Here is a 58,070-nt window from a genome sequence, read left to right as displayed (position 1 = left end):
TTTATTTTTGTATGCCCCTTTTTAAAAAAGTGGCAGTTATAATCTACATTTTCAATCTTATATAATATTTCATTTTTAAAGGCTGTTTTCATGTTTTCTTTCACTTCTTAGTTATTCACAATTCAGTACTGTATTGAAACTAATTTCCTTTCTTGGCTATGATTCAGGATCTTGTTATGCTTGATTATGTTTCACAGAATTGAAGGTTAGAAGCAGTCAGTGCTGGCTTTGGCTTTTGTTTGTGGGGATTTTTGGAGGGTGGGGGGTGGGGTGAGACCAGGCAAGTTGCCCTGAATGGTCCATGTATTTAAAGGTGCCTGCAGTTGCCTAGAGGGGAAAAGCAAGGTGAACAGAGGTTGCTCCTCTTCCTCTTTGCTCCTGTCACTATATGCTTGCTTAGGAGGAGACAGATGACTAGGTAGCAATAACAAAGTGTAGGAGTAGTGGAGGTCTGGGGTTGTCAGCCCTCTGTTGGAGTGTGGGCTTCAGCAGTGCTAGTCCCTGATTCCAGCCCTAGAAACAATCCATTGAAAGCTGTTGCTGCACAATTAGATTTGTGTTAAGCTTGGTGGGTGGGGGTTGATAGATCACTTCTAAATAAGTGAGAAAAACGGAGTAATTCACATCCAATAAGCTTAAGTAGTTTTGCTTTGGGACATGAAGCAGTGTCTTTCATCCACAATCTCTTTGAACTCCGGTTTCTTCCATTCCTTAGCTCTATCAAATGAAAGAGAAGACAAATAGTCTCAGAGATGAAGAGAACTGCTGTGTGATGGCTGTTGTTAAATAGGACTCTGGAATAGAGAGTTGTCACCACCAGTCCAAGAAAATGTAATCTTGGCCCAAGCAAGCTTATTTTATTCTCTTCTTTCCCCACCTATTCTACCTTGACTTAAAAAACAGTCTTACAAATTGTAATAACATTCTAAAGTAGCTGTTGCTAAACTTTTATATATGATATAAAATCTCTTTTCTATACAGCAACCACTCAGTAGGAACACAGAATATAAGTTGTTATTGTTTTTCAAAATAAGAACTATGGTAATATTTCACTACAGCACTCCTCCAGATCCACTGGGGCAAGCATTTTGTCTTTCTAGGTGGAATGATCCTCCCTTTCCCTCCCTATGTGCTGTTCCAGGGGTTCTCCTGACCCAAGTCAGATTCAGGGGCATGTGAAGAGAGGAAGGGGGAGAACCCCATTGTAAAAGTGGAAGTCCCACCCTATAAAAAGGTATCTGTATTTAGTGTCCCTATTGAGAGCACAGCATTCATTGTTAAAAATCACGGACCTTATATCAGTACCAAGACTGTTTCCTGAAATTTGTAAAGAATAAAGTGACCCTGAGCAGGTACAGAGTGCCTTTCCCTTATACTAAATAAATATAGAGAATCACCTCACTCGGGTCTTTGAAGGGTTTCCAGAGAGACTTGAGCACTAGCATGATTCATGAAGGGCCAGGGATCCTTAAGCTGATCTGACTCTCTTCAAAACATTCAGTCTGGCATTGAACTTATACCTACAAGAAACATTAAACTACCTGGTTTTTAAAAGAAGAGAACATGCTTTCAGTTAAAATGCACAGAATCTACACTTTGTGCATTGGTTTTTCATTTCCTTTACTTGTGAATATCACAATAACAGTATAGACGTACCTTGTTTTGCAACTGGGATCGGTTCCGGAGCCCCATCCGCTAGCTGAAAAGGACACAGGGCAAAGCGCCGCATCTGTGCATGCACGATTTAGCACTTCTGCACATGCACGAGTGGCAAACCCGGAAGTAACCTGTTACGGTACTTCCGGGTTTGCCGTGGACATTCTCCAGAACAGACACTAGACGAGGCAGACATTTGTGGAGGTATTACTGTATTTTGCATTTAATACATATGCAAATGTGTACATTGCCTGCAGAGGGATAACATAATTGGGAAACATGAAAAATGGAGATGGATGGACTGACTTCTCATCTCACACATCATATAGCAATCCATGCGAATTGGACAAAATATGCAAGTAGTATAGGAGGGTGTTTAAAAAGGTAGCTCTGGATTATTATATAAGTAAGCAAGCCACATGGAGGAGGGAAAAGTTGCTTAGGAAGTGTGGCTTATGGCTTAACTATGAGTGCTGCAACCCCAGAGTCGTTCGCAACTGGACTTAACTGTCAGGGGTCCTTTACCTTTACCTTTATTCTGGATGAAATTCCTTCCTAATGCAAAATATATTTTCCAACCTTAATTCTGAAGCATAAGGAAATCCTCCTGAACCAATTTTACAGCAAAAGACAGAAAGGTAAATCCTGAAATCAAATTGCGGTAAAACTAATATCTGATATGAGAAGATATTATGTGTGCATATATTTAAATATACTCATATAATAAATAATGGCTGGGAGAAATTCACTGATACTGTAGAATGTCAGGGTAGTGTTAGTGTTGGTTTTGGAGCAGGGAGTCCTTCAATTAAGTCTATTTGAAGCTCATTGGAGGATCTTGAAAATCAATTCCACATGTCCACTTGCAAGATTTTTAACGAAACACTCAAGGAAAACCTAAAATGCTTAAAAATATAGTTTCTTGATCTAGAAAATTAAAATACACCCCAAACTTATGCATTTGGGGCAGACCCATGGCATACACTTAAGCATATCTAATGCACAATTTAACTACATGGCTTCCACCAAAGAATCTTGGGAACTGTAGTTTGTTAAGGGTGTTGGGAATTGTGAGGGGAAATTTTGGATTCTTTGGGGAAGGCGTGTGCTTTAAGTGTATGGTGTGGATCTGCCCGTAGTTACGAATTTCTTTTGGCAAACCAAAACATTAAAATGAGTTATTTGTGTTGGTGATTTTAAAATACATTCACAGGCCAGTACAATACCATGCCACTCCTTGCCACACTGTTATTTGCAATGCAAAAAGGCACAACAAATGTTCGGTAAAAGACCTCTTTGTATTTCATGCACTCATGAGATGGACGTTCTTTTCTGTTGAAGCTTATGCCATCATAAAAGTTTTGATAAGGTGCCACAGGACTCTTGGGCTCTGTGTGCTTGCTGCAACAGACTAACAAGCTACTGCTCTAGAACAACTCTCTTAAAAAGCTGATTGCCCTGGTGTTTACTTGCCAAACAGGCACTCAGCTGTGGGTAGGAGATGATGACAAAGAGCATGCAAAAGTAACTTTTTTCATCTTAACTGCAGTGCTGAGACGAGTGAAAAGGCACCTTAACCCTGCGTGCTGTGGAAAGCAAAATACCGGAAAGGGAGAGCAGCACCTTATGCTGATCTGTACATAGCTCATTTTTCTGTCTCCTCTCCTTTCAGAGGCACTGCTAAAGAGCTCATGAGCACTAAGCCGCCTTTGCAATGTCAGTACCTTTGGATTTAGAGTCCAGTGACTGTGCTTCCTCCAGTCCAAAAAACTGTGCAGTCTCTTTGGCTAGCCCTCCTTCTCTTACCACTAAATGGGGTCATTGTTTGTTGCACGTCATGCAAGCTTTGAAGTTACAATAACTGCTCTTGGCTCCAAAGTTCACAAAGCCGAGATCTACCGGCTACTATCTACCTTTTCCCCCAACAAGTTGTTCTTATGTTTGAAACGAGCATATTCTTTCTGAAACAATATGACCAAATAAAAGTCTACCTACCACCTTGTGCATTTTGTACCTTTAATAGTAAGGGACAGCATAATGGCAAAGACTTCTTTTCCTTAATAGATTCCCATTAAGAGTCTGAAGATATATTGAGTAGCACCTAACAAAGCACAATCTCCACCTCCTTTATGAAGACTCCAAGGTCACTCAACACCTTCTAGACTTTGCCTTAAAATGTGAGGAAAGCTGCATTTGACTTTGCATGTGGAATTGAGACATCATGGGCTATGCAGAAAAGGATTTGAACCTTCATTACTGTTGAGGGTGGTCCCACATCTGCATAGTAATGAATTCTGCTATATTCTCTGAATACTATAGAACTAACCTCTAGGAAACCAAAGGGGTTCATCTGATCTGTGTTCCTAGCCAATGTACAGTACTGAGAACAACTTGGCCTTGCTAATGGTTGCTTCTGCTTCTGGGGATATTAGTGAAGTTGTCACATGATGCATTTATTCATCATGCATGATGTGAGAATATGGTTCTATATGCTCATTTGGTTGAACAAATGTAGAGTTGCAAGGCAAGTCATACTGCATGTTTTCTCTACACCCCACCCTGAATAAATGTCAGGACGTTTAAATGGCTTTCTGGAAATGTTTTTTGTTTGTTTTTTAATGTTGGAAGTAAAACATTGTAAGAAATGAATATATTTTAGAAGCACAGAAACTGAATCACAGAATATTTGTATTTTGAATTTATTTTAAGCTACTAAATAAGTTTTAGTCAATAAGATTTCATAGTTAGATGACCACCTTTTTTCTTCTAAACTTGAAGTATTTTCTCATCTGCTTTCAGTATTTTATCAATAAAAATGTAAATTAAGATTACTGAGCTAAATTTATACTTTAGGTAATTTTGTTTGTTTATTTTATCCTGGGTTATGTAAAAGTAATAGTTATGAATAAAGCTCACATTTCAACTTTTGTCTTCACATTCTAAAAGTTTTTCTTCAATTTCAAAAGATTCTAGTTAACAGGAGCACTATTATGTAGTACTGAACTATTGTGTAATTATTAAGATATTGTTAATACTGGCTGGTTTCACTGTTTATTCTTCATTTCTCTAGACATTCTCGTGTAGACAACACTTCATAATTACTATGTCTGCCTGACTTTGCAGTTCGAATTTGTAACCCAAACAGCACGATGATACAGTCATAATTAATGCCTTATTTCAGTGGGCAATAGTTTAGCCACATTGCCTAATTCTTCTTCTGAAATAAATGTGGCATGTAGGCGCTTAGCTTCAGCTGAATTCTGCCCATTCCTTGTGTAGTCTTGTTACAAATGTCATAAGAAGGAAAACATTCAGTATGTTGGGGATACTGTCAATGGTCCAAACACAGGAAGTTAATAGTAAATTAATTATACTGTGATACATTGCTTGAACAGTGACGCGGGTGGCACTGTGGGTTAAACCACAGAGCCTAGGACTTGCCGATCAGAAGTCGGTGGTTCGAATCCCCGCAACGGGGTGAGCTCCCGTTGCTCAGTCCCTGGTCCTGCCAACCTAGCAGTTCGAAACCACGTCAAAAGTGCAAGTAGATAAATAGGTACTGCTCTGGCGGGAAGGTAAACGGTGTTTCCGTGCACTGCTCTGGTTCGCCAGAAGCGGCTTAGTCATGTTGGCCACATGACCCGGAAGCTGTATACCAGCTCCCTCAGCCAATAAAGCGAGATGAGCGCTGCAACCCCAGAGTCGGCCATGACTGGACCTAATGGTCAGAGGTCCCTTTCCTTTACCTTTACATTGCTTGAACAACTTGGCCACTGCAGTCTATAGAGAAGAATTGCACAACATCCATCAGTGTACACTGTACACCAAACATTTTCCTTTTCCTTGGGTAGTGCTTGGTTGTGCAGATCACTCATTGATGAGTGCTTTAAATGTGGCACTAAAAACTTGTTTTACAATGGCGTCTACCTAGGGATTACAGTGTTTAAACTTTAAATAGGCTCTGTTGTGTGCAGAAGGCATTAGGAATTCCTGTGGAAAGATATTGACCTCTGGTGGTCACTTGTGGTAATTGAGACTTTGAAATTTTTTAAAGTGCTTTCCTTCCTATATCTTGTACCTCCTCCCACAACAAGGAAATGAAAAGCAATCACATTATATAATGCCTACATCTAAGGCCTAATTAATGACAGTTGAAAATGTATTTGACAAAGAGAGAAACACATCTAGATAATTTGTTCCCTGTGGGGAAAAGATCGAAATTGCAATTTTCTTGCACAGCCTTCCCAGCTTTGTACTCTCCTAGCCCAGATTCATGTCTTTGTTCTCATTCAGGCCTACAGTTTATTGGCTATTAATGCTGATCTGTGAAGCAAAAGGACAAAATCATCCTGTCTTTGTTCTCAGAGTTGCCTTTCATTTCTGAGTGAAAATAACTTATTTACGCTTGGCGTATTGGAGGAACAAAAATAGTTCATCTATTCTGTTTTCTGGCTGCTGAAACAGAATGCTAGTTTGGGTGCCACTTAGCCTGATAAATTAAGGCTGTTCCTAAATCTTAGGCTCTAAACATGAGTTCAGAATTCTGGATTCAATCTGGTGAGACTGGCATGATAAAAATTTCTTCCCAAATGTCACCCTTTAAAAATCCTGTTTCCCCTGGTTGCTGCTTCTCCCCAAATTAATTTAAAAATAATGATCCATAATACATATAGAACAGAAAGTAAACGTGAAACAAGAATCATTATTCCTGAATTATTCACATGGGTGACCACCCAATCAGTGATTGTTAACTGAAGGTTGCCCCTACTTCTGATGTAAAGACATCATATGTATGTAAAGACATACAAATTATCATAATCCGATTCACCGATAAGACGATGTAACTGAGCACAACTGAGAGTAAAGGTGAATGCTAGCTACTTAAATGAGTAAATTAACATTACGAGGAGTGCTGGGGGGGGGGCAATTTAAAAAGGAGGTGAGTTTTTGTGCTGTTCACTTAAAAACTGAACAGCCAGGCAAACACAATCAAGGATGGTGCAAAACAGGGCTGGGGAGAATGTCAAGAATCCAATAGAAGCCTAAATGTTGGACACATTTAGACCAGAGGTTCCCCATCCCTGATATTATATAAAGTTCATCATGCATGGGAGTCAGTTTCTCTTTCTCTCATCAAAGGACACTAGGAACGTGCATTAGACTGAATTAGACCATTGGCCCATCTTGCTCAGTACTGCCTGTATCAACTGGCAGCAGCTTCTAGGGTTTTTGGCAGCCATACCTGAAGATGCTGGGGGTTGAACCCAGGGACCTTTTGATGTGCAAATTATGTGCTCTTCTACTGAGCCATAAGCTATTGCTGGTGGTCATGACAACTGTTCAACCCCATTGCGCATTCTGCCAACCTCCAGAAATATCCTTTATGGAACTAAATTGGGTTCCTTTGATCTGCAAAACAATTGGGCAGCTGGATGTGGGGATGCTGAGTTTCGTCTAGTTTTGGCTCACTGTAGCCTGTTGCACCGCCATGCAGCAAATACACAAAGGTAGACCTGATCCTGTGTGCAAGTTGCTCTTTCTATAAATGGCTTAGTATACCATGGCCCCTTATAGAGTAAGTACCCTTCAGCTGGAATCATAATGTGCAGAATGATGCTTTTCATGTTCGTTTGCCTCTAGCTGTGCAGCTGCAATTGTATTCTATCAGGGACATCTTTCCCTCTGTGAAAACACTTCCAATAGTAGCAAAGCCCCACCTCCACTTTAGCTGTCTTTTTATAGCAGTTTGCTTTGATGCAGGGGCGGAGGTGGTGATTTGCTGCTGAAATAAAACACTTCCATCATAGTAAGTGCCATCCCACAAGGCCCTGTCGCAACATGAAACACAGTTAAAACTGAGTCAGCCACCCACGGTATTCCTTCCCATTTTACACTGATTCACAGCTGGAAGAATGGAACTGATGATGTGCTTTTAGAAGGATGAGCTTGTTATGGAACAGAATTTATCGGATGATACTAAACGTGGAAGGCTTCATACAATGGGATGACATACAAGGACTTTTGAAAGAACTTTTTAAAAAGCTCATTTGCAATAAAACATCACAGGAAGTGGAAGGGCCATAGCTCAGTAGTAGAGCCTCTGCCTTGCAAGCAGAAGGTCCTGGAGAGCTGCTGCCAGTCAGTGTAGACAATATTGAGATAGGACTCAGTATAGTATAGCTTCCTAGGTTCCTAAGCAGTGCAATAGTGAGGGTAGGAAAGGTAGAGGTGCTCTTAATCAGCTAGCTGTAAGGCAGGCCAGCCCCCTCTGTAATTCAAGCACTAGTAGGGATTTTGTTTTGTTCCTTTCTGCTGAGACTTCCAGGTCCTAGCCCAGCACTCTAACCACTACACTACATACACCATCAACTGTATGTCATGGACTGGCTGGATGCAGAGGAATAGTGGGATTCACCAGCTGGGGGACCCCCAGGGGAAGAAGGCTCAGAGCCAGGGGATTGGTGGTGGGACAACAATGAGTGGTCAGAGGGAGAAGAGAGGGGAGACTGGGAGGAGGATGTGTCGGAAGCTGAAGAGGCAACAGGGTTTAGTGAGCAGGAAGAGTCTCCAGCAGAGAGCAGTGCAGACTCAGAGGCAGGAGAGGAGGAGGGCCAGGAGACAGAGATGTTGAAGAAGCCAGGGGATCCCCCTGCTGTGACCAGCCCCAGGTTTTCCAGAATATGCAGAGAAATGAAGAGGGTGGAACAATAAGAGGCAAGACAACACCACCTTAGGTTTTTGGGGAAGAAACCAGGGGAGGAGCCTTAGAGAGTGGTAGGAAGGTCAGGACATTCAGTCCTGGCAATAGCCTCATTGGGGCAAGACCTACTGGGAAGAGCTGCTGTGACCAGTAGGATTGAGCTGTTTTGTTTCTTTGAATAAAGAGTTAACTTCACAGACATTTGGCGCTCTATTGTTTTATTGCAGACCTATGCCTGTCTCCAGCTCTTGACACCTTATAGCCCAGCACCCCCCACAGAAATAAAACAGCTAGGCATTCCCAGTGATGGTTCAGCAATTACAATTTTGATCATGCTATGCTTGCCTATCTGTACCTGGGTAGATGTTGAGAGAGTGAACTTGCAACAGGGAAGAAATGAAGGAAAGATGCCAACGATGCATCTCAAAGCTGTGGGGCAGAACAGTCGGCTGGGAAACAATGCAATCATTCAAAACATACTCAACTTTTGTGTGTGCTACTCATTCCCATCTTGCAAAAGTGTGCTGCATCATGGAATACCGTAAAGGAATGCAGCTGTAATGGTTGCAAACAGAGCATTCCTAACAGAATAATGTGGCTGAAGGATGGTGTGTTGAAAACATCTGTTATAAGAGGCATTTGTGGCCCCCCAAAAGTTGCTGGACTTCAACTCCTGCCAGACCCAGCCAACATGGCCAATGGTTAGGAAGGGTGGGAGCTGTAGTCTAACACCATCTGGACTCCCCCAGTCTCTCTAGTAGAAGGTGTTGAGATTTCCATTCCACCTTAAGGAGCAGACGTGTGGAACTGTTGTGTGTCACATGTCTGTTTACATTCCAGCACAGCTTGCTGGGCACTTCCGTTGTGTATAGCTTTTGCTTTTCCCGTTCTCTCTGAGAAGACAAGAGAGAGAGAGAGATGTTTCTTTGTCCTGATTTATGATTAATAAATCTGTAGTTGTAGTATGCTTCCACAAGCCTCACGCCTATTCTGTGTATGCAGTTCGCTCTGCTGATAGTGTGCCCTGGCTTTGAAGCCCGGGTCGCTGATTTACTTCAGGGCAGAGGCCAATGGTCTTCACAACGGGATGGTTGCAAGGAGACGGCCCAGCTGGGACTAGCCAGCTGGCCTGCCGGCCCTCTACATGTCAACAAAAAACTGGTAACATCAAGGGAGTGGCTAGGTGACTTGCACTGGGTGCATACCATCTTTGACTTGGCCTTTGGGTACTCTTTTTCTTCAGAGGACATCAGTGGGTACCCATCTGATTTATGCTACTCTAAATTGTGACTCCTAGGAGAACAAGAAGAAGCTCCTTTTTGTCTGACTGCATTTGCTGGACGAACATGCACCTATTATCTTGGTGTCAGCTACAGGTTTTTTTTGGGGGGGGGTTGAGCAAGGCACTCACAATAAGCTTCCTTCCTAGTGACTCCACCTCCTCACTGCCTGTATTACTGTGATCTGCTGCTGCTCCTCTGCTGCCCAGAAGAATTTTGACAGAACATAACTCCCTGCAATATATGGATCAACAAGACATTTTTAAAAAGAAAGGGGTCTTGCTCGTTCCTTGCAGAAGGAATACCATATGAAGAAACAAGATGCAGTGCTGTGATTCTCAAGACGATTACTGCTTAGCAAAGTATCAACAGTAAGGGATCTATCTAAAGATATATATTTGCAGCTTCTGCTGACACATCGCCTCTGAATCTGACTCGCTGAATGTCAGCTACGGTGACTCACGGATACAAACAGCAGAGCTTTGCACACTGAGAATAAGAAAGCAAGAGGGTACAAGTCATCTCTTGTTTGAACATCTACCTTCCCCATACTATTCCCCCTTCTTCTTTAACACCCAGCCAAAGGAAGATTCCAATGAGACTCACAAGTACCAGATAACGTTCATTCTAGACTGACAAGGAATCTATGTAGTGTGGCAGCACTACTTATTGGAACTCCCTGCCTATTGATATTAAGCAGGCGTTTTCACTGTACTGCTTTCAGCACCTGCTAAAACCTCTTTTCTTTCAGCAAGCCACCTAATCAGGCAGGCGATTTTAACATGTGATTTTATTATGCGCCTGTGTCTGATGCTCTCAGAGTTATGTTGCGACTTGTAGGAGGGAGTTAGTGCATATGAATACATGTCCATTGATAAGAAAGGGAATTGTGAATTGGATTGGCAGTAACCTCTTGTATTGGCAGCACTACCATTTGAACTGCATACAATGCAGGGCAGTTGTGCTACTTTCACTTGCAACGGACGCATGCCATGGAGTTTCCTGCTAAAAATCCTGTAACTTTTCATACCACAAACCTGGGGTGTTTCGTTGTTGTCGTCGTCCCACTTTTGTTGTGTTTTACCACAAGAATGCCTCTCCAAATGGCAATCATATGGTAACATTAGGGAAGCATCGAAGAACAATTGAGAATGTGGAATGATGTGTGGATTGTCTACCACTAATGCACTCTTTTTGTGTCAATGACAAGTTGCAATATGCACCGCAACCACCACCATGCCAAGTCTAGAGCGGCCCATCACTGTAAAATGAAAAAGTTAATAAAACTAAGGCTGAGATTCAATGTAGCATCAGCAGGGACTCTGCTTGTGCAACAAGGCTCCTGATGTTGGGAAAAAGCACCAAGGCAAAAGCCAGCTCCAGATGGCTGGAATGCAAAACAGGATGTTATGTTTTGCAGATGTACTGCTGGAGAAAAGGTGGAGCCTATTCTCTGTACTGAGCACCGGATGTTAGCTCAGAGTGTCATATGACCTGTGCTGGAAGTACAGGGGAGGAGTTGTGTCTCTTCTGATGGAGTCTGAAGGGAACAGTCGCATTTCTATGTATTGCTGAGTGACAGGAATAAAACATGTAAAAAGGACTCCTGTCTGTCTCATTTCCCCTCCCTGGGGGAATGCAGGGAGGGAGAGAAGAAGAGAGAAGCAGAGGGTGTGTTCTTTCTCACGACTAATGAGAAGAATCGCCGGGTTTGTTTACCTAGCCTGCCGGGGGTCGCAGACGGATGGTAAACACAGTATCTTGCTCAATTGCCTCGGGGGAGGCCAGGTACCTCTGCCTGTGAGCCAAGATACTAACACCTCCTTCCTCTGTTTCCCCTGCACTCCCAATCTACTCTGAAGGTTTAGGACTTTTCCTTAGAAGACACTCTGGAGTAGATGTGTGGGCACAGAGGGCTGGAGGGCAAGGAAGCCCCATTATGCAAGCAGACTGTCACAAATGGATCTCACCCTATGCTTTTATAAAGGGGTTAGGTTAGGATAAGTGTACCTACTGGGCTTTGTAACCATACACTGACTTGCAGAATTTCCTAAACAAAGGGACTTTTAATGTTTTTAGGGGTTCTTGTTTTTATCTGTAAGCCACCTTGAATCCCAACAGAGGAAAAGGCGCAGTATGAATAAATGATGATGATGATTTTATTAGATAATCACGTCCTATTGTTAAGTTACAGCCTTTCAGCCAAGAGAATTACACAAAGACAGCTTCCCACTTCCATCCCATCCTGCCCTAATTCTTTAGACTCTCCAATTATTTCTTTAATGAAAAATACAGCCTTGCCCTTATTATAACTAAAACATAATTAAGAAGCACCTGTTATGAACTACTGAAAGCCTTTACAAGAGGTTCACTGTACAACCCTATGTGCTTGCTCAGAAGTAAATTATACTCTAAGGGCATAGCTTCCTCAATTTATAAAGTTCTAATGACACTAGAATATGGCAATCTATTGTACACAAAATGCCATGGGAAATGGACCTCGATGTGCAAATACCAAATGAAAAATAGATGGCTTTGTGGTCTGGGAGACTGTTGAAATCAGTTTCTGCAAAAATAAGGGAAGCCTCATTAAAACTTCTGCATAGGTGGCATTATACACCAGTGAAGCTATCCCAAATATGTACAAAAGTCAATCCCAATTGTTAGAGGGGATGCACAGTCAAAGGTACATATTTCCATATGTGGTGGTGCTGTGACATCACCAAACCCTTCTGGAGTACTGTCTTCAAAGAAATAAGCTTGATATACAACAAAACTATTGAAATGTCCCCCTGCACTAGCACTACTTGGGCTTAGGATTCCGTCTGCTCATGATTATCCTAAAGATGACCTCTTAACCTTCCTATTGACTGATGTCCATATGGAGATAGCCATATGTTGGAAAACTGGTGTTGGGCCAAACATTGATCCTTGGTATAACAGAGCATGGTCAATAGCTTTGGCTGAGAAACTAACATGCCAGGTGAGAGTGGCAAAGAGCAAACACAATCCATATTCCTTTTATAACATATGGCAAATGTTTATTGAATGCAGGACAGAATCCAACCAGTGCTCATGTGGCGTGGTCTCTTCAAATGAAACTTTAACACATCACATGTATTTTATCGAGACAAGTTATTTGTTGCTTACTGTTGTAACAGTTGTTTTCTCAAAATTTATCTTTTGTACCATGAAAATAAATAAAAACAATATTAAAAAATAAAAACGAAGTAAATTCTACTCAGTAGAATGAATAGTTCCACAGCACTGGTTCCTCCCAATGATGTGAAAACCAGTTTTCTGTTGCAAAATGAGGAATGATATAGGCTGGGAGGCTGCCAATCCAACCCTAAGTACATTTGCTTAGGTACATTTGGTCTTACTTCCAAAGACGTGTACATAAGATTGGAGCTTGCATTTCACCAGTGTGGTGTAGTGGTTAAGAGCGGTAGTCACGTAATCTGGTGAACTGGGTTCGCTTCCCCGCTCCTCCACATGCAGCTGCTGGGTGACCTTGGGCCAGTCACACTTCTCTGAAGTCTCTCAGCCCCACTCACCTCACAGAGTGTTTGTTGTGGGGGAGGAAGGGAAAGGAGAATGTTAGCCGCTTTGAGACTCCTTAAAGGGGGTGAAAGGCGGGATATCAAATCCAAACTCTTCTTCTTCTTCTTCTTCACCTTGTTTTGCAAAACACCTTAAGACAAATTCCTCACTGTGCTTTGTTTATATAATCCAATATGAATTTTATTATGAAAACACAAACATCTTATATAAACCTCCTGTAAGAAGCAGCACAGTGACAGTTCTAAAATGCATGTAGTCATTTTAAGGGGAAGCTTCTAGTTACATATTAATGCTATTCATACCTTTTTCTGTGAAAACCATAAAAATAACTTCCTACCTCAGAAAAACATAATTTTAGACTAAAATGAAAATTTCACTGCAGCTCTGTGCAATGAAAGAGATGTGTACAGTAAATAAAAAAGCATCACAGTGCAATCCTGTTCATGTCTATTCAATGGAACTTGCTCCCAGTTAGCTTTGTAGAGGAATGCAGCTGCATAATTGTTTTCCCTGGGGTGCTACAAGCAATCTTGGTAATACCGCCCACACTCTCATTTCAACTCAATCCTTCTTGTCCAAATACTAATCTTTGTGCTGCTGATCTATACACATATCTGCACCACCTCTTCTAAGAATGATGGGCTGCTTGCAATTCTGTCTGCTGCTGAACTCAGGCACACACCAGAGATTATGCAGTGTGAAAAGTGAGGTGGCAACCTTGACAGGATTCCATTAAATCAAGATTGCGCAGGGGCAGAAATGCCTCCCCCCCAACCCCCCCCACCAGTATTAGTAGAAGAGATTAGTAAGGTGTTCATAGTGAACTAACAGACTGATGCATTTTTTTAAAAAAATCAGCTGAGTTGCCAACCCCAAAGAGCAGCCAATTTCCAGACACAGAGAAAGAAACAGCTGAATCAGAAGGGACAGTGGTACCAGCTGAGCAGAAGTTGAACCCAGACCCAGGACACAACACCAAGCCTGGTTAGGAGCCTCTCAGCCTTGGTCTTCTTAAGTCCGAGACCCCTGGGATCCCCAGCAACAGCACACCCTGAAAAACTGACCCCTTTTACACCAGGGGCCTCACATTATCAAGTGGCTGCTGATTGACACAGACCATGCTCATGGCAGGAGATGGCCAAAAACAACTGAATGCTAAACTCCAGGCTGGAAAACTACCCTGGTCTGACTCTCCACTCTTCAGGAAGTGGGCAGAACCTGGGAGGTTTGGCCAAGAGGAATGCTTGCCAGTGCAAGATGACATCTAAGAGCTGTCCAAGGTGCTGATTATCTATTGTGCTCCCTGGATTCCTGCTTAGTACAGTACAGAAGAGAGAATGGTCAGGGAGCACGGCAATATTTTAAACAACACAAGTTAAAGGATGCAGCATTGATTTAACAAGCACTTTTATTTGAAGACACCAGGAAGTGGGGGTGCAAATCAAGGAAATGGATGCAAGGACCCAGCTCCTGAGGGCAGTGGCAGATTGCATGAAAACGACCTGGAGCACAATATCCTAAGAACTGTGATGGCCAGGAGTCAAAGACCTGGATATGTTGGGGCTTTCTGCCTTGTTTCTTTTATTTTTTTAAAAAAGTATCCTTGCCTTTTCCTCTGTAAAAAATCATTTAAAAATCTCAACATAGTTTAATAAAAAATGGGAGCGGGGAAAGAGAAATTGAGATTCAAAAGCAATTCAATACTGCTGAGAAGGCATGTCTGTGGATGTGACCTTGACCGGTTTTCATGTCATCAGCTGCTTTTAATAATCAGAATTCACCTGGGCTGTTTATAGCACATCACACGCTTGGCTGTGTTGACTGCCTCTTGTCTGTGTCGCTCTCTTGGTTGCTAGTATTTTATTTATTCATTTGATTTCTTACCTGCCCTGCACTGGAAGTCCCCAGCACTGGTTGGAGCAATATATTATACAATGATAAAAAAAAAATCAAACCGTTACAATTGCAAAACAAGTAAAATAGTTCCAGACAGATCAGAACAGAATAAATTCAACACAAGGGGTGAATCCCACAAAATTAAATGCTTCAACAATCACTGGCCAGTTAACGACATAATTGTTCTTTATTGTAAACTCTTATTGTGAACCCTTTACGAAGGGTGGAATGCAAAGAAACAACTTTAGATATGTAATAAGCACTTAAATGTATACAAGCTGTTTCATTCAGGATTTGAATTCCCACAACCCCTACAAGCGGGCAGAAACAATGGACTTCCATACACTGCCTGCTTGGGCTACTTGAGGTGTCGTTTTGCTCCTCCATTACTGCTCTACTTCTTGTTCATAACATACCTTTGTTTTTTTCACACCTTTGTAGGTCAGAGTACTTGGTATTCAAGGGCTGATCAGACCCATTTTTCTTTCTTTCAAATGTTTCAGACAATTGGTCCATCCAGCTCAGTACTGTCAACATTGACTAGCAGTAGCTAGCCCAGGATTCAGATAGGGGACATTCCTTGGAGATACCAAAGATAGAACCTTCTGCAAACACAGCAGATGCTCTACCACTGAGCTATGATCTTTCCCCAAGGTACAGGCTGAGGCCATGACACCTCTTTGTACAATATGAATGCTTCAACATGTATTTTCAATATGCATTTAACACAAATTCTGAGAGACTGGTCTGTTACTTGCATTCATTCTGCCTTGTGTACCCCCAGTACATGATGTATGTTGCATGATGACATAGGACAGGGCCAGGGCCAGGGCCAGATTTACGTATAATCTAAACAAGCTATAGCTTAGGGTCCCACTCTCTTGGGGCCCCCCAAAATTTAAAGGAATAAAACCCCTGGATGTACATTTCCAAAATATAAGATAGAAAACAAATAGAATAAAACCTACATAGAGGCAACAGTGTTTTGTTTGTGTTGTGTAGGCTCCTGTGATGTAAGTAATGGGCCCACCCGCTAGCCTGCTCCCTAAAATATCACTGGTTTGCTCATTTCTATATACAGGGTGCCTACATTCTGCATGGACTGGTTGCATGGCAACATGTAGCATGCAGCAGCAGACTGCAATGCAGCACAGTTGAAGGGTTCAAGCTGTTGTACCTGTTATCTAATAATAAAGAGTGCTTGTAGACTGATGATCAGGCAGCATAGCCTAAGGGTATGAGTCTTATGCCTACTGATTGGTGCCATATAATACATAATTTATTTATTTTGATCCCACTGTGGCTTTAGAAACCTATTAGGTCCATAAATGACCATATAGCATATATTCAACACACAAAAAAGCAACAATTTGTTGTTGACAAAGGGCAGCTGGACATATAAAGGGCCCCATTACCTTCAGTAGCTTAGGGCCTCATCAAACCTAAATCTTGCCCTGAACAGGGCTTTCTCTATGGTGGCCCCAAAGTTCCAAAACTCCCTCCCTAGAGATGCTTGCTTTGCTCCTTTCTCATGGGCTTTTAGTTAAGGTGTCTAGATGGTCAAGGTTCCTCTCTTCCAGGGGGCTTTTGGACTGCCCCAATTTCCTCCCACCACCTCACCCTGTAGTTCTGCTGCATTGACTAGTTTTTATTGAGTATTTGAAAGAAGTAGTATGCTTTTAGAAACGATTCCATGTTGCTTTTTGATACGTTTTATTAGCTGCCTCAGAGACTTTTAATCAGAAAGCAAGCTATAAATATTTCAAGAAATCAATCCCTCTTGTAAACCTGACGGCATTTCTTTCGCTTGCGGAATGCTTTTTAACATTTTCACGGTAAGCCACCTTGTGAGGGCTCTCCTCTCTGCAGGGCAGAGATATGTCCTGTCAACCTTATGTCAACCGTTTGTGCCAATAGTCAAGCACCCTGGCAGCTATTTGCTGGCCACTTCTCTAAAACACGAGGGTGGCTAGAAAGCAGCCCGAAGGAAACAGCAACAGAAAAGAGGGTCAAGTGAAAAGAAACTCGCATATATAAATACAGTACTTTAAAAATCAAGATGTGACTCATGCTTTTGAACATCTGGGGATACACAGTGCTGCAAAGGCTCTTAGTCACTCTCAACAGGCTGAAAGACTCAGCTGGTAAGAAAAAGGAGTTTCTCCTTTTTTAACCTGCTGAGACTTTGTATTTAAAATGTATTGTATTTAAAATGAGTGCTGTACACACAGTGCAGAGTAAAGGATGCACAGCTCACATCGTGCTAGCTCATGATCCTTGGGCTCATATTTCTTCCCCCCAAAGACTCCCATATGTATCTTTTAATGCAAAAATTCAATGTGAGTAAGCCCCTCTCATGGCATTGCTCCATCTCTTTTTCACAGCAAGCACATTTCTGATTTGCATTTAGAGATCTATGTGCAGTGGGCAATGGTGCTGGTTGTACTCATGTGTCTAACTTACACCCAGGAGCTGTTTACAACCCACACAGGCACTAGAACTGGCCTACAGAAACAAACCCTAGTGCACAGGTCTACAGAATCTCTTCTCCTCAGATTAAAATAATCTTCTTTGCATATATTACAAAATATACTTGATAATCTTCATGTAACTTGGAGGGATGGACGGATATACACTGACGCGTGAAAAATTTCATGGTTGTCTTAATAGGAGAGCATGTTGTACCAATTCATTGACAATCACTTTCTTTAAAAAAAAAAAAGAGTTCTAAGAATTGGTGCTTTTGGCCCCAGAGGAAATGGCACATTTGTCCACTACATTCGTACAAATTGTGTCTAGGTAGCATATGTAAAATAATACTAATACTGCTACTAATAATAAATTGCTGTAGTTTCCCAGTTTGTGATATTTGGTGGGACTGGAGGGAATAAGGGCACGTTACATCCAAACCAGGGTTTAGTGTTACATTCAAAGTCATGCCTTGAAAGAAAGGGATAGTAAAATAAAAGAACCAGTTATTATCCAATTTATAGAAGCTTTCCTCTCTGGTCAGCTGAGAGGGATTCTTACTTGTCCTAGGCAAGGAGGCAGCTACACAAGTTTGCACACTGAACACATCAGACTCCTGGGCATGTTAGAGAAAGACAGAGAGAACAAGAAGTGGTTTTGGCAACATTTGAACAAGATTCTTTCTTTGTTTTACTAGGGCAATACAATCAAAATAAATTGACTTTTTCATTTTAGCAAACAAGCCTAACACGTAGTTGTCATACATTGTATACACTTTGTATAAAAATCAAGAGCATTCATTCTAGAACACATTAGGAGATGCTTCCTTATTAATAGTGGGAACCTGGAGACAATCAGAATTGCCTTAATATACAAATGTAGACAAAGAAACGCATTATAGTATTTTGAGATGTAGATTGTTGCTCAGATCTACCCATCTGATGAGTCTGGAAGAAACAGCGGTGTTCAGTACACCAGTCTTGATAAGTCCTTGTAGTTTTACAAATTAAAACTTTAAACAAGATAGTTTACATTTGGCATAAAAACTAAGTTATTGCAATTGAAACCCCTATGGCCTCAGACAAAACGAGACCTATGCACACACATGAAATTCTGTTCTGTGTTTAGCTTACAAATTGTTAAAAACCACAGAAATGTGCCACAAAAGCCACAGTCGTCAAAATAGCCACATGATAAGACAGGGAGCATGGACCGATTCAAACAAGTTTCACTGAGGAGGTACAGCTTGGACAAAGTGTTTGTACCACCTCAACTTTCCACTGAGTTGTTCTGTTGACAGTTCTCCCTGTGAAAACAGCGCCACAAGTGAGAAAGTTTAGCACCCCAGACAGGAGGCTAGGCTAGAAAGCTCCCCAACCGAAAAACAAGGCAATAGTTCCTACTGCACAAGAAGTTTGTGCTACAACAAACCCATAAGATTGAATCAGCCCTTTGATTAGTAAGATACAGTGTCAGCAATATGGAATATTCTTCCATCAATATATACCATACAGTGCTTTTTTAAAATATAACTTTCAATATTTCTTTTTTCACAAAGGAAAGGTAATGGATTTATACAGAGAGACGTCACTGAAACAATAAGGTATATCGCTTTGACATTCAGAAGATGTGTAAACTCCTGTCAATGCATAGCAACCACACTCTTGGGGAGACATTCTGGGTCCAAGGTCAGAGGTTTTTGCTCCCCATTATATTGCACCCCACCCCCGCAAGCAGTTCCATTCCCTTCTCCTCTCCCCAACCATTCCTGGGTTTTGAGTCAGCTCTACTCCTTGGCCACTCAGAATGCTTGCCAGCTTTTCCCTGACAGAGGTTTGGTGCTTCGAATTGCTCTGCAACAGCCAGACATTCAACAGGAGCCGCTTTGTCTGGCAGACGGATGCAATAATGGGGGAGCTGCATTTTGTCGAATTTCTGCGTGCCGCTGTTAAAGAAGGGGCAGCCAACATGGTGACTTTCAGATGTTCTGAATTCCAGCTGCCATCAGCCACCATCAACATGGTCAGTGGTCAAGGAGGATGGGACTTGGAGGTCACAACATCCAGAGGGAACCACATTGGCTGCCCCTTTATTAAAGGCACAGAGTCTCAATTAGAAGAAAAGAGAAAAGAGGCTCCCATTTGAGTTCCGCAGAACTGCTCAGATATCCCCCTTCCTACCTAGCCAGAAAACCCAGATTTGCTCCCCTCTGATGGCTTGGGAAATAGGGCAGAGATGTCTAGGGCTGGGCCTCTCATGGATTCATTCCCTAAGAATCTCCCCTCCTTGGCTCAGAAAGCAATACAAATGCCTACATTTCATTAAAACAGGCCAAGCTGCCAGTAAAGCAGTAGTGGGCAACCTGTGGCCCTCCAGAAGCTATTGGACTACAGCTCCCATCATCGCTAACCATTGGTCGTGCTGGTTGGGGTTGACAGATGTTGAAGCCCACCATCTGCAAGACCACAGGCTGAAAACCACTGCATTCTTAAGTCCACATGAAAATACTGCTTAATATTTTTTATTTTATTTTTACTTTTTATAGATTTTTTTATAATCCAAAACTTACAATACCCTTTCTGGCATGAACATCCCCCTCATAAATGTTTCCAAGTGCAGAAAACAAGAACACGTTGTCTTGCGCTACAGCCCATCGCTTAACTATTCATTACAATAACCTCCATCTTTCACACTAGAACTAATATCCTGAAATGAAATGGAATTATATGAATACAGTATTGTGCTTCAAAACTGGGGGGGAGTCACTAGAATTTTTTTTTTTAAAAAAAAATGTTTCGCGCGCATTTCATTATTCGGAATGACAATCTGAGCTCATGCACTCAAACATGAAAATGTCAGATTTCAGAACTGGAGGCCAGAGCAGAACAAAGTGTGTCTCATGTAAAACACATACAAATGTCAGTGACAAATCTTACCAAGCTGTCCTGGGTTGAGATTAATGCTGAATTTAAAGCCTGTTGTTTCATTGAATTGTTCTTGCAGCCTTGAAGATGAATATTTTTTTAAAAAAATTACCAGCCCCACCAATTTTTTCCCCACCAGCCTATGTGCCTGCCATCGTGTATTTTAAGCGTCACAGAAGTGGGTTTGGCAAGCTATGTGATCAGAAGAAATCATTACTCACCAAATGTGAGTGGGCAAGTGGCTAACTGCAAGGCTGGCTGAAAAAAGTTAATCTGTTGTAAAAACAGAGCATTCTGTGCTTTATTGCTGTATAACAGTCTTAGTTATTGCAAATCAGCTGTCTAGGGTGCATAATCATAAACACAAGCACTAATGGAGCTATTGAAGATTCCTGTTGGATTTGCAGCCTGGTTAGCATTAATGGAAACGTGAGTTAATGATTCTTGCCCACTCTTCAGTTCACACATAAGGTAAGCCAAACCTTGGGTTGGCACAACTGCAAAGGTTCTTGAGAGACTCTCTGCACTCTTCCCCTTGTTCTCGTCCTGCTGCACTGCTTTGAGCTAAGCTATTCTTTGGCTTGGTGTGTTATCCACACATGGGATCATTGTTTGCTCTCCCAAGACAAACCACAAGCTGTAAACCCCCCCAAAAAGAAATATTAGTTAAAACCGGTGTTTTCCCCCCCAGGGGGTACTCAAGGGTACACAGTACTGGCACCTCTGTTGTTGTTGTTAAAAAGTGTGGCACTTACTGTAACGACTTCATGGTGAGTATCAGTACCTATTTTTCGGGGGGGGGGGGAGCACCAGTTAAAACTAATGGTTTGCCTGAAGCAGGACAAACCTCAGCTCCAGGGTTCAGATGACATGCTAAGCCAAACCATGGCTTAGCTCTTGGCAGTGCAGCAGGAGGAGGACCAGAAGAGGAGCACAACAGCTACCATCTCTTCTCTGGGAACCTGCATACTTACACTAACCCATGGTTTAGCTTACGCTTATATGTGAACTAGGCTGAAGACCAAAAGGGATGGGGTTTTTCATAATACTAAAAAGAAAAAAGCAGCATAACTGGTCTCAGTTGCGTAAACAACTGGGGGAAAGACAAATTTTTTGCTCATTTAGAGATTTCTGGGAAACAATGTAACTTCCGAGGTCACATTTTAGGCAAACTTCTCTGCATGGATTCCCTTCATAGAACAGGAACCAAACACGTGCATCTGATGTGGATATACATTGGCATGTCCTTCCTCCAACACCAGGATCCGGAAGGAAGTCATCCTATGTAGGCATCCACATGAAACTGTGTGGTGGTGAAATCTCAGCACCACTGCAGGCCACTGTGTACACCCCAGTCTGGTATCTCAAGCCACTAGTTCCTGTTGCGGATGACTATCTCTTGACCACAGTCCACCTCATGTGTAACTCTCATTGAATGTCATTTGCTTGTGTCCTAAAATGCAAGTCTGTAGATCTGTGTCTCTTAAATACATCAGAAACAATAGAGAGAGAGAGAGACGAATTCAAAACCCATTTACTCTGGACTAGTCTTATTAAGACGTGAGTAGCGCTGTGGGTTAGACCACAGAGCCTAGGGCTTGCCGATCAGAAGGTCGGCGGTTCGAATCCCCATGACGGGGTGAGCTCCTGTTGCTTGGTCCCTGCTCCTGCTAACCTAGCAGTTCGAAAGCACGTCAAAGTGCAAGTAGATAAATAGGTACCGCTCCAGTGGGAAGGTAAACAGTGTTTCCGTGCGCTACTCTGGTTCGCCAGAAGCGGCTTAGTCATGCCGGCCACATGACCCGGAAGCTGTACGCCGGCTCCCTCGGCCAATAATGCGAGATGAGCGCCACAACCCTAGAGTCATCCGTGACTGGACCTAACAGTCAGGGGTCCCTTTACCTTTACCTAGTCTTAGTAAAGTTAATGAAATTGTTTCCCAAGTAAGTTGGGTTGTGGACTTGCTTGCTCCTGAACAGGAACTCTATGTGTACCTCGTCTTACATTTTGGTGCAAGTGGGTTCTTGCAAGTGGTGCACATGGGCAACTTTCTCTCATAGGGAGAAATCAGATCTACATCTAACATCCCCTTTCAACTGATATGGTGAAGCCTGGGAGAAATAGTTGGATCTAAGGGAATTAGTTCCCCATCCCCAACAAGAGCAGAATATAAGCAACACTCAAAAGTTGGCAAAGAGGTGATTTAGCTTTTAGGCATGAACCTGAAACTGCACAACATGGTTTATTTGGGTCAACAGGGTTTTCCTTTCCTTTCCTCCCTTTCTTTAAAAAAGGTCAATACTCCCTGTGGCTCGAGTGTGAATCTGTTATGTACAATGCAATGAAAGCAGCAAAGCCATGTAACACAACGCTAAATGAACGTCCGTCCTCTCTCTTAATCAAACATCGCTCGGAGATCTCGCCCGTGCCGAAAGGTTGGAAGGAATGCAGCCGCAGCAAATGAGCCAAAGTGCCTTTTGGATTTCTTGGTTTCGGAAAGCATATATTACAGGGTTGATGATGGAATTGTACGTGGCCGGGAGGAGAGTCGCGTAGGTGTATATTGAAGGATAGGTGTAGTCGGCTATTAAAGAATAGAGTGTGAAAGGCATCCAGCAAGCGGCAAAGGTCCCCAGGATAATGGCTAAGGTGGACACTCCTTTTCGGGTCGTCACATAGTGGGAAGTGGCCAGGAAGTGGTGCTGCAAGGCGATCTGATGGGCATGGCGCATCACGATTTTGCAGATCTGAATGTACAGCTGGAGCATGAGAGCAAACATGAGCAAGAAAGAGACAGAAAGGATGGCCGCGTTATTTTTAGTGAGCGGCCGGATCACACTGCAGGTGGACTCGTCTTTCAGGCAGTTCCAGCCCATTATAGGTAGCAGCCCGATACAAATGGAAGCTCCCCAGAGCAGAACCAGCATGATATAGGTGAAAGTGACAGTCCTCTCCGAATTGTAAGTCAAAGCATAATAGAGGGAGAGGTAACGGTCAACCGTGATAGCCAGCAAGCTGCAGACAGAGGCAGAGAAAGAGGCAACGATCAGTCCAACCGTGACCAGCTTGGTAGATTCCGACTGGAGAAGGTAGGCAAAGATAAAATTGAAGATCAATCCGATCCCTGCCAAGAGATCAGCCAAGGCCAGGCTTCCTATCAGGAGGAACATAGGGGCACGGAGACTAGGATTATGGAAGATAATAAGGACCACCACGGCATTTTCACAGGAGATAAGGGTTCCTGAAGTACACAAGACAATATCCCAGGGGTTTACTATGAACTCTGGCTCTGGGTCACCGGCAGGAATCAGGGAGGTGACTGCAGCCGTGACATTCTCTGCCGGACTGGCTTCTAAGTGATCCGGAGGCAGCCACGTTAAATTAACCGTTGGGTCTTCGTTCATATTTAAACCCGTCCTCTTCAACGAAAAGACAATTTTTTCATTTTATTGCTCAGATAAACAGCACTTTTAAAGGAGCATGCAAAAAATAAAAATAAAAAATAGCCCCCTCCCTCCCCCACCTGCCGTAAAACAGCCTAAATCTACCGGGCAGGCACCCATTACATAAACATGACTGTACAAAATGTGGGTGGTGAGAGGAAACACAATGGATTTGAAACAGGATTTCAAAGGAAAATGAAAGGAAGGCAAACGAGATCAGAGCAACACTTGCCCCCACCTGCTCCTTCATATCAAAATAATTAAGGACAATTGCAGAGATATGGGGTCCTGCCCTCGATAATATAATGCGATACGACGGCTAGAGCTGTTGGAGATAAGGATTTTAAAAGCACACGCACGTAGACGACACCCAAGTTTTATTTAAAGACCGAAAAGCAGCATGGTGCTCGAAGCATAAAAAATCCACATCCACCATTTCGGAGCAATTAGTTAATCTGTAACCTTGCAAACAGGCATGAGAGCTTATTATCAGCGAGCCCTGAAAAGTAATCGATTTAACAGAATAAAAGAAGTCTCGCAAGTCCCAGTACAGTGGGGAGGGCAGCCTATCAGCACCCAGGGCTTAAATAGATCTTGGAGGCACTGATGCTGAAAAACCTTGGCAGCGGGGGAAACCGGAGTGAGGAGGGGGGGCAGGTAAACATAAAAGGGGGGAAAGGAAAATGTCATGCAGGGTGACGGGGGCGGCTATCGGCATAACCTCCCCACCCGGGCAGACGCATGGAGGAGATGGATGGCACACAGACACACAGATAGATATATGATCACAACACAGTCAGGAGAGCGAGACGAGCCCTCTTGCGCGGTGGTCACCTTGGCTTCTCCTCTGGAAGAAGAGGAGGAGGAGGAGGAGGAGGATCTCCGCTTCCTTTCTATGCAGCTAGACTTGCTGCCGCCGCCGCCGCCGCTTCATGCATGCTCATTGTTTGCGCGGCGCAGGCAAGTGGAAGGCAGGCAGGCAGCCGTCGCCGCGCCAGCTCCAGGCTCGGGGCTTTGCAGAGAGAAGGAGCGCAGGTGGGAAGCGCCCCCCTCTCCGTGCACGCGGCCGCCTGGCGCATCTAGGGGCGGAGGAGGAGGGGGCGCGAGCACGCGCGGGAAAGGAGAAGGCGCGCCTCTCTCTCTCTCTCCCGCCGAGCGGGGCACCACGTGAGCCGCGTGGCGGAAAAGGCCGGCTGGCGGCTCCGCAGAGGCGGCGCGTTGGTAGACACCTGCTGCTCTCCAGTGCGCAAGCGCCGCCTTTGGACCCGGCCTCGATTCCCTAGTCCGCTCCGGCCACATTTTATGTTCTGCTTTTTTATTCCGCTTTTTCTCCAACCGCTCAGGCCCCGAGTGGGGATTGGAACCGGCGTCTCCCAGGTCTTAGTCTCGCGCTCTAACCAGTAAACCACACTGGCTCTCCCTGCCGCCTCCCTTGTCACCGCTGCTTCTAAGAGCCCTCCCTGCTGCTCTTGTTTCAGACACTCCCTCTGCCTGGAGAAATTGTTGTTGTTTAGTCGTTTAGTCGTGTCCGACTCTTCCTGACCCCCTGGACCAGAGCACGCCAGGCACTTCTGTCTTCCACTGCCTCCCGCAGTTTGGTCAAACTCATGCTGGTAGCTTCGAGAACACTGTCCAACCATCTCGTCCTCTGCCGTCTCCTTCTCCTTGTGCCCTCCATCTTTCCCGACATCAGGGTCTTTTCCAGGGAGTCTTCTCTTCTCGTGAGGTGGCCAAAGTATTGGAGTCTCAGCCTCAGGACCTGTCGTTCCTGTGAGCACTCAGGGCTGATTTCCTTCAGAATGGATAGGTTTGATCTTCTTGCAGTCCATGGGAAATCGCCTCTGCCATAAACTGGTCAGGAGGCAGCTGCTGGCAGACCCGCCTTCGGTCATGTATGATGCAGTGATTCCTGGGAAGGTGACCTTGGGCATGTGCAGAGTGCCTTCCTTTCCCTTTGAATAGCTACAGCTGCCCCCCACCCGCCAGAAATGAAAAAGAGACGTCGGTGGGAAAAGTAGTTTGTAGGCGCAGCTCACTTCCAGCACTCTTTCATTCTTCCCTGCCTAGGGCAGACATGAGCAACAGAGGGGTGAGCAGGATCTGCTTTGCTGCTTCTTAAGGCTTGTAGGCCCATCGGTTGGAACCAGGCTACAAAAAAAAAGTGGCTTTGAAAAAATGGCAGAATTAAAGAGCAGCAAGGTACCATTGTGTGCATCCGTGTTCCTTCTTGCAGTGAGGTCCAGAGGGTGGCAAAATAAGAATAGGACTTTTCAGTGGTGGCTCCCCAACTGTAGAATGCTGTCTTCAGAGAGATGTGCCTGGCACCATTATTATCAGCTTTTAGGTGCCAAGCAAAGATGCTCCTGTTCACCCAAAGTGTTTGACTCTTAACTGGTGGATACACAAGCTTCCACTGTATTGGTGTTCATCTTTGATTGGGGTAAGGCAGAATTTCCTCTTTTTAAGTTACTGCAGAATCAACACTTTCAGCCAATTAACATTATTTTATCTTTCTGGTGTATTTTAAATTGTGTACCATGTATGCTTTTATTAATATAAGTCGCTTTGAGTTATTTTTGTAATAAGCAACAAATAAACACAATAACCAATCAATCGTTTTATTTGTATGCTGCCTTTCCGAAGTTAAAACCATTATTCATGGTTTCTTCCACTGACTCTGCCATCCTTGCCCTGGACTAGAATAATGCTTTCCTTGGCATTTGCACCCATTAATTTAACAGAACTTGCAACCTGCTTAATTGCAAATAAAACCTCAAAGCTGTCTCCCTCTTTCGGGGAAGGGAGATGGACATCTTAAGTTCCTTCTGCCAATTAGGGTTCTTCCAGGTAAGGCCTTGATATTGTAAATGGGCCATGCAGATATCATAAATGGGTTCCTGGCAACAGATGTATCAGATATCCCCTGGAAAGGTTAAATCTGGATTAAATTGGGTGGGTGGAGAGAAACGTATGGCAGTTTTATGCCGACGGTGTTAGGTGGATGCTGAAAAAAACTTCCATGTGTGAGGAGCACTGATCCCACAATAAAAACATGTCTGATCCTCTACCAGTTTTTCTCTTCTTTCAGTTCGTCTCCCACCTGAAGGCTGAATTCTATCAAAGCAGCCAACAACATGTAGAGTGGTATGCAACTAGGGTGTTCCATCAGCACGAGGATTCACCCTTGTGCAGTGGAGCTTCCTCCCCTCCTCTCTGCCTCTGCACCTCCTAAATATGTTCTGGGGTTTCCCTCAACCCTCTGAAGCAGATTTGGGGAGGGCATGAGGTGAGCAGGGGGAGAGGAGAAGAGAATTTCCATTATGCAAGGGCAGATATTTGCATTCACAAAATGAGTTCCTTAGGCCTACATTGCATACAACCCATAACTTCCTACACAGAGATAATCTCTGAAAAAGGGGGAAATAATTTACAGCCTTGTCACTTCTGATGTGCAACATATATGGGCTTTTTTGGCCAGACATGGAAAGAAAGGGAAGGGGCTTTGAAGCAATGACATAGTATGAATTGACAAGGCAGAGGCCATAGATTTTTGGTTTCAGTTCTCTGATATTTCATGAATCTACCACCACCCAGCCTGTTGGCAGACTGTATTTGAGATAAAAACATTTCTGTGGAAGATGGGGTCACAGTAAAAGCTGCCTCAGGTCAGGCTCTGGACGGTAAAACACTTGAAGCTTATAATCTGCAAGTCATTACATTTGCAGGTCATTACAAAGTCCAGTTAACGCTTGTATGGTATTTGCTTTCTGGACCTCCGTACCAAATCACTGTAGAGGTTAATTTGTGAACTTAATAAGTATATTCTCTTAAAATTAGCAAAATGTAACGTGCTGCAGATCTATGGTACTTCCACTCTATTGGGTGCAATCAAAGGAATATAGACTGTTGGGTAAAGACATGGCAGGCTTGGGTTCAAATTCTTGTTCAACTATGGAACTGTGTGTGTGTGTGTGTGTACACACACACATATATACACACACAGGCGTGCCAACTTGAATAAAATATTGAAGGGAACCAAGTAAGCCCCACCCTGCATAATTGATCACATGATGCAGCACATGCACACCATTTGAATGGCAATACCCATTAACTTTGGGAGGGGACAGCCCCCCAAATATTATATGGGGGGCAAAGGAGTTGCCCCACGCACACACATATACACAATGTCACCAATGGACTATTCCTCTATTGTAAAATCCATTTGTGCCAGTCATTTCAAATGCATTTATTTAACCAAGCATCCTGGTAACATTTCCACAAAATCTATCCATTGCAATCAAACTTCCCTGCGAAGTTCTTGTGATATTAACATGGGGAATGTATCGCTTTGGTGGTGGTGGTGGGGAGTCCAAGAATTCATCCGATTACATAGCAACGAACCCTGTGCCTTTTATTCTGGTGGGTACATGCATCTGTTCTATACGCTGTTGTATATCACTTGTTTAGTTGGCTGAAAATCGCCCGTCGGGGAAATCAAAGCAACTATAAAAAGCTTGCCTGAAGGATTTTAAATATAGTAAAGAAAAAAGAAGAAGAAAAAGGACTCATTTCTCTGGTAAGGGCTGAACTACGGAGTCCCACTCTCAGCGGAACAAAAGCAATCGGAAATGGCAGTCATGGGAAATCTTCAGAGAAGCAGCAGTCTGCATTAATTTAAAAAGTGCACACCCGCCCAGGAGTGACATATGGATTTTGTGCCTTGCAGTGCGATGAAGCTTGTGACACCTGTTTCATAAGCACACACCAGCCTGCTTTTTATTTTCTCTCTCTATAAACTGAAGGTAAGAGCACTGCACCAATCTGACACCAAAAAATTGTGCGGAAAAGTCACCACTAAATGCTTGCTTTGGTTATTTTCAGACTAATTCTAAGAACTCAGCACTTTTGGTTAGAATTCCTTTTATGGTCTCTTTTTCAACCAGCACCCCTAATTTAAAGTTGGAATGCACACATTTGCACACCCACATTGGGCGATATTAGCAAGTTAAATAGCACAATTTGTCACTAAACCTCTTTGTGTCCCTAATTATTCAACACATGTGAAGATCACACACATGGAGGCATGATTCCCCCCCGCCCCAAACCTTAATCCGGAGCCATTTTGCATTTAAGGATGATATGGAAGAGTACTATAATTGCGTACATTCCTTGGGGGAATTAGCAAGAGCCATTGATTCCCAATTTGGATTCAGATTGGAAAGTTTAATCTGTGTGCAGAGTGGAAATGGTGGCCAGAGAGCAAAAATAGCTTTGCAGCTTGAAACACCAAATGCAATGTTTGCAGAAGTATAAGATGGTTAGCTGCTCAAGTACAAATTTATGCAAGCTGCCCTAACCCACATTTCCTGGACTGCCGATTTATGCTTAACTATGAAAGAGACTGAGACAGACAGGTGAATAATATTACTGTCACTGTATAAGGGGCGAGGAGTGGTGCTGAGGATTTGGCAGGCTGAAATGGAGCTGTACAAGCCCTGAGGGGATGCTTAGGTGCAAATGACACAGGTTTGGACATGATGGCAGGAAGACAGGGAGATTTAGAGAATAGGGGAGGTGGAAAGAAAGCATGGAACAATAATCACCTGTTCCAAGGAGAAGATGAGTGCTCCTTGACTCTCACTATAACACTACGGTTTGGTGCTCAGTCTTCAGGGCTTCATGGAGTGGCTGGCCATGAATTCTTGGGCATTTTGCTATTTGATGACCAGACACCTCATGGGGTCAAGAAATATACAGTGGTGTGGGGGACTCTCCCTCTCTCTTCTCCTCCTTTTCTTCTTTCCTTCTCTTTTTCTTTTTTCTCTTCTTTCCCCCAATTCTTTTTCCTTCCCTTTCCTGCTCCTACAGTATCCTCTATATCAGTGTTTCCCAACCGGTGTTCCGCGGCACACTAGTGTGCCGTGAGACATCGGCTGGTGTGCCGTGGGAGGAAGGCGGGCGAGTCGGGCGGTGAGAGGCGGCGGCGGCGGCGAGGATCCGCGTCGAGCCGGGGGCGGCTCCGCGGTGGTGGTGCCGAGAGGCGGGGCAGCGCGCGCAAAAGGGAGGATCGCGAGACAGCGGAGGAGGAGGAGGCCGGCATGTCCGGGCAGCAGCAGCAACAACAGCAGCAGCAACTCCCGCCGCCGCCCCCTCCTCCGCCCGCTATCGCCGCCACCACCACAACAGCCGCCGCCGCCTCAGCTGCCCTCGCTCTGCTGCCTCCTCCCACCCCGGCAAGGGGGAGGGAAAAAACTTTCGCTTTTGTGCGTCCCTCCCGGCGTGACGCTGCGCGCTGACGTCACGGGGCGGGGCTTTAATGGTGGTGTGCCGCGAGATTTTTTTCCGGCTAACAGGTGTGCCGTTGCCCAAAAACGTTTGGGAAACACTGCTCTATATCACACACCCTAGCTTAGTGTTGATTATTATTATTGCTATTCATTTTATTCCAATGCACTTCTCTTTACTAATTTCCTTTGTGTGTCTTTTGTATACGGTGTGACGGGCACAGTTCTCCAAATGGTGGGAGAATGATTCTGTGAATCCACCCTAATAATTTTTAGCTTCCCTCCTTGGATGTTGCAGTACAGGTGTCAGTTGGCCATGGGCTATGAGAACAATGTCAGTACTCTTTTTTATATTTTTTTTAAATTAAATTTTCTGTTTTTCAGTTTAAAATACTCATTTTTACATCCTTAAGATATCAGTGACTTCCTTTCTTCTCTTTCCATGGTTCATTTTACATATCATAAATCCCTGCATATTTTACAAAAACTATAGCATTCAGTATTCCATTATTACATCCATCAAAACTTATTTACACTGTTGAATTTATCTTAATGCTGCCAGTGTCCTCAGCTGTACACAGTTATATTCAATAAACATTTTCCAATCTTCTCTAAACGTATGTCCTTCTTGTTCTCTTATTTTATTTGTTAAGTCTGCAAGCTGCGCATATTCTGTCAATTTAAGTTGCTCATCTTCTTTGGTTGGGACCTCGCTCGTTTTCCATTTAACAATGTCAGGACTCTTTCCTAGACTGCTCTATAACTGGCTTTGGTATGGCCTACACTGAAGACAAGAAACAGTGCTGTGAATACTCATCGTTTGGATGGAGTGGGAACAAGTATACAGTGCAAACACACTGATGATGCCATCTTTAATGGGCTGCGTGAGTTTTCCTTGTGAGTTTGTCTTCTTCTGCATTGTATGTCAGAGTGTATGTGTGTCTCTGAGCTGTCTACCTTAATTTCCTCAGTTGTCTCTTCCATCTTTGTCTCTCAGGGGAATACAGATGGCGACAGGAGGGTGTCTCCTGCTTTGCAGCATGCAAGTGGGTGGACGCACTGCTCGGAGCATGGCAGGGCGTTCCGTGGCATATCAGTCGCCGTGACTATTTTTGTTTCACTGCTACAAGAAAACGAATGTTTATGACATGTTCTTCATGAAGGAAAGCCCTGAAGGGCATGATCACAGTCGAACCTTTATTATGCAGACCTTGGTTATATAAATCAGTGCTGGAATAATTCTGGAGGAAAGTTCTTAAATATATTCTCTCCTAACAGGAATATACTTGCAAACAATAACATACATATTCTGAAAGATTCTCTCCACCTCACCCCCGGCATTCTAACATTAGGAGAGAAAGGTGAAGCAAAGTGTAAGAATGTTTAATTCTGCAAGTGCTGACCTAGGTGTCATCTGAACCTGGGTTCATGGTTTTGCTCTCTCAAAACTAACCATGAGTTTTATTCAAGAATTGTCCTGTGGTTTATGACTCATGGTTTTGTCCTGCAGAGCTAAACCAGGTTCAGATCACACATTAAGCAAGACCATGGCTTAACACAGCACGGTGCAGCAACAGAATGACCAGGGAGGAGCAAAGCAGCCACAATCTCATCTTGCGGAGCCCACGTACTTGCACGTTCACTATAAACCATGGTTTGGCTTAACATGATGTGGAAACTAGGTCAGTTATTAACAGGTGAAGCCATGGGGATGCGGGAAGAGTGTCAGCACCCGCTGGTCTGTTGTCTGTTATGCAGCTTTGCCAGGCAGAGTCTGGACCTGGACAGTTGGCCAACACCATTGAGGGGTCTTTCCCTTCAGAACCCGCTCACCTTTGATGCAGTTCAATAAAAGCTTTTACTTTTACTTTCAGAGGTATTTGGATGGCACACCAGCAGAGAAGAGCTTCTGTCCCCATGTCCACCATGTGGGCCTCTCCTAGAAGGCATCTGGTTGGCTATTATGGAGAGCAGGGTGTTTGATTCAATGGCCCTAATTTACTCTCTCTTACTACATCCTTATGCCCCTTTGGCTGTTCCTAGAGTGCAGCCTAGACATTAGGTCTGCAGGAGCTCCCCCAGCAACGGAAGATGTGGTCACAGTCCCCATGGCAACAGCTGTTTGCATCGCTGTGTTCTATTGAATCATGTGGAGACTTGGGACAGGTTGGTATCAGCGGTGGGGGTGGGTAATAAGCAGCAGAAAGCATCCAAGAAGGAGTCAAAGGCAGACAGGGAGAGGTGGAAAAGCATCCCCTGTTGAAGGCTGGGAAGCAGGGCAGAGATGTGCCTCTAAATCCACAAATCTACGTTGGCGGGGACAACTTGCCAGAACCTTTCCCTGTCGGTATTCTCCAAATTGACTTTGGAGGATACTGACTTTTAAATCTATGAAAAAAGGAAGGTTTAAAGTTTGGACATTTTCTCCTGCCAATATGGTACTAGTAAAAGGTAAAGGGACCCCTGACCATTAGGTCTAGTCGTGGCCGTCTCTGGGGTTGCGGCGCTCATCTCGCTTTATTGGCTGAGGGAGCCAACGTACAGCTTCCGGGTCATGTGGCCAGCATGACTAACCCACTTCTGGAGAACCAGAGCAGTGCACGCAAATGCCGTTTACCTTCCCACTGGAGCGGTACCTATTTATCTACTTGCACTTTGACGTGCTTTCAAACTGCTAGGTTGGCAGGAGCAGGGACCGAGCAACAGGAGGTCACCCCATCGCAGGGATTTGAACTGCCGACCTTCTGATCAGCAAGCCCTAGGTTCAACCCACAGCGCCACCCGCGTCCCTTAATATGGTGCTAGCCACCTTTAAAACAAACAAACAAACAAACAAACAAACAAACAAACAAACAAACCGATAGCCTTTCCAAAGTAATCAGATGAGCAGCTCATTGTAAATACAGAAAATATGTTATTATGATTAACAGTTACGTTTGCTATAAGCTTGTAGGTCTTTCCCATTCTTGGTATGAATTTATTGAAGATGGTCATGGAAGGGCAGCCAAAATGATCATGGGACTGGAACAACTCTCTTAGGAGGAAAGGTTGTGACTTTTTAGTTTTGAAAAAAACCGAGTAAAGGGAGGCATGATAGAATTGTATGGTATTATGCATGATGTGGAGTATTGGACAGAGACTTTATTCTTCATAATACTTGAACTTGGGGCCATCCAATGATGCTTGAATGGTGGGAGTTTCAGGATGAACAAAAGGCAGTACTTCTTCACACAAAACACAGGTAAATGCCGCAATTTGCTGCCGCAAGGTGTAGTCATGGCCATCAGTTTGGTTGGCTTTGAAAAAGGTTTAGTCCAGGGGTTGTCAATCTGGTCCCTAATGCCCACTAGTGGGTGTTTCAGGATTCTAGGTGGGCGGTAGGGGGTTCTACAGCACAAGCTGAATCCTCCTTCCATCGAGCACTGGTGGGCAGTAAGGAAATTTTACCATCAAGGAAGATGCATTAGTGGGTATAAAAAGGTTGACTACCTCTGGTTTAGACAAATCCAGGAGGACAAGGCTATCGGTGGGTACCTGTGGAGGGTATATTTTGCCTCCACTGTTGAAGGCAGTAATGCTTCTGCAAACCAGTTGACGGAAATTGCAGGTGGGGAGAGTACTCAGCTCCTGTTTTTGGCTTCTCATTGGTATATGATTGACCACTTTGAGCACAGGATGCTGCACTAAGATAACCTTTTGGTCTGATGCAACAGGACTCTTATTACTAACAAAAACAACAACGTAAGCTAAATCTATCTAGCACCTGGCGACACATCAGAATACCATACCCTCCAACATGTCCAGGCCCAAAACCAGGCCGCATGGCTTCTGAGCAAGTCACATGACCTGCGTGAGATTACAGCCCCACCAAACGTGCTTTTTTCAGGACTGTGTGCTTCCATGAGAGCACAGCACCCAAAAACACACATTTGGGAGTGCTGTGTGAGATTGAAAAAAGCACTTTTGGGGTGTGAGATTGCAACATCCAAAATGGCTGCTGGCTCTTACATGAAAAAATGGGATGTCCCGGTTTTCCCAGGACAGTTGTGGAGTATGGAATACTGTTTTTGGTAAGCAGAGTTATATACTACTTTTTTCAAAACCTGCTCCCCTTTCTTTCCTCACTCTCACCCAAGGAAGGCCCTCAGAAACTTGAGATCCTGGGGCCACGTGCCCTGAGGGCTGAAGATGGCCCTCTGAAAACAAAGTCTCAGGCCAAAATCCTAGACGTCCCCAAGACATCTAGTTGCCAAAATTCACCACCTGGCTGGAAACATAATTGTGATTCCTAGAAGGAACACCGTTTCCAGAGCTGGTTGCTCTGGCAACACATACCTTTGAAATGGGATTAGAGGACGGAGGATTGGATCAACATGCTTGGCCAGGTGCAAGATAACCAACAATTTAAGAGGTAAGAACTATGTCTGTTGTCCTTTGTCCCAATATCAATGCTCATTGGTGTTGGGGTGAAATGTCATGTTTGTATTAAATCAAACTTACTTACAACTTACCTTTCCTCTGCTCTTTCCAGACATGGTTTACAATTTAAAGCTCTGTGTCTGAGCAGACCCCCATTTTATTTTATTTTTTGCTCCAGAGCTTTCCTTGCAAAAAAACCTCCACTCTTTAAAGCTCAACTGGCGCAAATGGTAATCCTCATAAAATCCGAATTGACGTTTGCTCAGATTAAGCTTTCAAGAGTGGGTTTTGGAAGGGAAATCTGGGGGGCAGAATAAAAATGCTCAGACACAGAGTCCACACCTCTGCCGGGAAATAGCAGAGGGAAAGGTAAGCGTGGATAAGTCGTTTGTGGTCTCAGATTTCACTGTGCATTAGTTAGCCAGCTTATTTATTTCTATATGCTGCAAAGCTGCAGGAAACTATTTGATTTAGTAGATCTGCCAGCATGAAAGTTTCCGCCATAAAGCACTGCCACTGCTAAGGGGAGGGGGGAGGAAATACAGCAATTCATCTCAGAAACAGCCTGTAGTTTTAAACCAGTATAAAACAGATGCGTGTTTGAGTGTAGATCTGCCTAGAAGAATATCAGAGCTGGGCACAGAGACAGGAGTGATTTTGCCAATGCTTTTAACACACTCTCCCCGCCCCCTGTCTCTCCCTAGGAATACATCGGAACGTAGAGGCACAGTCCCAGGCAAGTTGTCAAGTATTTGTGCTCTGATCAGTGCTGACAACAGAATTCGGGTGGGGGGTGGCAGTTTGGGGCATGGTAACCTCTGTGCTACCCTTTATCCCAGGAGAGCTAGTACTTTGGCTACTCTGTGTAAAGTGGAAACAGCAGTGTTGTTTTTAGCACAGTGGATCCTCAGCTGGCCTGGGGCTTTGGCAAATCCTCAGCCTTGCCACCCTCTGAGGCTCCTTCTGGCTCTTATGCTTTAGAAGAGTGGCCAAGAACCTGTGCTTTTTCAGATGTTCTTGGGTGACAACTCCTGTCATGACTGACCATTGGCCATGCTGATAGGGGCAGGTGGGAATTGTCATCCAGCCGCATCTGGAGTTCTGCAGGTTCCCCATCCTTGCTTTTGGAACATTTACTGAATCCTAGCCTACTTTAAGGCAGGTCGCGTTGGCATCACCACCACCATTTCCATTTCCCATTGCTGCCTAGGGTGTTTTTTAAGAGAAGGGGAAAGGCGGAGGCAGAGACAGAAATTTGACAGGGCTTCGTAGAACAAAGCCAGGGCCGTGTGTGACGAGGATTCTGGCCTGCCTTATTTCTACCATCGCAGTGGAAATTTAACTTGCTGGATTGATGGGCACTATTTAAATGGGCACTGTTTATCCACACTTCCTCGTGCCTTGTTGCTATCTCCCAGGGAAAACCGCTCTTTAGTGCTCAATTGGACCAAACAGCAATTTCGGTTTTCTCCAGATTGACATTTGCTCCTATATATCACTAAAGGATGAGTTTACTCTGTGAAAGCGGCCAGGCAAGGGGAAAACCACTCAGACCCATGTCTCAAAAGCATAGGTCAAGTGGGAAACCACTTGGACCCAGGTATTCTATGTGCAAGACAAATGTGGGCAAGCAAGCCCTGACTCTTGAAGGAGAAGGGGTACGTTGTCCAATGAAGAGAGATGGTGGCGTTGCCCCAGGCACTGGGAATGACAAAGCCCAAGATATTTCCTTTAATATTCTCTCTGTCTTTAATATTCACTCTTACTGTCTTTTGGTAAAATTGCAGGCAGATGAAGATGTTGGACGGTGGGTGAAAGACCCTGTGTGAGAGGCAGGGAAGGGAGGGTCTCCCAGGGTGAGAGGCAGGGGAAGGAAAGAGATGCTGCAAGGCAAGAGATGGGAGGGTGCATCCTTCTCCGTATGGGATAAAAATTAGGATATACTGGTGAGATAGTATTTCTCTCTCTCCCTCTCCCTCCCTCCCTCCCTCCCTCCCTCTTTCTCTCTCTTATTTTTTTTTTGGTTTAGATTAGTTTGTTGTTTTATTGTATTGTGAAAAGTCTTAATAAAACTTTATATATAAAAGGCCCACTAACACAAATACATGTAAATATATTTAAATACTTCTCTTCAGTCTTAACTCCTAGGCTAGAAGAGCTGGCTAAATGCAAAACCGTACATCCACGTTATAAAGCAGACAGGTGAGGAATAAAGTGACCAGACTTCAGACAAATAAAAATCCACCCTGGATTGATGGATTTGTTTACAATGACCGAATTAACTCAGTATGCACATATATGAGAAAGGGAACGGCATGCTAAAGCTGGACAACCAATTTTATTATGTTGCAACACAGTTTCAGAGCAAGATTCGCTGTCCTTTAGATCTTTGTGTTTTTTATGCCACCCTTCAATGATTTCTCCAGGGTGGTTTACCAGAAGGAATGAAGGAATTAAAATGTAAGTGCAATACTAACTATAAACTAAAAACCACAAAAAGCAGCATAATACAGCAGGAGGAAAATGCACCTAAAAAGCTCAGGAGAATCAAAGCCTGGCAGGGCAATAAGTCTGGTGATTGTGGTTTCCCCCAGTACGAAACAGTCCTGTGATCTCACCATTGTAGGGCCATAGCTGGCGGTATCCAAATCCACACCTAGAATGTGTGCATTGCAGTCCAGGCTTCTTGTTCAGGAGCTGGGGAGGCTAGAGCAGTGATGGGAGCTGCATACCCTCTAACATTTCTCTGATGAAAATTGATTTTGGTCAGGACTGCATCAGGGGAGAATACCGTTGATTCCCCCTCCCTCTTTGCCTGCAGTGATCTTACAATTATCAGCCCTTCCAGAGGCTGCTATTGCCTGTTACCTTACCTGTATTATAAAACGCATGAGCAGTAGATTCAAACAATCATTTCAAGGCTGCTTCGGACTAGATGCATACCCTCCAACATTTCTCCTGTGAAAATAGGGACATCCCATTCCATAATGATCATTTTACTATTTATACCCCACACATCTTACTGGGTTGCCCCAGCCACTCTGGGCAGCTTCCAACGTATATTAAAACATAATAGAACATTAAACATTAAAAAACCCCTTCCCTATACTGTGCAGGATTGCCTTCAGGGGTCGGATAGCGCTATACCCTCCAATATTTCTCCAATGAAATAGGGACACCCTAAGGAAAATGGGACATTCTGGGATCAAATCAGAAACCAGGACGGCTTCTGTCAACAACTTTGTCCAGATTTTCCCTTTGGGGAGTATTGCAACCCTACACTTGGAGGGTTGGGCCCTAAGATGCAATAACTAAACAATGTTATCTGTCCTTTATCTGTACCGACTGTACAAAAGTCAACAAGAATTCAGTAATCGCAGCCAAAGAAAGCAAATAACATGTAAATAACATCTGTGCACAACTGCAGGCTCTGCCTTACAGCTATTCAAAGCCCCCAGCCTCAAAATGCAATTGCATCCTGAAAATTGCAGGCACGCAACTGCAAAATGCAGTGACACCGTTTGTCAAGGAACACAAGTCTCTTGAGACATTTCCTCCTAGACTTTGATCTTCTTGCAGCGATAGGAGCTGCAACTGCATGATTTCTTCCTTGGCCTCTAAATAGCTGGTGTGTGTAGGAGGAGACCCAGAGAGCTAGATCAAATCTTGATGTGGGCCTTATCTGTGCTGTAGGTTGGAGAGATTCCACACCACTGATCTAGTTCTTTTAAAAGGAGGGGGGAAGCATTTATATTGCAGACATTGCAAAACCATGTGGCAAGCTGTTCCATAGGCTGTGTATGAACTATTTCCTTTAATATGCCTTACGTTTCCTGCCATCAATTTTATTAGATGTCTGAGAGAGACATATTGTCTCATGCGTTGCTGCTGTTTTCCTTTTGTTGGCAAACCCAGACCCACCGCTGAATGGTTCGTGACAGAGGCAGCTCTGAGGGCGCAGGCATCACCCAGGTTGAAGGAGCTGGCACGGCCTCGGCCTTGCCCAGCTGGCTGGGAATTCCATCGTTCCCCTTATTCTGTGGTATGTAAATCCTTCACTAGCCTGCCTCCTTTTTGGCCCATCTGGCGTGATTGACCCTAATGCTTCCCTGCAGTTGAGATTCCACACGATGATGTAGCTGCTCCATGTTGGCTTGCTGCTTACAGACATTTGTGGCAGCCTCATACCCTGTTGCTGTAACATTCGAATAAAGCTTCCCTTCCCTCTCTATAGCAGGTGTTGGGAATCTCCAGACCGTGAACCAGATTTGGCCCATGGGGCTTGAAATATACTCAGAGTCCAGAGTGGATTTCATGCTCTTTATTCAGCTCATAGTGGAGAGGAGGAATGGAAGTTCCCCCAGAATATCTGCTTTATATACATTATTTACACAATGGGCCCCATGTGATTGACTAATTCCGGGATTCTCCTGTAGGCCAATCAGGTTGCGGATTCACTTCCACCTGGAGCTGGATTGGGTGGCTCCTGTGGACCAATCAGACTGCTGTATTCTGAATCCTATTGTTCTAGGACCAATCAGACTGCTGCATACTGAATCCTATTGTTCTAGGACTGCTGCATTTTGGATCCTATTCAACTCAGTACATAACAAGGCTGCTTTTCAAAAACCATGCCCACCTGCCCCACACCTAGCATGGTCAAGAGCTTCTACTCCACATCAGCTGCTGCCATCAGGGAGAGAGACAAGCCAATGTCACCATGATGAGTCCACTTCCTGTGCCACAGGTTGGCTACATATGCAGTAGAAATCCACAGAGCAATGAGCAGAAGCATTTTTATGTGCAGAAAGCAGAAACCATCAAATCTTTGCTTCTGATCATTGGCTTTTGGGTTGCCCTCTATATGCTCCAACTTGTGCCCCTCTTTTGTTGACCTTCCTTCCACTCTCAGCTCCATGCCACCTGCCAAACTACCCTCATCTTGTCATGTAACTTCCTTCCCTTCCATCCGTTCAATTGGTCCACCACGCCACCTCTGCCTCCCCTGGTTCTTGCTTGTGTACTCTTTGCTGCATGAATATTATTACGTTGTCTCTCCTCATGATCCTGCTTTCCCTCATCCAGCCTCTTCTTCATTCCTGAATCCTAATATGACAGGGATGGGGTTCTTGTGCCCCTCCAGAAGGTACCAGACTACAACTCCCATCATCCCTGGCCATTGGCCATGCAGGCTGCAGCTGATGGGAGTTGTGTTCTAACAAGATTTGAGTGACATCGGTTCTCTATCCCTGTGACAGAGCGTATCTTCAGAGCAGATTGTTCAATGGGTTTAGCAATCATTCTCTGTAGTAGTAGCATTAGGGTGGCCATATCTTGAAGAGCAAAAAAGAGGACAGCCCGAGCCGCTGCCAGTCAGAGCGGGGAAAAGAGGTGCGTGGATGCGCCTCCACAACCCTACACAAATCCAGAGTAGAGTCCCTAAGACGGTTGGTTGACGTCTTGTACGCCTCCTTCCAGCAACTCCTGCAGCCAAGCTGGTGCCAAACGCATTGCTTTGCTTCACTTTGGACCACATCAGTGAGGCCGAGAGGTGGCAGGTCTTGGCATCTGGGCAGCGCAGGACCTCCATACACACTGCCCAGGCTTGCACCCCAGGTAGGTCATTTGGGTGCTGCTAATGCAGCGGTTTGACTTCACCCCCAGAGGCACACTCCACTGTCTCTTAAGACAAACGGATGCCAACAAATAGTGAACCTTGTTGGGCATAATTTTTGGAAAGCTGCTGCAAGGGGAATTTGATTTGCTGTTCCTTCGTGCCACCTGCCACCCTCTCTTTGCTTGTGTGCAGTCCTGGCGCACAGATGTAGAGCATCCATGGAATACGACATCCTTCTCTCTTCTCTTCAGGTGACTCAGGCAGCAAAGAATGCCGTAGCCTCAGAGAGGCTAGTTGCTCTAGCCAAGCCAAGGCCACAAGCCACAGAGGCAAACAGTAAGCCTATCCTTTTCTTGGTTACCATTCTGTGACAGGTTGAGGGGTTATGCTTTCCCTTGCTATCAACCCTCCCCCCCCTCATTCATTCATTCATTCATTCATTGAATTTCTCTATTGCATTTATATCCCACCTTTTTCTCCAAGGAGCTCAGGATGGCATATCTGGTTCTCTCCCATGTCAATTACTCCCCACAACAACCCTGTGAGGTAGGGCCAGGAGGAAGCTGCTGGCCCAAGGTCACCCAGTGAGCTTCATGACTGAGTGAGGATTTGAACCCTGGTCTGCCATGTCCTTGTCTGACACTCTAACCATAACACCACATTGGCTTTCTTGTCCATTTCCAACTTTTTGTACAAAAGTCCCCTACTTCCCCCCCCCCCAATTGTTTAGACTGCACCAAAACATCATATTTTGTTCAACTGCTTGGGGAGTTTCTTGGCTCTTTTGCCAAGGACTCCTCTGTTGAGCCAAGATTTAGGAAAGAATCAAACTGAGGAAGGAGCTCCCCATTTGGATGGACTGGCGGAGTCCCCCCAACCCCAGGCGACTCCCAAGTGGAATAATGACTCAAGACAATGTGCTCTGGGATTAAAATTGGCCACAACTTTATTAAGTTTCAGATGTAGGGAGACCTTGGCTCAGGCATTGGGCGTTTATCCTTCCCAGTCCCCAGCTGGGGATCTGGGGGACATCAGGGTTATCCAGAATGTGTGGGGATTGGAGTGGCTCTGGAGAACATATGCTCAAACAGAGAGCTTGCCCTCCGTTTCGCCGCCGTTGTAGAGAAGAGCAATGACAACCTCTCAGCGTATGGCCAATGCCTCCCCTCAAGACCCCTTTAACAGGGAACTCTGGGATTGCCACTGCAAGGGGGCGTGAGTCGCGCTTCACGCCCTCCCTCCCATTTAGGGAAGATAGACTAAAGGATTCCGTGCAAGGCCTGAAACCTCCAAAGTTGTGACGTTTTGCTACGGGGAAGGCAAAACCTGCCAATGCAGGAAAATTCCTTTCCGGCCCTTCAACAGCGACCATGACATAGCAGCGCCCACGTACCTGTGGAGAAGAGGTTACCTGCAAAAGAAGGCTTAACTGAGGGAGGGCAGGGTGGGAAAAGCTCTGGAGCCAACTGATGATTCCCAGGTAAGATCCACCCTCTGTTGTGTGGCCAGGGCAGTCCCTCACCCTACCTGGCTCATCCTCTGGCAACACCTCCTCAGGTGGGATTGGGCAACTGGCTGAAGTAGGCGGAGACCTCCAGGTATCCAGCCTGGGGAGGGTGAAGCCAGCCTGTTCTGCCCAGAGCCGCATGGGATCCGGGGGGCTGTGTGCACCCACGCAAAAGGCGCCCCCCCATTTGATGTGGGGAGCGGTCATTGCTTTCCCAGAGCTCAGAAGACACAGAACTTTACAAATCATTGTGAAAAATCCTTATGACTCAAAGGACAGCTGTGCAGGCAGAAAGTGGAGAAGGTTTTACAGTGGTACTCTGGGTTACAGACGCTTCAGGTCACAGACACTTCAGGTTACAGGCTCCGCTAACCCAGAAATAGTACCTCGGATTAAGGACTTTGCTTCAGGATGAGAACAGAAATTGCACGACAGCGGCAGCAGCGGGAGGCCCCATTAGCTAAAGTGGTGCTTCAGGTTAAGAACAGTTTCAGGTTAAGAACGGACCTCCGGAATGAATTAAGTACGTAACCAGAGTTACCACTGTATAAGATGTTCCAGAGCAGGCCCTTTTTGAAACCAATGAAACTTAATGTCAAGACATTTGTTATTAATTTTAGTAGTAGTAGAGGGAAGAGGGAAGGCAACACTCTCTGGCCACACCATACATTGAAAGCACTCTGATACCACTTTAAACAGTCATCATGGCTTCCCCCAAAGAATCCTGGGAGCTGTAGTTCATTAAGGATCCCGAGAGTCATCCTAGCCCCCTAACAGAGCTACATTTCTCAGAGTTCCCTGTGAAGATGGACTGATTTGTAATTCACTCTGTTGATTGTAACTCTGTGAGGGAAATAGGGGTCTCCTAACAGATCTCACCCCAGCGCAATCCAGGGAAGGGCTGCTGCTGCCTAAGGTGAGACATGACAGAGCCAGACTGCTCTTGGCACTATAATGCAGATGAGATAGCTTAAGTCTTCTCAAAAGGCTGAAAATCTGAGAAGTTTTGCTGATTGTGACCTCACTGCATCTTCAGGAATGTGTTGTTGCCCCCGAATTAAACCCCAATCTAACACTTCTGGTTTGCTCTTGCAGCAAAATCTGGAAAGTAAATCCAAGGAGCGGTTGTTGAATTTGCGAAGCTTGGCAGACTCTCTGAACTTCAGATCTACATCTTAGGCGGTGGCAATCTTTACCAAGTTTCCAAGCCTGCTCTTCAGTATTTACCTGGTCCTCACATTCTTGAAATCAGCCATCCTGGGAGCGTAAAGGCAAAGTGGACATTACTCAGCCTTGACATTGACCAACTTGAGGAAGTGATTAAAGTATCTTGCACCCATCAAATCTGTAAACTGGGAATGATGTTTCATCAGTTTGGGAGGCTCCAGTCTATTGCTCGGTTGAGTAAAATTTTGGTCCTGCTATTTCCCTAGGTTGGGGGGGGGGAGGGCCTAGCTCTTAACACAACTTTGAGAAGTTCCTATGTCTTGCAGGGTCAACATTATTTGTTTATCTATTTAATGCTTCTAAACCACTTCCCCGCTAATGTTTTTCAAGCGGTGCACAACAGAAATATATATTTAAAAACATGAGTGATATTCAGCTAAGTTTTACTCAGAGTAAACTCATTGAAATGAATGGACCTAACTTAATCTTGTTTATTAATTTCAGTGGGTCTCCTCTGACTAAAACTTAGTTGTGTATCATCTATCTATCTATCTATCTATCTATCTATCTATCTATCTATCTATCATCTATCTATCTATCTGTCTATCTATCTATCTGAAAAACTGTAGAGATCTAAAAACATGGATGTTTGTAAGCATCACATTGCAAAAATTTCACATAGTATGTTGTTTGCGGGTGCCTGGAGCCCTCCCCCAATCTAATTCCTGGGTGCCACACACTGGATTTAGCATGTTAAAATACAAACCAGGAAATAGCCTGATAATGACCCTCTAAAGATGAGTCGTTAGGGGCACAAAGGGAATGGCTCTGGGCCAGAGAGCAAGTGGGAGAGGCCCTTCCCACAACTCATAATTAATTAGAAAGACAAAAGCCTTTGCAGGAGCATTTGTTTTTTTGTGTTTTTTTTAGAGTTAGAAGGAGAGGAGTTGTATTTGGGATTGTGGTTGGGGATGCTGTGGGTTGGAGAAAAAACAGTTGTGTCAGCAAGCTAGAGGGGAAAATGGCAGTCTGTTAAAATGCAGCAAGCTAAAGAGGAGGATCAGAGCCATGCTTGATCTCTTTCTGAATCCAAGGCTGCAGCAAGGGGAGAAATAGGACCCTCTCAAAGTGTTCATGCCTCAAACCCCTCCATCGCAGGCTCAGGTTGTATATATGTGCAAATAAACCATATATCCTAAAGACACCACATTCTCCGCTGTGCCTTATTTCCAAGAGGAAAAGAGGAACCCTGGGTAACTGCCTGGAACCCCTGGAATCTCACACCTCTCGGAGACTGGGCTGGTGTGTGACAATATATGTAAAAAATCTGAGTCGCTCTCCTTTAAAAGCTAGGCTTTCAATTGCTGCATCAAAGCAAAAATGCTAGGTGCTTGTCAGAGTGTGAAAGGAAACGGATTCCAACTTTGCCTTTAATTGAGGTGCCTCGGGGTGAGGGAGTTGCTCTCCTCTACTTCTAACACCAGCCATGTGGTGTCGCCAATGCTGTCTTGATAATTAACTATGGTGTGTGTGTGTGTGTGTGTGTGTGTTTATGCTAACCTTTTAAACTGTGGGTTTAACTCTGTGACATAGGGGTCTTTATAAAAACAACTACTGAACTCCATTTGTCATTAATGTTTGTGTTTGGAGTTTGGTCCTTCCTATTATAAAGATGACTCAGGTTACACTCAGAAGCCACTTGGGACTTTTATTTCTATTTATATAGTAGTGATGATTCCTCTGTTTGCATCTATACACATAAATGGGTACATGCAAATCTTATGCAAATCCTGACCCTCCTTTCTTCAGGCGATGCCTTTCCCCCTTTTAGGCAAATTTAAGTGGCCTGTGGAAACTCGGTTGTAATAGCAACCCGCCCGCCCCCCCTTTATTTTATTGGATGGATGCAGACAATGAACAAGAAAGAGCTTTTGGATGAGAAAACAACCACAGATGGCATTTCTGCAGGAAACTATCTTGTGGGGCGAGGAGCCTCTCCAACATTTACAACTTGTTCCTTTGTATGCTGCTAGTTCTGCTGCGAAGCAGCTGGCCGATGTCCTGAGGAAGAAAAGACAACAACTCCCTTTATCAATGGCAGGTTTTAGGCTAGAATGGAAGCAGTTGGCTCCAATGGAACTTTGCCTTTGAGGTGGGATGGTGCCAGGAGTGCTGTACAATTAAAGGAGGAAAGAATCACACACACACCCTGCCCCCTGCTTCTCCTGAGAGTTACAGATACAGAGATAAATGAGGGATGGTGCAGAGTAGATGATTCACTGGAAGAGATGGGGGAGAACCAGGCTTCAGAAAGACAATCTGCTAAATAATCTGTCACTCAAGCATTCAAACTGAATAAAATTTCCTCTTGTTTTAGACAGTTCCAATACGAAGGATAGCATTCTAGAGTAAGATGAACCTTTGTTGCCTTCTTGCCATATTTTTTAAAAAATATTTTTTATTTGGCTTTACAAGTATATATTTATAACAATACATCCATTCACATCCACATTTACAGATTCCTCCGAATCGCTGGACTTCTGACCTCCCCTCCATGGGTCCCACTGTATATTTAAACCTTTTCTGCTGCATCTTTTCCAATATTCTATAGTTTATATAACTCCATTGTCTCCATAGTACTTGGTACATTATGAGTGTTATTGCAATCCTGATAATGTTTTCATCTGCTCACAGTGGTCTCCAAGATAAATTATAAATTTTCCCTGTTCTTTGTTGAAGTTTTGGTCTTCTTGGTTCCTGAGCTTTCCCTTCAGTTTTGCCATTTCAGCATGGTCCCACAGTTTAATTTGCCATTCTTCTCTGGTAAGAACTTGGTCTTCTTTCCATCTCTGGGCTAGTAGATCCGTGTGGCAGTTGTCGCATACATAAAAAGTATTTTCTGCCCCCTTGGAATATCAGCACCTATAATTCCTAATAAAAAAGTCTCTGTTTTTTGTTTTTTACAAAAGTTAATCTGAACATTTTTTTATCACATTGTATATGATTTTATTATTACCTTACAAGGCCACCACATATGATAAAAGGTGCCTTCTTTTTCTTTACATTTCTTCTTGCCATCTTTTGATGAAGCTGGGTGGGCTCATAATGGTTTTTAAACCACCCGTGCCTTAAGGTGCACTCAGATGTCAGTGACATTTGTAACTGTGTTGGCCGGCATTGCACACTGTGAGCAGCTTTGGGTCCCTCTAGACTGGGGGTAGGCAAACTAAGGCACAGGGACTGGATCTTGCCCAATCGCCTTCTAAATCTGGCCCGCGGATGGTCTGGGAATCAGTAGAATTCTTTCATTCCCCCCCCCCAAATATAGTCTGGCAGACCACATGGTCTGAGGGATGGTGGACTGGCCCACGGCTGGAAAAGGTTGCTGACCCCTGCTCTAGACATATTTTTTCCCCATTTTGTGTTCCTGATACTTTGTGCTCATGATGCTTTTCTGTGTGGTCAAACATGACCCTGCTTCCACTACAGTTTGCACCTGCAAAGTTTTGGGGGTGGTCAGATGGCTTCCTTTCCAATCAGTGCACATCCCAGAACTGAAACGCTGTAACCACAAATGTTCTGGTTTATTTTTGCTCTGCTTCTGTTGTGCTGTAGCCCCTACAGACAGCAATAACGTGTGGTAGCATTGGGGAAGCATCGCAGAACAAACAAGAAGAGCAGAACAAATCTGTCACCAGTGCACTGGCATTGTGTCAAGAACATGCTGCAGAATACAGTCGCGGTAAAAGACCAATATGGAGCGACCCTTATTTATTTACTTCATAAAATTTATACACCGCTTGATTTTTTTTAAAAAAAACAACAACCTCAAAATGGTTTAGAAAAAGATAAAAGAATAAAATCAAGAAAAATGTTCAGACCTTAGGTGGAAACACACACACACACACACACACACCTGTCTGCCTATAGATATACAAATGATATATACAGTCATATATTTCCAGGGGGTACTTAATGGTACGCAGTACCAGACCTATTTTTGTTTTTGTTTTGTTTTGTTAAAAAGTGTGGCACTTTTTACTGTAACAACTTCATGGTGAATACCAGCACCTATTTTTCTAGGGAAAGAAGCACTAGATATATGTCTGTCTGTCTGTCTGTCTGTCTGTCTGTCTGTCTGTCTATTTCCACAGTGTAGACATTTCCTTTTTTGAGAGATGATATTGCACTTGCAGTTCTTTTGTATGCAGGGGGACATCTCTCTTCCAAGTTGTGCAGTGCTGTTTGCACTGTAACTGGAGGTAGCAGAGGTCCTATAATGAAGTTTCACGATTATGGTGATCATTTGATAGGGTGATTAGCTAGAAGAGATGGAGGAGAACTGAGTTTCAGGCATGCCATCTGCTAAACAAAATGTCACCCCAACATTCAAACTGGATAAAATTTTGGCTCGCTTAAGAAAATTTAGATGTAAATGATGTAGGCATCCTCTGAAAAGTACCTATAATGTCAATGTTGCAAAGGTATGAATTATCCAGGAAGTTCATTTAAAATATTTTAAGAGTGCTTTTCTGGGCAAATGCCCATCCAAAACAGCTTATAAGCAAAAGCAGAAAAAGCGGAAAAGAACAACAGTACATTTCAAAACATACAGCTGCGGCTCAACAATCCACCTAATCTTTCCCATGCCCCACCCCGCTTTAAACAGAGTTGGAAATAATATCATTTTGTCAGACCACTCTCCAGTATTATGTCTGGAAGTCCAGGAAAAAATGTTGGCCTTGGTAGGTCCCCCCTCCCCTTTTTAAGAAGAAAGTTTTGCTTGCAATCTTATACATGTTTACTTGGGAGTAAGTGCCACTGAAAATAGTACACAGTAGATAGACATAGGTAGACATGAGTAGATAGACATAAAACTCCCCTGCAACATTTTGTTGTTGTTGTTCTTTTCAGTGGAGAAGTGAAGCAAGACTCCTCCTGCTCCAAGACTGCTCCAGCACTTGGGAACATATATGTTTTATTAATCTCTTTGAACATTATGCACTGCTTTGCTACCCCACATCAGAACCAGAGCACACTTTACCCCTCCTGTTGCTTTTCTCCATTTCCTCCTTTCCATTACATTTGAATACTTATAATCAGTGCTTTTTTCTAAAAAAAATTTTTAGGGGTACTCCCATTATCCTACTCATATTGAAACACTGCCCCTCAAGGAGGCTAAGAGTCACAAAATGTTTAGGAGTATGCGTACCCCTGTGTAGCCCCAGAAAAAAGCACTGCTTTTAATGCTATTTCTGCAGGATTGGGGCTTGCGTAATAATACAGCTATGTGGAAACCATTGAGATGGTGGTGGTTATCATCAAATGCCCAGTGGCGGAGTTCATGCTCCAGCACCGGGGGGTGGAGAGCAGGTGGGGCTGGGGCTGGCGCGAGTCTCGGGGTGGGGTGTGCCGTCTGCAGGGCGTGGCACCCAGCGTGGGTGGGGCAGCCGCAATGGCACCCCACTGCGCTGCTGGGGGCGGTGCGTTCCCCCTGAACTCCTCTTCCTCTGCCAGTGCAAATGCCTACACTGTTTACTGCAAAAATAGGCTTTTGAGCCATTTACAAATATAAAACAAATTCCATAAGCATTAAAACATGCATATCCATAATTAAAATATGCAATAATGCACTCGCATCAAGACAACACTGTAATTAAAACAGGAGCTTCAGGTTGAGAGATCAAACTGTGCCTTCAAAAGCTGGCAGAATAGCAATAAAGATGACATCTCTCATGTTTCAGTAAGGAATACATTCCGTAACACTGATGCCAGCAGTGAAAAGGCTTGTTTCTGGGATCACCACAAGCTGATATAGACAAGATTAAGGATGCTCTCGGTTAACACAATTGTGATGGAGGAGGCAGTCTCCCAGGTATGCAGAGGACAAGCCACTGAGATTTTTCTATGTCTTCCGTTTGCATTGTGTTCTATGATCACGCTTCATTATCAAGTTAGCAGCAGCCCTTCCCTGCTCCTTGCTATGAATGTTGGAGTAGGGATCTTATGGCCTTCATGCTAATTTACCATTCACTGCAGATTAATCATTTAATAAAGTCATGTTCCATTCTTCATTTGCCATCAATCATGCTCACACAGCTCAATGCACATTTAGACAAACTCATTTGCTCCATTGTCATCAGCCTCCTACAGCTGGGTCCCTGCATTTACCCAACAATTATGAATATGTATGAGACCATTAATTAATGTCCACCTATTGAACTAGAAAGTCAAGTGAGCTGTCAAAGAATTATCGCCAAGTGAGGGATGACATGTTAAAGATGCACTCATTTCTTTGACTCTAGGCATATTGCCAATGGATTCAGGAGCAGCTATAATGACTCATTCATTCCTTCACTCTGACCTGCGACCCCCCTTGAAACCTAACAGACCCATTTAGAAAAATGCCTCATATTCTCCAGGTGGCCTTTGTTCATGGAGATCCACAGGGCTTTTTCGTGACTTTTCAGATTATTAATTATGACAAAAGATGTTGAATAAAGCTGCAATCCTTTGCCAAATGTCAATAAGGCAAGAAAATAATGGAGGTTTTGGAACGATTACTGGAGCTGATAAACAGGCACACAGACTCCCACCTAGAAGGCTTTCCAAATAATGTTTATTCATGAATTAGAGTGCTCTTAATTCAGAAAAGCTGCCATTATTATTTTATGCATTGAGATTTTTTGTTTGCTCTGCAGTATTGATTTTTGTTTTGATGAATAGGGGAGGGGCCATGGCTCAGTGGCTAGAGAATATGCTTCTGTGTAGTTAGCCCTGGGTTTCTTTATAGGTATCTGTCATGCCTGTGCCTCAGAGTTCTACTGTTGGCCTGAGGTGGGCTCTTAGCACCCACCATTTTTGCATTGCTGTGGCCTGAAATTGGCGCTCTCCCTTCATCTTCAGAATCTGATTCCACTGCAACCTCTTCTGCTCCACAACCTTGCAGCCTGCAAAAGGGGCTACAGATGTTTTCAATACGGCAAGCAGCTCTCTCATAGGGATGGAGCCACTGCAGACTTTTTAAAGGCTTCAGACAAGCCAAACTCAGCTGGGAGCTGTCCAGGGTCCTGATTTGCCTCAGACCTGAGCTGGGAGCCAGTGTGCTGTTTGCTCCCACTTTCCCCAGCCCCAGAAGTATCTCTGGTTAAAAGGTAACATTTCTGGGGAACAGCTTGGCTCAGAGAACTGGGGAGCAGTGAAAACAGGCAGTGTGAGCACTCCTGTCTTGTGCGAGAGCCCCAGAGACAAGGAGCCAGAATCCTCTGAATGCCACTTGCTGGGAACAGAGGAAAGACTACTTCAAGCAGCCCATAGTGAAACCGTGTCATTTGATGCACTAAGAAGTGGTGACAGTCACCACCTGGGATGCTTTTCAAAGGGATTGGACAAATTCACGGAAGATAAGGCTATCAATGGATATTAGTCATTATGACAATATGTCACCTCCAGGATCAGAGGCCTCTGAATATCAGTTTCTGGGGAACAACAGCTGGAGAGGGCATCATGTCTTGCATCTGGGCTTTCCCTCCAACAGTTAGTTGGCCACAGTGGGAAAAAGAATGCTGGTCTAGATAGGTCTTTGATTGTTATGTCAAGAGGTCAAGGAGGAGGAGCTTCTGTAGCTCTTTCTATGGCCGTTAAGTCAGGACATGAGTGCAGCAGCACCTTGCCCACCTGTAATTCCAGCAACTAGCATGCAGAAGCATTTTGCCTCTGACAGTGGAGGTAGAACATATCCACCATAGCTAGTAGCCATGATAGTCTTGTCCTCTGTGAATTTGTCTAATTCTGTTTTAAAGCCATCCAAGTTGGTGGCTATCATTGCCTCCCCTGGGAGCAAGTTCCATAGTTTAACTGTGTGCTGCATCAAGAAGTATTTTTTTTTATCTGTCCTGAATTTTTCAACATGCATCTTCATCCGATGTCTATGCATTCTGGTGTTATGAGAAAGGAAGGCAACAAGGGGCCCAAAGCGCACCATGGTGTACCTTCTTACCAAAGTTAGTACAGTGGTACCTCGGGTTACAGACGCTTCAGGTTACAGATGCTTCAGGTTACAGACTCTGCTAACCCAGAAATAGTACCTCGGGTTAAGAACTTTACCTCAAGATGAGAACAGAAATGGCGCGGTGGCGGCAGCGGGAGGCCACATTAGCTAAAGTGGTACCTCAGGTTAAGAACAGTTTCAGGTTAAGAACGGACCTCCGGAACGAATTAAGTTCTTAACCCAAAGTACCACTGTACTGAGTGGACCAGTATAAGTTTGTGCACTTGTGGTTAGAGCAATCTTCCTCAGCCTGGTGTTCAAACATTTCGGACTACAACTCCCATCAGCTCGAGACAACATGGCTAGTGATCAGGGATGGTGGGAGTTTTAATCCAAAATGTCTGCAAGGTCCAAGGTTAGGGAGGGCTAGATTAGAAGATTGGACTAGGATCTCGAAAAGGCAGTAGTTCTTCAGTCTCAATTGACGTGCTGTTACCTGACTCACTCCCAAGAGACGCACACATTCAAACATCCTTTGCTCTCCCAGTCACCAACCTATTTTAACCAAGCACTCAGGAAGGGAGACAGCTTGTCAAAGCTGCATCAAATTTTCATAGCTGACAAGTTCTATTTCCAGACTCAACATGCTTCTTTGGGGGAAGAGAGAGGAGGGGAAGAAGGAAACAGTAAGATGATACCCTATTGTGAAAATAAACAACTATCTGCACAAGGCTGCATGTCTAACAGGGAGTGAAGGGAAGAAGATATATGTATTTTGACTGGGTGGGTGGTGGGTATAAATTGTTTTTACATCCAATTTGCACCTCAGTCATTTGATCCAAGAACGGAGTCCAAAATAGTAACTGGACAGACGGGCAGAACTCCGGGGATTCGATCTTGCAGTCATTGCTCAGGCAAAATTGTCACAGGCAGGCAACCTTTTATGAAGAGTAAGTGATATCCACAGACAATGAACCCATCAGCACCTGCTATGACAACATTAAAACAAAACAGAACACTGAACAGCCATGGTGGGGAAAAAAAATTATTTACTTAGCACTAAGGTGTTTTTTATTTGCATCTTTTTGTTGTTTCAAAGATAAGGAAAGCCCTGCTGGGTGAGACCAAGGGTCTGCCTGCTTCAGCATCCTGTCTCTGCAGGTGACCCACCAGATCCCTATGGGAAGCCAGCAAGCAGGGTATAAACACAAGAAGGCTCACCTTTTGAAAAGCCCTGTGAAGCCAACCCTTACGATTCCTTCTTTACTTTGGCCACAGGCCCGAGAAATGTCACATAACCCGTAAGAAACAAACAGTCTCCAAAAATTGAATAGTACCACTTTGTACAGCCACGCCTTTGGAGTTTTTTTTGCATCTAGTCTTTAATACTGACCAGACTTTTTCCTGGTAAGAGAAAATCTACACTAACAAGCAGGGAAGTTTTGGAGGCATACAAGTCATACATGATGTTGTGCAGATTCCACCAACACTGCCCCCCTCCCAAAAAGAGTGCCTGGGACACTGCAAATATGCTGCAAATGGTTGGAAGTGCCCCTGCTTCAGAGTAGACATGTGCAGGATTGTGCTGTGAAGATTGTAGCCCTAAAAACATTAAACTTTTTTTTAAAATGGCATTTAAAAATAATAATAAAGAAGTTAAACGTTCTGTTTGCATGCTTAGCTTTACATATTTTAAATGGACTCGTAAGGAATCAATAATTTAGGCAGTCACCTTCGCTGTACTGTTTTTGGTGGCTGCTAAAACCCTTTTTGTTTAGACAAGCCAGCCCAGATATGTAAAGCTGACTTGTATTTTAATATGTGATATTATTTTATAATGCATATTTTAACTGAGTTCATTTATACTTTGTAAATATATATATGTAAGTTTTTAACTCTCCCTTTTATCAATTATTTTAATGTGTCTCTTATTTTATGAATTTTGCTCAGAGGTTTTTACTATTAAGCAGTATGAAAGTTCCTTTAAATAAAAATAAAATAAATAATAGATCAGGAGCCAGACAGTTTGTATTACTGAACTATAATTTCTTTTTTCTCCCCTTGTCCTTTCCAAAGCTTTTAACAAGAAGTTCTCTATCTTGGGTGACATTGCCAGAATAAATTATAAGTTGGCTATAGATTTGGAGGAAATCCTGGAATGCTGCATAAAGTCTTAAAATTAATTTTCTCGGAGCTGTAGAGAGGCCCATTAGATTTATATTGATCACAAGCTCGCTGGGTGATTTCCAAAATACATATATCTTCTTCCCTTCACTCCCTGCCAAGGGTTATGGAGCAGCAATTAACGCTCTTCGCCTTAATGTGAAATTGGATTTAAATAGCCAGCGTGGTCTTCTGCCCTGAGAATGACAATTAATTATATGGCTCAGCAATACATAATTTGCCGGGATATCTGCAGTTTATAGCTTCACAGACATAACTCTTGCAGAGTGTCAATATTAATAAGACAGTTTGGATGATAAACAGAGGACGCTTAATATAATCTAACCCACAGAAATCTATCGCATACTAAATGATTTCCCCCCCTCTCGCCCGCACCAGAAAGGATTTCTGCCGTTATTCTTTTAGCATGCCTGTGGGAAAATGTAACGAGTCTGGGAATCTGATTAATATACCCTTCCTTCTGAAAGGTAGGCAAAGAAATCATTATGCTGGAAGCTGGTAACAATGGCACCTCTGACCACACATTAAATTGTGCAGAGAGGTTCTTCTGGTTAGGGTGGTGCTGTGCAGGGCCGTAGTGTGTGTGTTGGGGGTGCTGCCAGGGCGATTGCCCCGGGCACATTTTCCTGGGGGATGCGCTGCTCAGCCCACCCTTCCTGATCAAATCCCCAGCCTCACAAAGTGCTTTGGGAAGGGTGGCATGAGGAGCCATGTGCTCTTTGATCCTAGCCCCTTGAGGGCAAGGCTGGAATTGAAGGGCGCATGGTATCCTTCTCACACACCTCTCCCCAAGCTGCTTTGTGTGGGGCCCTGCACTGCTTTGTGTAGCTTGGAGCTGTCTAGTCCAAATCTGGTTTAAAGACAGAGGTCCCTAAGCGGGAGGAGCAGGAGTTTTGGAGTCACAGCTGGACCTCAGACAAGCCACCTGCTCACAGTGAGAGGTACTGTATTTCTATTTAAATTATAGTCATTCTTTCTAAATTTCCACCGATGTCTGTAAATTAGCATTTGCAAATTCCTTGCCAATCTCTGGGTTGTTTCCAATGCTGCTGTTCTCTTGAGATGACAGATGTTTTGCTTGCACCGTGGGACATTCCCCTCCTCTCTTATCTCCTGCAGCCCTCCAGGCACCCTCCAGGCACCCTCAAAATCTTCTCCAAAATCTTCTCTGGAGCAGATTTGGGGGAGGAGAGGAGAGGAGAGGCCCTGCTGCACAGCATTGGATGCAGTCCATGGTTTTCTTTTCACCCTCTTTTTTGTTGATGTTTAAGTGGTCCGTAGGTGTGGGTGTGTAGAACTGTCTGAGGCCAAGCTTGCCAATCCCATTCCTTTGTCTAGGTAATGGCTTTGGTTGACCAGTTAAGCCCCATCATTAGCATAACCAAATGAGTTGCTCTGTGCCATAGTACAAATGTGTGCTCCCCTCTGCCATCTAGCTGCTAGGTAGGAGAACAATAGCCTGAATTTGGGGAGTGAGCTGAGCTGGAAGCTGGAGACACAGAGACTTGCTTGCTCTGTGCTGGAGCCAAAGCTGCGACTATTGGGGAAGCAATATCTTTTGGGGTGTTGATGCAAGGAACCCCTCCCAGGCAGAGGTTGCATATGCAGTATGTGTAACTAAAACCATATATCCTGAAGACATCATGCCTTCTGCTGTTCTTCATTCCAAGGAGACTGAACCCTCAGAAAGCAGGGGAACCTCTGGAGTCTTTCTGCTGAAACTGGGGTGGCGTGTAACAATATATTAGGCAACATTGCATAGGGAAATATGCACAATTTGCACTCAAATGACGAATTCTCACAGCTTAAACTTTTTCACAAAGTGATGTCGAAATGTGGAGAAGTGAACTGAATACAGGAAAAATGGGAAGCCGCAAGAAAACTGTCACTGTCACATTCAGCGCCCATCCCTAGTTGTAAGGCACCTTTTATGAGTGAAAAGGTTGGCTATAAAGAAACAAACAAACACATGGAGGGTGGTGGTGGCTGCAATTCACTTTCCCCCTCCCCCAACATGAATTCGTGTAACATCTGGAAGGAGCAGGTGCAATTCCTGAATGTATTGCTCTTTCTGCCTGAAAGTGGGGGGAAAAGGAGGGAGCGAGCAATATTTTAGCTCCCTTCCTGCATTCGGAAGAATGAAATATTCTGCTGTGCAGAGTCAGCCATCCAATTTAGGACTAAATCACTACTTTGCAAAGGCCAATGAAGTAATAAAAGATATTCAATACCAATTTTTCATCCAGTTGGCTGAAATACCTAGCTACTCAGAGAGAAACTGCTGAATATGTCCATAAATTATGTTCATTTGGAGTCAGATAGATATTTTAGCACTCCCTTGCAAGAGAGAAGGCATGGTGACTGCGGTTTCATTTCAGAAGGTTTTATCCCTGGCATGTTATCTCCAGCCCAGCCCAGTTTTAAGGCCATATAATTTCTAAGTAGAATTAAGAGGGAGGCAGTGATGTGGCCACCCTTGGGGGAAAAATCCCACCCTTTATGCCCATTACTACCCAATCACCAGGACACTTTTCTTGGGCAAGGTGGAAGCATGTTGAATTTCTGAAAGAGAAACAATCTGTTTCACATTAATGCTCCTATCCAAAAACCTATTTTATTTCATGTAGTCTATTGATTTTGATGGAGTTCATTCTTCAGACTGCCATTTCCCAACTGATTATTCAATTATGGGGGAGGTGAGCTACTTGTCCTGTAGGACATTAGTCGTCCCTGTCAGGAGTTCAGCCTACACTCGAGTAGGATCCTGGCAGAGACACATGGCCGACTGGCATGTTCTCTCCCTCCTGGTCGATCGGGAGCTTCAAAATCTTTCTTCTGCCCAAACATCACAGCGACCGATGCCAACAGACACCGGCACACTTAGGGATCCGCAGAGTCTGCGCAGTTGCGTAACAGACCTCAGCAACTCAGCATTTGGGCTAATCTACTTTATTTACATATAAACACACAGAGAGCACTGCAATATGGCTCCCTCTCTAGCTTCAGACAGCAAAGAGAAAAAGAACAAAGGACAATAGTTCCACTTCACGGAACACAGTAACACAAACATTTAAATTATAGCAGTTTTTCCCCCTTCGAAATTTGTATACAGTCATACCTCAGGTTGCGGCCGCTCTAGGTTACATGTTTTCATGTTGCGTTCCAAGGCAACCTGGAAGTACCAGAATGGGTTACTTCTGGGTTTCGTCGCTCGTGCATGTGCAGAAGCGCTAAATCGCGTCACGCACGGAACATCAGTTCCGTGTTATGGATGGACCTCTGGAACGGATCCCGTCCATAACCCAAGGTTCCACTGTACATACATATAAATTCACAAATGCAAACTTTATCCAAATTTGGGCTCTCTTTTTGACCTCTTTCCAGTGGTGCATTTCCTCTTTTTCAGCAATGCCCAAGTCAGTACAGTCGTACCTTGGAAGTTGAATGGAGTCCGTTCTGGAAGTCCGTTCCACTTCCAAAACGTTTGGAAACCAAAGTGCAGCTTTTGATTGGCTGCTGGAAGCTCCTGCAGCCAATAGGAAGCCACAGAAGCCCCATCGGACGTTCAGCTTCCAAAAATAGTTCATAAACCGGAACACTCATTTCTGAGTTTGTGGCATTTGGGAGCCAAAACATGTGAGAACCTAAGCTGTTTGAAAACTAAGGTACGACTGTATATGTAAGGTTCCATTCAGTGGTGGAGGAAGGGGGCTGCGGCCCGCCCCGGGTGCCATGACAAAATGAGTTTTTTTAAAAAAATTGGGCTCACAAAACTTTTTAGGAGTGATGTGGTAGCTTAGGCGTCTGCAGGTTCTGCGCTGCCTGAAACAGCAGTGTGGGACTTGCGCCTGCCTACTGCCTCTCCCTCAGCCGCCCTACAGCTTAGGGGGAGGCAGTGGAGATGCTCTAAGTGTTGGAGCGGCTTGTCCCGCCCCCACGGGCAGATTGCCCCACCCCATGGGTGGCTCGCTCTGCCCCCAACTGCAGCACACACCCACTTTAAGGACCTGAGCGGCTGGCTATGACGCTGGTTCCATTCAGATGTTGTTTCCTGCAACAGTGACAGAAATCAAGCTGCAATTGCAGATAAACTTACCTAGGAGCAAATGGGAATTCAAAAATCTGCAATTTGTCTAGCTTATGTGTTTGTTCATCTACTGCAGAAAGGCCATCTTTCTATAGCTATCGCTATAAAACACATAATCTTTCTATCCTCTATCCAACTGTATTGATATAGGCTCTTTGCATGTGTGTACTTCTTTATGATAATGAATCTGCAGCCCCCGCCCCCAGTCTCTTTTTGCATCCTGGCAGACTGAAGACATGGAGACATCTGTGCCTGAAGAATATTTGCAAATGAGAAAGAACTGGTGAGTTGTTGCACTTTCCCCAAATGCTTCTCTATTTTCCTTCCCTATTATTAGAAGTCTGTCATCTTCAATGAGCTGTCTCTTCACTATTTTTATTCAGAGCTGTCAGAATGTCCCCATTGTGTTTGATAGTTTCAGTTTCCTCTTTTTGGTACTTGATTTCTGTGTACTAACAACTGAATTATCCATTTTGTTTGTGGTGGGGTCCTCCCACACCTGCCTTTTTTGCTATTCTATTGAGAGCAGTCCTATTCTGTGCCTCTCCTTCTTGCGCTTGGTTTCGATTGTATAGTTAGGTCATTTGAGACCCTGGACTTAATCATAATGTGTATTACTTTAGTTGTGAAGCACAAAATTATCATCCCATCTTTTACAACTGCTTCTACATTCCTGATGCATTAGGAGCACAATAACAATAAACAGTTTGCCAAGCCTGACTCAAATAAATAAATTGATGCTCTGAGCATGTGCAGGTCTCACATGTTAAGTTCACTCAAAATCATAACACCATCATTGTTACCGGAACAAAATAGGGGTTGCATCTGAGGCCCTGATGCTAAACACTTACTTGGGAATAAACTCTTACTTGGGAATAAGCAT

The 58,070-nt window shown here is 44.1% G+C and overlaps 2 protein-coding genes and 2 long non-coding RNA genes across 6 annotated transcripts; 1 reads left to right on the top strand and 3 right to left on the bottom strand.

Annotated features, from left to right (window-relative positions):
• Window positions 1–13,354: 13,354 nt before the first annotated feature.
• LOC308589143 lies at window positions 13,355–22,258 on the bottom strand. The gene is made up of 2 exons (XR_014009090.1): window positions 20,044–22,258; window positions 13,355–19,927 (listed from the first exon to the last, which is right to left on the bottom strand). It is a non-coding gene; the product is annotated as an uncharacterized lncRNA (long non-coding RNA).
• A 36-nt stretch (window positions 22,259–22,294) lies between these two features.
• On the bottom strand, window positions 22,295–25,121 carry GPR12 (G protein-coupled receptor 12). The gene is made up of 2 exons (XM_081198012.1): window positions 24,767–25,121; window positions 22,295–23,908 (listed from the first exon to the last, which is right to left on the bottom strand). The coding sequence occupies exon 2, from the start codon at window positions 23,891–23,893 to the stop codon at window positions 22,889–22,891; it is 1,005 nt and encodes a 334-aa protein (XP_081054138.1). The 5' UTR covers window positions 23,894–23,908; window positions 24,767–25,121; the 3' UTR covers window positions 22,295–22,888.
• Window positions 25,122–30,840: 5,719 nt separating this feature from the next.
• LOC308589152 lies at window positions 30,841–32,268 on the bottom strand. The gene is made up of 2 exons (XR_014009101.1): window positions 32,050–32,268; window positions 30,841–31,339 (listed from the first exon to the last, which is right to left on the bottom strand). It is a non-coding gene; the product is annotated as an uncharacterized lncRNA (long non-coding RNA).
• A 5-nt stretch (window positions 32,269–32,273) lies between these two features.
• LOC308589134 (sperm microtubule associated protein 2-like) lies at window positions 32,274–43,103 on the top strand. 3 transcript variants are annotated; one of them, XM_081198060.1, is made up of 7 exons: window positions 32,274–32,382; window positions 34,353–34,627; window positions 35,340–35,371; window positions 36,771–36,837; window positions 38,551–38,677; window positions 40,504–40,588; window positions 42,855–43,103. In XM_081198060.1, exons 2-7 carry the CDS (start codon window positions 34,590–34,592, stop codon window positions 42,869–42,871), a joined length of 366 nt encoding a protein of 121 aa, XP_081054186.1. In that variant the 5' UTR covers window positions 32,274–32,382; window positions 34,353–34,589; the 3' UTR covers window positions 42,872–43,103. The 3 variants fall into 3 exon arrangements, with proteins under 3 accessions (XP_081054186.1, XP_081054188.1, XP_081054187.1); XM_081198062.1 differs by lacking the exon at window positions 32,274–32,382 and adding an exon at window positions 33,153–33,263; XM_081198061.1 differs by lacking the exon at window positions 32,274–32,382 and adding an exon at window positions 33,289–33,457.
• The last annotated feature ends 14,967 nt before the right edge of the window (window positions 43,104–58,070 follow it).

The sequence above is a fragment of the Podarcis bocagei genome (genome assembly GCF_964188305.1).
Source record: "Podarcis bocagei genome assembly, chromosome: 6".
In the NCBI taxonomy this organism is placed as follows: domain Eukaryota; kingdom Metazoa; phylum Chordata; class Lepidosauria; order Squamata; family Lacertidae; genus Podarcis; species Podarcis bocagei.
Note: the sequence above shows the minus strand (reverse complement) of the source record. Positions and strands in the feature narration are given on the sequence as shown.

Excerpts from the sequence above, each read along its gene's own strand:
- GPR12 (XM_081198012.1), bottom strand. The coding sequence starts at position 23,893 with ATGAACGAAGACCCAACGGTTAATTTAACGTGGCTGCCTCCGGATCAC.
- LOC308589134 (XM_081198060.1), top strand. The coding sequence starts at position 34,590 with ATGCTTGGCCAGGTGCAAGATAACCAACAATTTAAGAG. Across the intron at positions 34,628-35,339 it reads GATAACCAACAATTTAAGAG|GAATACATCGGAACGTAGAG; the intron begins GTAAGAACTATG and ends GTCTCTCCCTAG. Across the intron at positions 36,838-38,550 it reads CCACGTTATAAAGCAGACAG|ACCCACCGCTGAATGGTTCG; the intron begins GTGAGGAATAAA and ends TGGCAAACCCAG.